This window comes from Hyperolius riggenbachi, chromosome 1, assembly GCF_040937935.1.
Source record: "Hyperolius riggenbachi isolate aHypRig1 chromosome 1, aHypRig1.pri, whole genome shotgun sequence".
Taxonomy (NCBI): domain Eukaryota; kingdom Metazoa; phylum Chordata; class Amphibia; order Anura; family Hyperoliidae; genus Hyperolius; species Hyperolius riggenbachi.
In genome coordinates this window covers 231,674,929-231,747,017 of record NC_090646.1, presented here as the reverse complement: position 1 = coordinate 231,747,017, position 72,089 = coordinate 231,674,929, and the positions used below count along the sequence as shown (strand labels likewise).

Sequence of the window (72,089 nt, the reverse complement as noted above, 5' to 3'; positions counted from 1 at the left end):
AGGTCATAGTTTAATGCCCCTTCCATAGTTTAAAGGTGCGTCCACATGCACAAAGAGCTTCGCCCGCTGATATGGATGTTTGAATACTCAGTTTGGGACCCAGTGCCTTCTTTTACAATGTCAAGGGTGGGTTATCCCCGCCGCTTTGGTCCGCTGTTCCCTAGTACCTAGCAAAGGAAGTATCAGGATGATACACTCTGCATTTTGCCTTCTTTAAAAGAACCTGTGTAAAAAATACCACTGCTTACCCAGGGCCGGCTCGTCACTTTTTGCCGCCTGAGGCAAATTTGGCAGAGCTGTCCGGGGGGGGGGGGGGGGGGGTGGCCACTGAGCCGGAGGGGTAGCGGGCAGGTCGGGGGTATTGTGCCTAGCGGTGGGGAGGGGGGTCGGACCCCCCCTCCCTCGCCTGGGTCCTCCGATCTGCGCTCCCCTCCAGCCTGTAATTAGTAAGCTGCTGCCAGATCGTAAGAGGCACGGGCGGGGAGGACTCACCTTTTCCGCGTTCCATCGTGCGCTCCATTGACGTCACTTCCTGCATCGCCGTCCACTTACAATACAGTGGGCGGCGATGCAGGAAGTGACGTCAGTGGAGCGCTCGCTGGAACGCGGAAAAGGTGAGTCCTCCCCGCCCGTGCCTCTTACGATCTGGCAGCAGCTTACTAATTACAGGCTGGAGGGGAGCGCAGATCGGAGGACCCAGGCGAGGGAGGGGGGGTCCGACCCCCCTCCCCACCGCTAGGCCCAATACCCCCGACCTGCCCGCTACCCCTCCGGCTCGGCACCCGCCCTTCCGGGCGGGTGCCGCCCTTTGAAGTTTGCCGCCTGAGGCAAATGTTTCACCCCGCCTCATGAGCGGGCCGGCCCTGTGCTTACCTGAAAAAGAAACGCCTGCAGAAAGATGTACATTCTTTACTACATTCTGGTGTAGGACTCCAGACAGCAATCATTTCCACACCCTCACCTGCCCACATGGCTATGAATCAGCCTCTGGCTTATAGGTGTATGTACAGAGAGTATGACTACACTACCCAAAGCCATGCGCCCTGCCCACCTACCTGACTATACAACAACTTCTGTTTCAATGTTAACGTACAGTATAATCAGTTAGATATGACTACAGTTTGAAATTCTGTCATTATTATACCATAAAAGCATGGATTGCATTTGTATCTTCAAGCTTTCAGCATGCATGCATTTCAAAACGAGCAGAAAGAGTTTAACCAGTTCACCCCCAAGGGTTTTTATCCTAACGGACCAGAGCAGTTTTCAGTTGTCAGTTCTCCTCCCTTTTATTCCCTAATAACTTTATTACTATTTATACCAAGAAAATGATCTATACCTCGTTTTTTTCGCCACCAATTAGGCTTTCTGTGGATAGTACATTTTGCTAAGAATTTTTTTTATTCTAAATGCGTTTTAATGAGTAAAACAGAAAAAAAAAGAAAAATCATTATTTCTCAGTTTTCAACCATTATAGTTTTAAAATTAAACATTCTCCTGTGGATAAAACAAACACGTTTTATTTGCCCAGTCGGCCCGATTATTAAACAGTTTAAATTATGTCCCTATCACAATGTATGGCGACAGTATATTATTTTGAAATATAAGTGTTATTTTTCTGTTTTTTTTTTTTTTATTCTGGCCATAATTACAAGCCCCTATGTAATAAATTAAAATTAATTTCCCCCCATAAAATATAAATTAACAAAGCTGAGTCCCTAAGGCAACTATTTATTTATTTTTTTTTAGCTGATTTTTTTTTTACAAGTGTTTTTTTTTTGGGGGGGGGGGGGGGAGGGTTGGAAGTGTAATTTTATTAAGATCTGTATGTACTTGAAAATGAATATATTTTGTAGGTGTAATATACTTTTTGGCCACAAGATGGCGCTAGTGAACACTCATAGGAAATGTTCACTTTTTTTTTTTCTTCACTTATTTAATTGTTACATTTCCTGTTATAATGAATGGACGTAGCCGCTGTTCGCGGTCACGTCCATTCACTCCAGGCACTGCGATTGGGTAGAGGACCGTTCGGTCCTCTTCCCCAATCACCCAGCACGGAAGCCCGACGGTAATGGCGGCGGTAGCGGTGCACACACGGCGGTAGCAGCAGCGGGAACGTGGGACGTATTAAAACGTCATGTTGCTGTTAATAGCGGTAAGCATGACGTTTTAATACGTTAGAATGTCAGTAAATGGTTAAAGGCAGAAAACACAGCTGTACCCTAAATGGGTATTAAGCCAAGTTTGGCACAAGTTTACACAATGCCATTTCTGGCCTATTGGGTTCACCAGGCAAGGCAGCCCATATCACCTCCAAAAATACACAATCTATGCAGAAGGGGGAGTACAAGTGGGAGGCAGCCTGCTGCAAAACTACAACGGTATCAGTAAGGAATGAACTACAGGGGTCATGGGAATGCCGAATACACTACGGTGGACATGGGAATGCGAATACACTACAGGAGACATGGGAATGCGAATACACTACAGGGGATACGGGAATGCTGAATACACTACAGGGGACACGGGAATGCTGAATACACTACAGGGGACACGGGAATGCTGAATACACTACAGGGGACACGGGAATGATAAATACACTACAGGGGACATGGGAATGATAAATACACTACAGGGGATACGGGAATGCTGAATACACTACAGGGGACACAGGAATGATGAATACACTACAGGGGACACGGGAATGATGAATACACTACAGGGGACATGGGAATGCTGAATACACTACAGGGGACACAGGAATTGTGAATACACTACAGGGGACACGGGAATGATAAATACACTACAGGGGACATGGGAATGCTGAATACACTACAGGGGACACGGGAATGATGAATACACTACAGGGGACATGGGAATGCTGAATATACTACAGGGGACACAGGAATGATGAATACACTACAGGGGACATGGGAATGATAAATACACTACAGGGGATACGGGAATGCTGAATACACTACAGGGGATACGGGAATGCTGAATACACTACTACAGGGTACACGGGAATATTGAATACACTACAGGGGATACGGGAATGCTGAATACACTACAGGGGACACGGGAATGGTGAATACACTACAGAAGACTCGGGAATGGTGAATACACTACAGGGGACACGGGAATGCTGAGTACACTACAGAGGATGCTGTAATGCTGGAATACATTATGAGGATGACAGAACATACTGTGCACTACAGACTGCTTGAAACAGCATAAAGCAGAAGGTACTGTAGTTTGCCCTGCACAGTACAGAGAGACCCTGGTTTTGCCTGCAAACCTGTGCCAAGAAACAGCCCTAGGTTTACTTTACTAGATATCACACTTAACACTGTAAACTTGTATAGAGGTGCCAAACAGACTAAAACAACTTTCTAAAAATTATAAAAAGGAAGGCAGCGGTGGACTTACCTCTCCAATAGAGGACACAATAATGTTGGTTTCAGCTACAAAAAAAAACTTCTACTGACTACTCCACGGTGCAGCACATTTGCAGGTGCAATCCTGCTTCATCAGGCAATCAAAGGAGCAACAAGATTTGGTCTATTGAAGGCCATATCTAGTCGATCCTGATGAAGCAGGATGGCACCTGCAAAACACATTGCACTGTGGAGTAGTCAGTTAATGTTTTTTTAAGTGAAACTGACACTGGAATGAAACTCGAGTCTTCTATTGGGAAGCCAAGTCCACTGCTGACTCATTTTTTATAATTTTTACAGAGTTGTTTTTACTCTGTTTGGCACCCCTGTACAAGTTTACAGTGTTACGAGTGTCCACCCTTGGTGGAGGGGGGTTTCTCCCCTTTCCCATCAACAGAGAGTGACTTTTTAACCTGAGCGGGTTCAGGTCCTAGTTCCCCACTTGCCTTATCAGTGGGTGCCTTAGTGGCAACCTGTGTTTGTGAGTATATATATCATATTTACAACCGATTGTGAATATCTCATAACATACTACACCGCCACGGGCACTCGGTTTTACCCTTTGTTTCCCAAATACCGTACTTAGGATAAGTGGCGATTGATTATGGTCACAATCCTGGTATCGATATGCTTGCCAGAACTCAAGACTAAAAACACAACAAATACAAAAGGTCTGAATATACGCTGTACATACAAACACATTTTTAGAGGCTTATTGTACTGCCTTTTGTTTCTATTATTTTGTTCTGATAATTTGAATAAAGATAATATTCTCGTGAAATGCACAGGATAAAAAAATGGGCTTTATACCGGTGTGCCAAAGTCCCAGTGAGTCTATGGCTGTACATTCTCGAAAGGAATCCTTTATTCTAAATATATAGTGCAAAAATTATTCATGAAATCCTGCCAGTGAGGTGGCTATAAATGATAAAGTAGTACAAGGCTAAGCTGGTGCAGGGACTCCAGCAGGGCTATCTGCGGGAATCCTAGGCATATGTAATCCCCCTCCCAACCTTGTCCGTGTAATGTTCCTTATTTTCCTTACAAAGAAGTTACAATATAATTTATATCAATTAAAATATGGCTTCTCTTATAGCGCAATTATTTTCATTTCCTGTAGGATATTAACATTTGTAATTCAATACATTAAATCTTCTTTGCTGGCAAATCATGGGCACATTAAATCGAGAGACTTGTAAGATGGTCTTGGAAAAAGCTAATTGAAATAAAACACAGATCATCATAAATATTTTACATGACACCATTCACCCATGAGCTGCAACAGACTTGGCATGCTGCAGCCTTGCTGTAAGTTCCCCTAAGGCTTTTATCACACCAAACACACTCCTAACATGGTAGGGTTCTTACAGAGCATACTTCTGCTGCATTCTGTGTCCTCACCTGATCTCTGAAGTGCACTCCAATTAACCTTCTATTAAAAACAGCCAGCGGCTAATTACTGAATTTCTGCTAAGCTGCTCAAAGTGTTTATCCGGGGAAATAGTTTACAGGAGTCCCGTCTTATATTTGGAAATGTGCTACTTGAGTCGTAAAAGTACCATCAGAGCGAACAGAGGAACTCTAGAGATAAATATGCATCTTAAAGGAGTGTTTTCCCATGCTATTCCGAAGTCCCCGTAACAGTTTATAACCTGTGTATATCTATGCGGATAATGAAGAACGATGGAGGAAAGAGACTAATTTCAGTTCACCTTGGATTTAATGCAAGGTTTTCGCAGGTTCAAAATACATTGAAGTTAATGTGGTGAATAAAATTTACCTTTCAAACAGTGTCAAACTGGGTGAAGAACCATCACAACTCTGGCCACAAAATATTATTATTACTATTATTATTTTTTATTTATATAGCGCCAATATCTTCTGTAGCGCTGCACATTGTACAAAGCAAATATCGGGGAACATATATACATGAGAAGTTCAAGACACTGTACAATCCTGACATCCAGCAATACAAGTACAAATACATACATAGTTAATGTGAAGTTGGTAAATGTTCATATATTGAACATAAATTATGTCAATATAAGAAACACTAGGAGGAGGTCCCTACCCTTACGAGCTTACAATTTAGAGGGTGGTGGGGTGGAAACAATAGGAAAGGAAACACAGGGAATGGGGACGTGAACTTCCAATGCTACCTATAGTAAATCATAGGCTTATCTGCATGGGTGAGTTTTCAGATGCCGTTTAAAGGTTTCCAGGCTCCGAGCATGAAGGGCAGGCTGTGGGAGAGAGTTCCAAAGGAGAGGGACAGCCCGTGAGAAGTCCTGGATGCAAGAGTGTGAGGAGGAGACCAAGATAGAGGACAAAAGGGTCTCCTGTATCTAGATCGGGTGTGATCTCTCGGGCAACATTTTGGACTCTGAAACTGTATAGATGTATTACTAACCTGCAGGCTATGGAGAGACAACATGCGGCACGCAATGGAGCAACATCCTGTCCTAACAGCCCTGCTAGACGGTGAGCAAGCGGAGGTTAGCTTGCAGTGTGTGTAGCAGTCACCCGGGGGTGTCAAGGCAGGGTGCTGGCTTAGGTGGTTGCTATGTGTTTCGGCATCTACAGGGGAGGAAGCATGGGTGCAGGCGGCAGTCACAGGGTTGGGGCTTGATATAATAAAGAATAGCAAGTATTGGCAGAGCATATTTGAAAGTACTGCTGTGGCAGCCCATTGGTCCCTGGCTTGGACCATTCCCATTAGTATGTTAAAGGACCAATATTAGGAAGTCCTGGTGACACTTTCCAAGATGCTCTGCTAGGGCTTGCTATACTTTAATATAGCAAGTCCCAGCGTCGATTTGTGCGGGCGCTGTACTTCGCTTGTATGGGATCTTCAATCGACATGAGAGGATATTGGCACAGGACATTTCCACGGATATTAGTGTAGGAACATTAAAGGTAAGTATTTTTGGTTAAAGACAAATGTGGTATATGCGCTCCTCCTAAAAACGTAATCACGTGAATTCATACACAAATTATGAACCTAAAAACTGACACGTGGATCGCCGTACAACTGGGTGGGTATGACCACCCTGAATAGTAGTAAAAAGCAATGAGTGCGGCGCTCTACACCTGTCAGTATAAAGTGTCAGTTCAATTCTCCAAAAATAAAACACAAGTCCTAATATGCACAAATGTCCATGTATCACTGCTCTGTGACAATAGATGAATTTTCCAAAGTCCTCTTTTCCGCTTCAACATTAACATGCAGTTAACACATTGATAGGTATCACTCTCACCAGATTAGTAGGCTTATTAGTTATAGTCAGCAAAAATCGCGTTATACAGTGGATATGGCCCCTCGTGTCCAACCTCTTCCTCCTAATTATAGCTCAGAAGAAAAAACAATAGATAGCGTAATATTGTTGGGGCCATACATTAAAAGTCCTCCACCAAAAGTAACAGCACCAGCCCGTGCCAGAAATATAAGGAACACCACCACTCTGTGTATCCGCAAACAGTAGAACTCAAAGCTCACCAGATATAATGGCTGACCATGACAGTTCAGCTAAAGCATTTCGTCAGACCAGTGTTGCCAACTCATCCCTTTAAATACGGACACTTATGAATTATACATGTTTTGTGGCTAGTTAGAGGCAGTTTAGGCACTGATTATGTGTGAGAAGCCCCAGAACCTTTATAACTTAGATTTGTCAGTATTTAAAGGGATGAGTTGGCAACCCTGCGTCAGACCTCCTAATTCTTAATCCGCAGCCTTCTCCCTTAATTAGGCTCAAATGAGAGGTAACATAGCGTAACTCCGTTTATTTAAAAGGTTAAAAAGGTAGTAATACACTCACATTTAAATTTAAGAACATGCGCATATAAGTAAAAAGTTTCAGGACGTCCTCACCACCGCCGTTCACGCGTCTCCACTCTCGCCACGAGGCCACGCCCATTCAGTGCTTTTTACAAGTACTTTTTGGTTAATTAAGAACAACAAACGACGGTACTTTTCTCATGGTTGTGTGTTTTTTTTTTTTTTTGTTTTTTTTTTTTTACTCTTTGTGGAAATGGATCAGGGGTACTTCAATAACCCTTCACTCATTTCACTTGGAAGAAAGTGGGCATCTGGGTGTCCCCTTGTTAAGAGGGACCCCCAGATACCACAATGAACCTCCTCAGGGCCTACACCCACAGGCGTCTGGTAGTTACACCCACCCTCCTCCAGGGCATCAGAGGCAGGGATGAGTCCCTTGACCATGGTATAGAAAAGGGCTCTAGGGAAAGGGAGAAGCTTTGCTGCTTCCTTCTTCCAGAGCCTCCCCCTATGTTATGACCATGTGGGCTGATATAGTTTAGGCTGCAGAGCCTTATGTGGTCTGCATTCTGGCTATACCAGCTTGTATGGATGACAAAAGGTTACAGAGGCTTCGGAAGGGGGACTCCACGTCACGTTTTTTTTAAATTTACTTTTATTAGTGCAAACAATAGGTATATTTGCCAGAGATCTTTATACAGCAGTGTACTGACCACCTAGAAACTCCAGCAGGAAATTCACTGCGCTTTCTGTTGATATACGTACATTTTACTACTGATAAGTCAATTTTCTTAAAAACTACGCGTTCTTTTTGAAAGATTTTCTCCATTGTTGTTTCGCTTCTACTTAACACGCCTAACAAATTTGGGAATTTCAGCATGAATGGGGGGCTTAGCTATTAACCACTTAATTCAGCACCATTGATTTTCAAATGTTCTTCGGAAAATTTGCAGAACGATTGTAAATTTGACAAACTTTTCGCAATAACGTCAGAGACATTTTTGCTCGTCTCTTGTAATGGGTATTGGCCCTAAGTGTTGACAGGGTAGATATTATAGCAACAAAAGCAAAGGAGGCTGCACACAAAATGGAGAATTGCTCCTGAACCAATTTAAATTACAATACAAATACAATAAAATGTACATTATCTCACAAAAGCTTGATTCATTAAATCGAACGCGTGCACACAGCGCGGGTTCATTGTAGCGCGCATGCTACGTGTGGTCCTGTCAGCGTAGCGTGTGTTCTTAACTTGCGCGCCATGCTCCTAACTGCTGCATGATGTGCTCATAGTGTGACCGCGGTACTTCACACACTATGCTGGTATGCGTACAGGACCGTGTGTAAAGTGCGTACACTAAAAGATATAAAATATTTACAAAAATATGAGAGGAGTAGTCATTGTAAGAAACTGTATATGTTTGGGTTACTACTTTATGAAGAAAAACTACTGTTGTACGCACAGAAAAACAAATATTGTATATGGTAGAAATCATTTCTTTCTGCCAGCACTAGAAGCTGATGATTCCTGCACATTGTGGTGTTGAGTCCTGTGTAGAAATACAAGCTAGACAAGCATCTGTGCTCACAATCACACTGACGCAATTCAAAGCAGATCTAAAATCTGTATGCACATTTTCCACTTTCTAAGGATACGCTGTCCATTATCAACAGTAAAATCATTCCTACTGCTCTCTCTCTTCCGTAGCTAAAAAGCATCTGTTTTTTTGCAGATTTTTATTTTCTCATATATGAACCTAGATGGAGCCCTGCTAAATTCTACATATTCTCTGATTACTTACAGAGCTTGACTGCACATTCAGGTTTACGTGAACCTCAGATATTACCAATAGGAAATGTCTTATCCAAAACAAAAATATTGTTCATGTTAAAGGGACTCTGAAGAGAGCCCAAAAATGGAATAGTGAATTTACCTGGTGCTTCCTCCAGTCACCTAGCCTGTGAGATCCTTGGGCATCTTCTGGGTCCCCTCCATTCTCCCGCTGACAGCTCTGTAAACCGCGTGACCCAGTCAGGAGTTGTGCGCAACTGCATATGCGCAGCCCGTTCTGATCACATGCCTGTCACCGAGAGCATTCTGCGCATGCGCGGTTCTCAAAAGAATGAACCACGCATGTGCAGAACGGCAACAGGTGCATGATTGTAAAATGTGCTCCTATTCCTTAGATAGGTTTTGATGCGCTGAATGCGTGCATGTTTGTGCTATGCATGTTACAGGGCCAGAGTTAGGACACATACGCCACTGGGCTACCTCTACGCAGTGTATGTGACTACGCAAGAGACTTTATTCTTGTAACAAAGATCCCAGCTTTTAACTTAGCTGTAGGGACAGCATTGATTGCTGCAAGGTTTTTGTAAATGGATTCGCATGAGGATTTGCATAAGTGTGCGGAAGTTCATTTTGACTTTGGGTGCATGATTGTGACGGGTGCGCGGACGGGCCGCCAGGTGTAGTTGCGCACGACTCCTAGCCAGGTTATGCGGCTTATGGAGCCGCCAGCAGGAGAACAGAAGAGAGCCAGAAGATGCCGCGGGATCTCAGGGGCTACAGGGGTCTGGAGGAAGCCCTAGGTAAGTTTACTATTCCATTTTTGGGCACTGTTTAGGGTCCCTTTAACTAATTAATTTCTTAAATATTGATCAAAACTTGATGAACGTTATTATTATGTTGAAAAATGTTCCCCCCTCCCCCTCATACATGTCGAGCGGATATGCATGGGTGCATGAAGGACATAATTATGTGTCCAATAATCCACAGAAGGAATATTTTTGCCCTAGGACCTTAAATTTATCTGAAGTGACCCATTATATAAAAGTTAAATACTTCATCAGTAGAGGATATCCCAGAGGCTTCCCCGATCGCCCTAGGGCATACCATTCCAGTGCACGTTCTGTCTAAGTATATTTGACAAGGGCTTGTTGAATAAGCTTTTATGGCCACACCGATTTGTGTGCTGTATTGCACATGCGCAAGTGTGGTGAGCACCTGTGTAGTAGCACGAAGCCTCGTGTACAGGTTTTAAGTATGGACGATTGGTGATATATTTCAGAGGTTTAGACTAACCAGCAAGCTCATGGTGACCCAGAACTCATTGGAGTGTGTAAGGGACTACAATGGTCCTAAAAGCCCCCTTACTAAGAAGTTAAGAAAAACAAAAGTTTGCTTTTGACATGCATGGGTCAGAGACCGAGAACATTTTGAAGGAGACCAACATTCTTGCAAGAGTCCTACGCTTTCTCAGTATCCCATGACAAGGGGACTAAAGGTGGCCACTAATGGTCCAATCTTTTTCATCCAAAAATACCAAATCTATTTAGTAAAAGGGTAAATTGAGTGAATATGTTGAATGGATAATTTAGGCAGTTACCTTATATTACATAGAAATGGTAAGATTGGTTGAAAAAGATTGGATCATTAATGGCCTTTAGAGTTTTGAATACTTCTTTACTCTTTAAATGTAAAGCACTAATTGAACCAGTCTTGTAGATAGAACAGGGAAAGGTACATTTATTAACCCCCTTGGCGGTATGATTCTCTCCTGATTTTAGGGTCTAAAAGCGGTACAATTTTTTTGAACCCTTTCAGACCCTAAAACCTGGAAAAAAAATCATGCTTGCCAGGGAGATCTGCACAGCCCCAGTAATCACTCACCTCCCTGGCTCCAGCGCTGCAGTTATGCCTCGATCCTCCGGGTGGTGCTGCAACTCTAAAGTGAGATTGTCGGCCTTCGTCACGACGACAACCATCGATCTCACCAGGAGGAAGCAGAGCCCCGAAGGAGAGGAAGAAGAATGGCGTCCAACGTCGGGATCCCTAGGAGGTATGTAGAACTGCGCGCATTGCTCTGCACACAGCCTCCGGCGGCTACCCCGAGCAGAGGCCGGGATTAGCGATCTGAACTGCGGTTTTCCGCCCCGACCCTAGCTCGGAATAACTGCCAAGGAGGTAAAGGCCTATTTCCCACTCAAGGTTGTATCTCAGTAGGGGAGAAATGTTCACCTGTTTGAAGTTTGGGAGTTAAAGTGAACCTATAGTGAAAAAACAAAACAAAAAAAACTTACCTTCTACCAGCCATCTGCAGCCATCCCGTGCCTGCGCCATCCTTCTGTGATGCTCTAGTCACCCGCAGCACCCCATTTTTAGCCAGACAACAATAAAGGTGTTAATGGGTACCCTATGGGGAGTTACATGATGAAGTTGGATAGGCTCGGAAGTGAAACATGGAGTGATCAAATTTGTAAAGCTGCTGTTATAGAGACAGCTTAATTCAATTTTACCTTGGAAACCAAAGATACAGAATTTATTTTGGATCATCCCAAAATATGTCATCAAAGGATTTCTCTGAATCCTGTGGCACTGAAGGCTGAGGGTTGCTCTAAAAGAGTGGCACAATGTAAAGCTTTATTGTAAAGAACGCCTCAGTAACAGTATTGAGGATTTTAATATACATTGAACTCAGTTTTAAACTCTGTATTCTTCTGGCTTTTAAAAAAAAATAAAAAAAATCTGTTTGGATGTGCAGTGGTCAGAGATAGGAACTCAAGGAAAAAAAATTGTGAAGAAAGTACAATTGATGAAAAACTAAACCAAATAAACTAATGAATTGCAAATCAAGGCTACAGCAGTAACAGCCTGTAAATTAGCTGCAACCAGGAATAGAACCAAGCTTTGTGACCTGGCAGAAACAGACTGGACCTACCGTAGGTTTACTGACATGTTCTAGACATGGGGAAAATTCTCGTTTATGGTTAAAGCAAACCTGAAATGTTTTGTGTAGTATGGATAAGAGATAGAACATTTGTAGCAAAGAAAAGAGTCTCATTTTTATTTTCAGTTATATAGCTTTTTTTAATAACATTGCACCATTCTGACACAGTTGCAGTTTTAAAAGCACACACTGTCTATTAAAGTATGAAGCAAAAATAATGACCCTTTGAACTTTCCTGCAGTAAAACCTTATCTCAAGCTGTCTCTCTTTGCTTCTTTGCTGTTTAAGTGCTTCAGAAAACAGGACAGTATTCTCCGAGCTCTTCGACCCAGTTGGTCGGAGGGCACAGAGAAGCTCTTTTGCATAGATAACAACTAAAGTTTTTTTTTAAACTCTTCCTGTACTGGAAAACGATATGAGACTTGTCTTTGCTACTAATGTTCTATTTCTTAGCTGTACTACACATAAAATTCATTATATCATACGTTTATTTTCGTTTCAGGTTTGCGTTAACTAATTCTCATGTTTCTAACATAGTAAGACTTTTCTACAGAATCAAGCTCTCTCCGCTCCATATTGCTAATGTTAACAAGGAGCAGGAAACCATTCATCTTCGTTGCAAAGGTCTGACTCTTACACTGCACATTGCTGTTCAGCTCTAAACAACCAGAGAATGCCTGAGTATACTATGGACAGGGTGACCTCACCATTAGGTCACCATGTCCTGTTTCTTTATTTGGCCATATACAAGAAGGTAAGAGCTGCATAGCTCATTTAAGCAGCTCTTTACTGTCTAGAAGATGGAGTTTACACTGGATCCCCTCCAGGATATCATTTACCGCACAGAAAAATGACCTCAGTCGCTGTGCTCATTTCACCATTGTTTCAGAAAAGCAATGTATAGGACAGTAGAATCTGCTGGAAGGGCTAATAATCACTGAGATTTACCGGTAACAACACAGCTCAACGTGACTATGCAGAACCTGCTACATAAATCTCTAGGCTATGCTATCTGGAAGAGCACATAGCATGAATCAAGAAATACTTTAAAAAGAGGAGCTAAACAGTTTGCCAATATATAGCCTGCTGTCAGTGGAAACCGTGAGCGCCGAGCACTTGACTCCATGCCAATATTCTGAAAGGTTCTTGGGGAATGGAATTTCAAATTACTAGCATTCAAACAACATCTGCAAAGAATCAATGAGCTCTTTAAGAATACTCGCAGGAAATATTTAAGCGGAGGAAAATACAGATCTTGTGTTTGCATTATGTTTTTCTTCAGGTTTCAGAATATGTTAAACTCTTCTGCCTCCACAGTTACAGCTCATGTGATAATCCAGTGCTTTACTGTACGAATTTACAGATACTCTGGAAACTGGATCTGCACAAACTCTTGCTCAGGGCAGATCCCATCGTCACCTGTCTCAAGGCATGTTGGGTAATGTGGGGCATGAGTACAGAACTAGGGAAGAGATATAAAACATCTGTTCAGCATTAGCATATGCTTTCTATGTATAGAAGTATTTTCAGATCAAACTGTAGGTAAAAATGTGTTATACATGTAGGCAACCCAAGGCAGTACCACATTAAATTCACTAAGGCATTGTTTACGGTCTTCGTTAAGGGGAGAAATTAGGTTTGACAATAAGACATTGGGCTTTCATCAGTAAGGGGTTAACAAAGGAGGAGATAGAGTTATGCATCAGGAAGGCGTTTTTGTGTAAAGGTGGCCATACACTGGTCGATTTGCCATCAGATTCGACCAAAAGATAGATCCCTCTCTGATCGAATCTGATCAGAGAGGGATCGAATGGCCACCTTCTGCAAACAGATTGTGAATCGATTTCAGCCTGAAACCGATCACAATCTGTGGAGGAGCTGCCGCCCCCCCCCCCGCATACATTACCTGTTCCGGCCGGCGCGAGTCCCCTGGTCCACCGCGGTCTTCTTCTCCGCCTGGTCCCGGCATCTTCTCGGCATCCGCGTATAACTTTCTGTCACTCCAGTGACAGCGGAAGTTCAAATAGAGCGCCCTCTATTTGTACTTCCGCTGTCACTGCAGTGACACAGGAAGTTATGCCGGATGCCGTGATGCGGAAAAGATGCCAGCCGGGAGCCGGGAGGTGACAGCGGTGACTTGTGCCAGCAGAGTAGGTAATGTATCTCCGCTGTATTGCGTCGGTCGTCGGGCATTCGAACGCCACCATCGAAGCACTCACGACCCGAGAAAAATCTTCCCGCACGGATGGATCGACAGGAGTCGACGGTAACGATGGATTTCGGACGGAAATCCATTGTTCTGTCAGCGGTGTGCGCGGCGATTTTCACAGCTGTATTTTGGCGGGAAAATCGTTAGGTGTATGGGCCCTTTAAGAGAGATTAGTTTAGGTGTTGTGGAAAGACAGGTGAAGATTTCATAGCCATACAATGAACTGCAGAGCCAAAACTCTATGCTATGTGCACGGATCTGCAATGAGACCCTCATAATACTTTAAAGGATTACCACAAAAATGTTTCTAAATTTACCATACAATAAATACATATGAGATGTACATTAACCAAGTAGTAAAACGCAGTCGTGCTTGGTGTAATAAAATTATTCTGATAGTAAAAATCTGACAGGTTTTCGACTAGTTCATTTACTTATAGGGCATTCTTGGGGTTCTCTTTATTTTCAAACGCACTTACTGAATAGCAGTTACTACAGCATGTCCAACTGCCAAAATAGTGGGCACACAAGTAAGAAGGCCAGCTGCCATCTTTGTGTAAATCTTGTCCAAGGAAATACTAACTAAATGAATGAATGAGATGGACTAATTCAGAATAGGTCGGATTTTTATTTTTTATTATCTACTGTAAGCGACATAGGAAAAACATAATACAGTGTGCATTTTACTCTGACACAATTGTACACCTTATATGTATGTATTCCAAATTGTAAAATTTTTCATGCCAGTGATCCTTTAAGTGGTGATAGAACACACAGTAGTCACTTGTGGTGGAAAGCTTTTCCTTCAAAAAAGCAGCTTGCAGGTGGCCACATTTTGATCTTTGTTTTGGAACAATTCACAAAACAAACACCGTATTTTTTTGGACTACAAGATGCACTTTTTCTCCCTGAAAAAGTGGGAAGAAAAGGTCTCTGCGCCTTATAGTCTAAATACAGGGTGTCTCAGATTCCCTCCTGCATTTAGCATCTCTTACCTAATCCTGGGAGACCGCAGCTGCTTCTATCTTTCAGACTATGTTTCCACTAGCCACTGCACACGGCGGCACCTTCTGGTCTGCGGGTATGCAGATGAATCCCAGAAGCCGTGTCATGCACAGCTATGGGATTCACTGCCTCCCGCCCAGAAATGGATGGCAATGTCTGCCATAGGAAGTAATGGCGCCGCCGGCCGAATCGCTTGCCCTAGCAATTCGGCCGGCGGCGCCATTATTTCCTATGGTAGAGTTTCCCCGAGCGATTTGACTGCAGGTTAATTGCGGATTCGGCCCGGTTTCCACGCTAGTGGAAACAGGCCCTCACTCCTTCCCCCGCTGCCACTTTATTACACATGACCGGCCCTAGGGGGAAGGAGTGAGAAATAGAAGCAAATGATCACCGTGGGCTCCCAGGATCAGTTGAGAGATAAACGTGGCTACCACCGCTAATCACATTTACACGGGGCAGTGCAGGAGGAAACCGAGGAACACGGAGGAGGACATGAAGGACACCAAGCGGGACAGGATAAAGACACCAAAGTGGACAGGAGGAGGACACAGAGTGAGACAGGAAAAGGACACCAAGGCGGATAGGAGAAGGACACCAAAGGGGACAGGAGGATCACACTAAAGGGAACAGGAGGAGGACCATAATTGGGGGGAGAACACCTACAAGATGCCCCTGGACCATGGACGCACCAGGTTTAGTAATTTTTTTTCTCCTGGTTTCGCACACTAAACCTGGGTGTATCTTATAGTCCGAAAAATATGGTACATTTAAAATGCACTGTACTTGCTTCACAGTCAGTAATCCATAAGGTCAAGTTACAGGGAAATATACACACCTGGCGATCCTTGTAGCTAAAAGTAAATAGGATTCATCAGACGAGGCCACCTTCTTACTGCTCTATGGTCTAATCCTAATGCTCAAACGCCATTCCTGGTGGTGGACATGGATCAGCAAAGACAGTGTGGTCTGCAGCTCTGCAGTCCCATATGCAGTAAGCTGTTATGCCTTGTTTTCTGACATCTCACCCTCATGGTCAACATTAAGTGAACTGAGAGGGATATGGAAGCTGTTATAATTCTTGCCTTTTAAACAATACCGGTTGTCTGGCATCCTGCTGATCTTTGGCTGCAGAAGTGTCTGAAACAAGCTGCGGCAAATCCAGTCAAACACCTGATCTGTTTAGGGGTATGGCTAAAAGTATTAATGGCAGAGGATCTGCAGGACAGCCAGGAAATTTACATTGTTTAAAAGGAAAAAAAAGGTCAGTCTCCATATTCCTCTCACTTTAGATGACCATTAAGCAGTTTCAGCCTCCCCATTCACACCATTGAGCCTTGGGCTGCCATGATGTTGCTAGTTCACCAGTTCTTTCTAGGCCTACTTTTTGTACCGTAGTTACTAAGCACTGCATACTGGGAACACTATATAACCTCGCCATTTTAGGAATGTTCTGACCTACGGTACTTATCTAGTCCTAACAATTTTGCTCTGATAAGGGTCGTCCAGATCCAGATGCTTTCCCATTTCTCCTGCTTCCAAGATATCGCCTTCAAGAACTGACTGTTCGCTTGCTGCTCAATATATCCAAATCCTTTGTCGGATACCATTGTAATAAGATCATGAATGCTATTCACTTAATCTGTCTGTGGTTTTAATGTTGTAGCCTCCCCCAAAACTCAACGGAGTCCAACAAGAACCTCTGTGAGACAGCACCAATAGGACTCTGGGGTTAGAGTGATTACATTGTGGTGGGTGGAGATACATTGTGCAGTTAAGGGGAGGGAGGCTAAATAACTAGAACTGGATTTTAAAGCATTCTCTGGGAACTGTGCGTTTCCTCCCACATCCCCAAAACATACAGAAGTTAGTTGGCTTCCCTACATTGGCCCTAGAAGAACAGGGATATGCATTTATGATAAGGATTCAATTGTGAGCCTTTCTAAGGAACAGTTAGTAACGCTAAGAAAGAGTAACTGCAGCAGTGCCTGACCAGGAGGCAACTGGGGAGAGCACGTATAAAAAAGCAAGTCTGAGCGTGTCAATAACCTAGGAGCATGTGAATGGAGTTATTTAATAAAGGTTTTGTGTTTTTACCAAGTCATGCCATGTTCTGCAATTATTTTATCTGAGGCATGGTTAACTAGTGCAACTGGGGACTTGAAGAGCTGGTGTATCCCGGCTTAGAGCTGTCATTGACCAGTCTAGAAGTGGCCACACCGCATTGGGCGAGTCCCTTCCCCAATGGGTGTCCTGGTGGTGGTCTTACCTGACGGGATCTCAGTGGAGTCTCTTTGGATTTGACTTTTTATTAAAGTGAACCTGAACTCTTGCACAGGACAGAAGGAAAACAGAGAAATGCACTCTTTATGTATTTAGAGAGTTTAGCCTGTCTAATTGCTTCTCATCTGTGTATAATCACAAGTTGTAATTTGATCCTGCAGCTGTGTCAGCTGACTGCCATAGTAGAGAGTTAATTGGTAAACACAGGATGTTAACAATATGTCTGTTTCCAAGAATGCATGAAGTAGATACAGATCCTGCAAGCAATCTGAAGAGTATCCAGTCAGATTGTTAGTTACTGAGGAGTGATTATGGGCTTGCATGCACAAAAGAATGGTAAGGAAGTTTTTATGAGGTTTGCTATACACAGCCAAGGAGAGAAAGGTGAGAGAGACACTCTGCTGTGGGCCAGCTGCCTTCATCTACTCACAGCCAGGGACTACTGCATTTAGCACATCAGTTGAGCTACCTGAATAAGCCAAGTAAAGCGATACTAAATTATCCTTCATGATTAAACAGTCAAGAAGAGAGAATATTTAAATGAAAATGTGTTTATTTACATAATGTCATCAGAATCCATAGCAGGATAATAAAATAGGATAATATATACATTTACTCCACCAATTTCCCCACATGATTATTGAAATCATTTACTGCAGTTAGCAGAATCACTTTCTGATGAAATGCCAGACATCAACTGTAAGAGAAGGACATCTAAATTAGTAAGGGAGGGGGGAAAAGCATTTATCACTTTACGAGACTGAAATGAGAACAAATGGCACACCAATGGCTCTGAAAACTGCCACAATGATTAATAGTGTCATTATATAATATATTTCCAGTCAAGTATAAATTGAAGAAAACAGAAAACTATAGAAACCTCTCCCCCACAAAAAAAATAATTTTACAGCAAATGTGATTTGCAATGTTATGATGGGACTTGCAAAATGCTTTGTTTTCTATTATTTATGTAACAGTAACAACTAGCCAAACATATTTTTTTCTCTGAAAAAGCGGGAACTGGCTGCTATATTAGGATATTCAACCAACCAATTCCAAGAATTAAAATAGTTGCCTCTCTACGTCATTATTTACACTAAAGCTAGAGGCATTAACTTTGAGCATACTTCAGGTGGCTGTTAAAGAGAACCAGAGATGAAAAACCCTCATGTATTTTACCATATATATCAGTGGGAACATTAGAGAAAACACCTACCTTGCTTTCTGTTTCATTCTGTACTGCACAGCCTGCTTCTAATCAGCCCTGATAAAATCCCCGACTGAGCATTCAGTCTGGCTTTGCTCAGTAATATTTATAGCTCAGTCTGTGTTCTCTCATGTTTTTTCAAGTCCAAGCCTGCCCCCTTCTGGCTCTGCTCAGGAATCATTATAGCCGAGTCATTATAGCAAAGCCAGACTGAATGCTCAGTCGGGGATTTTATTAGGTCTGATAAGAAACAAGCTGTGCAGTGCAGAATGAAACAGAAAGCCTGGTAGGTGTTTTCTCTAATGCTCCCACTGATATATATGGTAAAATACATGAGGGTGCTTCGTCTCTGGTTCACTTTAAGGATACAATCTGGAAGTTGGTATAATTCTGTACCATGCCCACACTGCAGTTTTAGGAGCTGTTCACACTTGTCAGGTCTGCATCGAATCAGCAATAATCCCGGGCAGGCGAATGCATTCCCCATATAGAGTACATCCACTCCAGGCTCCTGCTGGACCACAGCGGACCATCAGAGTGGACACTACACTGTCTACTCCCGCTGGCCACACATGCTCCGGCAACAAGAGGGAACAGAGCATTAATGAAGTCACAATTGTACATGGGTGACATTAAACTGCACTAAAAATCTAGAATGCTGGATTTCTGTGGAGTTAATATTCATCTTAGTAACAGATACCCAACCTGGACTTGTGTTACAGTACCAAGACTTATTCAGTGCCAATATGGGTATATGGCACTTTATGCTCCACAGTGTAGGCATACACCTTCCATGGATCCTTAAACAAGGATTATATAAAATATATTTTTCTACTTTTTATTACCCATACAGTTAACGCGTGTGCTTTTGTGCACAAGTATTATGGTCCATTTACAAATTACAAGTTCTTAACTACTTGCCGACTGCTCCACGTCAATTGTCGTGAGCAGTGCGGAGGACCACTCCACGCCCATTGGCATGGACCAGGACCACTCCACACGCATTGGCATGGACCAGGACCACTCCACGCCCATTGGCATGGACCAGGACCACTCCACACCCATTGGCATGGACCAGGACCACTCCACACCCATTGGCATGAACGGCCGTCTATGGGGCTAGCAGGAGTTTGCGCGCAGGATGTGCGCGCATCTCCTGCTTGGCTTCAGTCTCTGGCGCTCGGGAGACTGTTAGATGGCGGTTTCCGTCTAATGACTTTGTACAGCTCTGCGATCTGCAGCAGCGCTGTACTGTGGACAGCCGTGTGACACGGCTGTCCCCCTGGGGGACTCAGAGGCGATCCGCTGTGATAGGCTGAAGCTGAAGCCTATCACAGCCGATCGCAGTGAATGGCTGGCCAGGGGAGGAAGGGATATAATACAAATAAAAAAATAGCACATTTTATTAAAAAATGTATAAAATAAATATTTACAAAACAAAAAAACAAACATCTGGGGGGCGATCAGACCCCACCAACAAAGAGCTCTGTTGGTGGGGAGAAAGAGGGGGGGGGTATCCTTGTGTGCTGAGTTGTTCATCCCTGCAGCTTGGCCTTAAAGCTGCAGTGGCCATTTTAGTAATAAATGTCCTGGTCACTAGGGGGGGTTAACACCGCAGTCCTCAAGTGGTTAAAGTAAATTTATCTGCTCTGAAAGCTGCCATTGGACTTTACTGCATAGCTTCTATATTTATATATTCTAATGTTTACAGTGATCACTTCTCGGGTCTCTCTGGTTCTACAATGTGTGCAGATCAGTTTCATTTCATAACAAAGCAATGTAAACAAAATATGTTATCACCAGTTTGTAAGGGGCAGGAAGCTTTCCATTGAACCACAAAGTGGTGTGTTAACGGTTTGAATGCTGTTCTGCTAAAGGTCCGTACACACGCCGGACTGCAGGCAACGACGGGTCTGTCGTCACCTCCCGCTGGGCGGGTTTTCAGCAGACAGTCCGGCGTGTGTACAGTCTGTCGGTGGACTGATAAGGCTGTTTCTGAGCGATCCGCCGGGCGGATCGCTCAGAAACAGCCGTATCAGTCTGCAGACAGACTGTACACACGCTGGACTGTCGCTGGAATGCCCGCCCAGCGGGAGGTGTACGGACCTTAACATTTTTTTGTGCTAGTATGTTTTATGCTGTAAACAATTTTTTTTTACAGCAAAGAAGAAATGCTGAGATTCGTACATCTATGGATATGCAACTCAAACTGACAATGGTGGAGCCACATCAATTGTCCTGCTAATTGACTAATGCTGGAGCTAGAACTGGAAAATCTTCTGGATAACCATCAGCATTATAATGCATCCATTGTGGGGCACTATTTTTTACGGATCGTACACATGCTCAGCATCTGTCACCTTAAAGGACAACTGAAACAAGAGGGATATGGAGGCTGCCATATGCATTTCCTTTTAAGCAATACCAGTTGCATGGCTATCCTGCTGATCTTCTGCCTCTAATACTTTTAGTCATAGCCCCTGAACACGCATGCAGAAGATCAGGTGTTCCTGACATTATTGTCAGGTCTGACAAGATTAGCTGCATGCTTGTTTCTGGCGTGATTCAGACACTACTGCAGCCAAATAGTCCAGCAAGGCTGCCAGGCAACTAGTATTGCTTAAAAGGAAATAAAAATGGCAGCCTCTTTATACTTTTTTTTTTTACTTCAATTTCCCTTTGGGCACTTGTTGGTTGATTATGGTGATTATTGTGGGAGCCAATTCACTTGTCCTCTGGGTCCTGTGACAGTCTTCTGGGTCCCTCTGCTGTTTCAGTCTCCCTCCAATCTTGCTCTGGATCCCATTTGCCAGTAACAATATTCAGGGAGGGTATAAGCAGAGAGCAGAACCTAGAGCAAAGCTCAATAACAGTGGCTGCAGAGGCACCCGAAGGACATGAAGCACATATGGTAGCAGCGAAAGTAAAGAGATGGCTGGAACCAAAAGGTTCAGCTATACCAATCCCTCTACAGCATGCTTCACTGCATGCACTTGATTCAGGGGAAACAAAGGGGGATCAGCGGCTGTGCACTGACTTGAATATACACAAATATTTGATGCAAGCGATAACTATTCACATGTGCTATATAAGAAGAGCTTAATGTGACCGCATTTCATATAAAAACATGAAATGAACATGAATCAATCATTCAAATGCAACCATATTGCATATCAATGCTTCAATAATACCTTCAGAAATACTATCATCAATAACCTCTACTAATGTTTCACATATATAAATGTTTCTAGGAATTAAAAATATAAGTAAATCATCTACCATATATTAAAAAAGCAAAAAACTAAAAATAAACTTACTTTCAGGTGACAGTGGAGCCAGGTCTCCTGGAGACGGAGCCTAAACACATAACAAAATGTTAAAAACAGAACTACATTCCTTCGTAAAAATAAATAAATAAATAAATAAAAAAAAAAAATCACACAATCCTTGCAGACAAGCTTTATAGGATACAGACATTTTAACAAAGTTATACTAGGTCCTTAACTTGTTTATTTGTGTAGATAAAGCAAAAACTATTGCAGCAGAAAATGGTCCACTAGGAGGGTCACTGAAAATAAAGAGAAAAGAACCTGCATCCCTGCATCCACATAGATGTCAGTAAACCTTAGAATTGGGACATGGGATGCTAGTAAGTTACACTTTGCTCTGTGGAGTCATTCTTCCTCCATCAACTACAGTCACCTTGTCTCACTCCCACAGGACTTTTCACAGGGCCAGATTTCTGGACAGACCACAAAGGGTCAGGACCTCTCAAGTTCCTCCTTTACCCCATGTAATAGCAGTACATGCAGTAATTGGGGTCGACCATTACGATGTATGAAGGTATTATATAGTGGGCATGTTCTAAAGAAGGCAATCTACAATAATTGTAGATTATTAGACTGGATATGACAGCACTGCTGTATGTGTGGCCAGTTTCTGTGCATGCTAATGAACTTTAATGAAATTATTACATGTCGTATCTTTTTACCCTTCTCTCCCCAAAATGGTAAATATCAAAACTTACACATGAATTACAATTGCTCCCAATTAAAGTGCACCTTCAGTGTACTCAATGTTAGTGTCCTGGAAATTATCTCTGTACTAGGGGACCTAAGCCCATTTAAAAACGGGCTCTAGGTCTGTCCCGCATCTCTGTGCGCGTGCGCATGCCGCTGCGCACCCCACCCGCCCCCCTGTCCTCCTCCTGTCCCAACACATGCGCAGTAGCGCAAAACCATGGACACACGGACAGGAGGATTATGCAGGGACACTATGGGTTTTATTATATAGGATGCTATAATCCATTTGGATAGAGAATTGACTTTACTCATCCACTATATGCCATATAAGGAGAAGGCCCCACCGCACACAGTGCTTTTCTGAAGATTGGGTTACCTCTTCCACAACCCAGCCTCCAGCTCTGTGGCGTAATCATGCAAGATTACTTTATGAGGAGAGAGGAAACCTTGCGTGATTATGCCATGGCCACAAACAAAAACAAAAATTCTATGACTGAAAATTGTCTATAAAGATATACTGTACATAGACACAAAAAAAGGTTTTCTTTTCTAAAAAATATTGGGACTATTGGTGCACACTTTATCAGAGACAAGAAGCTGGATCAGAGTTGGTGGCTGAAATAAAACACCTCCGTTTTGCAAATAGCGGCTTCTACGCAAGTATGTTTTTGCACTAAGAAATAAATGCTTGTTTGTTAAAACAGTCAAAAATGCAGCAAATAAAAACATACATACAAAACACTTACAGACTGCACTATTGCTGTGGCTTCTTCTTCACTGCAACAGAAAGGGCTGTTCCGCACTAATACATTCTTACTAAAAGGGGAAAAACGTGATTTTTTTGTTGTTGTGAACATTCTCCGCTTATGTCACAAAAAACAAATAGTAAATCCCAAAAAACAAAGTTCACTTACCACTGTATTTCACCACATTCTGACTTTTTATGGACCATATCTTTCCAGAATTCATGAGTAGTTTTAATAACCTCAAGTGCAAATGCCTACAAGAGTGAGAAGAGAAAATTGTTGCAAAATGTGTAGATCTACTCAACACACAAGCAAAATTTGCACTAGCGCCTCTACCCAGTAATAAGAGTCTTTCATCTTTGCTAATTATGGATATTCCTTTTCTCAGAATAGGATGCTTCGTGACGGAGTTAAATATACCCATGCCAGAGTCTCAAACTTTCTATTTACACAAATGGCCAGTGCATTTCTTCACATTGTATTGCACTGCATAGGCAAAACACTGCCTAGATAGATCTACTGCTGTGGCCAAACCAGTCACACTTCTCCCTACCCCCTCATTTCATGAGTCCCCACCAAGGTGCCCAAACTCACTGAATTTTCTTATCTAAATCTTATCTAGATTGTCTAAATGCGCGTACACACGCTGTATTTAAAGTCCCATCTACACGTTAAGATTCTATGTGCGATTCAAATACGATTCTATTTACGATACGATTAAATCCGACACGTCCGATCGGGATTCGATTCAATTCGATTTGCCATTGCAAAACAATGATAGGGGCTATGATGGGTTGGCATTGCAAGATCAGATTCATCAAATAGCCTCTATGGATAGAAATAGCCTCTTACTGAACCATACCAAAGGAAATGAGAAAAATAGAGAATTCGACATGCTGTTTGATTATAACGGCCAACATAAGGAAATTTAACGTATAATAAAAAAGCATTGGAACATTTTGAAATTGGACGGAACACTAACCAGAGTAGTACCAGAGAAACCAAGTTTCATGTATAGAAAAGCCCCAAACTTGAGATCACAGCTGGTATCCAGCTACATTAAACCCCCCTCCCTCCCCCCCCCCCCCCCCCCAGACCAGGTCTACAGACCTTTTGGGCCAAAAAGGATTTTTCTCCTGCCGGGGATGTAGGGGATGCCGGGAGGCCAAACCCCACAGGGGGTCTACAATTCAATCAAGGAACACCGGCAAACAACTGGATATTAAGCAATGCATTACTTGCAACAGCGTGGGGGTTATCTATGTATTATGGTGTCCCTGCAACTTGGAATATGTGGGAAGGACCACAAGAAAACTCAATACAAGAATTGGAGAACATATAGCTAATATTTATAAGGGCTTAAAGACACATAATGTGTCAAATCATTTTAGACTGGTCCATAATTGTGATCCCAGTGGATTGAGATTCATGGGAGTGGAGGCACACAATAAAAAGTGGAGAGGATCAAGTCTGGTCAGAGATATATCACAGGCAGAGGGTAAATGGATCTATCAGTTACAGTCCTTAACCCCGAGGGGTCTGAATGTAGAATTCGACCTCAACTGTTTTATTACCAATGATATCTGAAATAAAGACACTGAAGGCAGCTATATAGAAAGTGAAGCATAGGGATAACCTTAGCCTAACCTGTCCATTATGCAATGGGAGTGTTGAGAATTTTGTTTGCCATGTAGACACACTACTAAAAAGGGGAATAGGCACATAAAACCACAGGGGGGTAGCGGAGGGGAATATACTTATGCAATGAATTAATTGATGGGCTAACATTATTCTCCCTCTGTAGACCCGCTCCTGAAATAGGGGCAGGGTATGTGAACAGAGGCCAGGTCCTGGGACACAAATATGTTTACAGATGTATAAAATTGATCTATGCAGGATATCTTGCACTATATGGAACACAGAGCGGTATGATGTATTCTCACTCAATGTCCAGAGGTGACTCCTTGGTTCATGCTGGTCACATCAGCCTTAATATGAGGGTAGACTAGCATGACAGGGGTGAATTGGAGAAACAAGGTGTTTGGTGAAGTAAAAACTGTGTCACAATTTCTGTTTAAACAGTGTTTAACATATTAATTATTAGGTAACATGTATTTTCCAGGTAGACATGGCCATATATTTGACCTAATCGGTAGCCAGTACCAAGTTTTAATATTGATGTATGATAAATTGAATTTTAATTCGCATTTTATATTTAGTCTTAGATCCACTAGCATAGGTGCAATATAATAAAAGTCCACTAGATGGTGACAGAACAGGTCGCACAGCCAACCAGGCCAAAGAAAATTAGAGGCAAAGTAACTAGCTGGCGCTGTGCTCATTAAGGCTGATGGGACGCATGAATTTGCGACGTGCGTTCCAGATGGCGCAAAACTAGTGATGATGCATGTGAGGGGAGGAGTTTTGGAGCTACAAAGGACGTCGGCCGCACCTGTGACGTCAGCCCCTGATGAGTCCGCACGGACGAAACGCGTAGGGCGGAGCCAGGTGCGTCTGACGTCACGGGATGCGGAAGTGCTAGCCGGCCGCATTGACTATACGGAAAACGTGAGGGGACACGTCGAAGGGGAACTACGAGACGCTGAGTCCACCCGGAGAGGAGTGTCACCACTGGGCCTTTGAGCCCGATACGCCTAACAATCACCTTGCTACGTAAGTGCGCTCTATAGGCGCAGGCTGAAGTGTATTGATTTTATGTGTTACGCTATGAGAGTTTTATTTATGTTTTGCAAGCTTGATCTGGATTAAAGATTCTGAATTTTATTGGAGAGCTGTTTGCCTGGTCTATATACCGAAACGCTAGATCCACCTGTTGTCTGAGGTGGCAACCATCTGGTGAGCAGTTTGGCATTATTCACTGGGCTTGGCACGGAGGCACCACTTGTCACCCCGGGTGTTTTTCATAAGGGTTCACAAAATCTGGAATGTATTGACTGGCAGTAATGCACTATGTGCAGTGTATTTGTTTGTGTTTTTTAAAGCACAGAGTTTGAAGAAGAGGAGCGCTGACATACATCATTTCACATTGTCTATTGCTGGACTCTTTTTGATAGCGCATACTCGTGTGATGGGTTATATGTATTTTAATATTTCTAACAATTTTGAGATTGCATATCTGGGCAGCTTAGTATTTACCTATTAAGGCTCAATTATTTTCTAGATAGCGATTACGGGCAGGCGCAGTTTGCATATACAACATTGCAAAACAATGGCAAATCTAATTGAATCAAATCCCGATCAAACGTGTCGGATTTAAAATAGAATCGTAATCAAATCTCACAAAAATCATATCGTGTAGCTGGGGCTCAAGAACGACGGGTCCGTCAGACCCTCCTGCGGGGCTGTCGTTCTGTCGACAGTAGGACGTGAGTACAGGCTGCCAGCAGACTGATAAGACTGTTCCGGATCAGTCAAAGACAGTCCTATCAGTCTGCCGACAGCCTGGACTCACGTCCTACTGTCGGCAGAACGACCGCCCCGCAGGAGGGTCTGACGGACCCGTCGTCTGCTAAAATACGGCGTGTGTATGCACCTTTATCTAGCACCTGTAAGCTCCAACATCATACACAAATTTACTGCAATTATTAACAACAGTAAGGCTGGTTTCACAGTGGGACGTTACAGGCGCACGTTAGAGCAGCCTGTAACGCAGCCCACCGCACAGTAATGAAAAATCAATGGGGCTGTTCACAGTGCGGACGTTGCGTTACATTGTAACGCTGCGTCACAAGACAACGTACTGCATGCAGTACTTTGGACGCGGCTGAGCCGCGTTAGACTGCTTGCACATGCTCAGTAATGTTGGGGAGGAGCGGAGAGCGGCCAGGCACATGGCTAATTAATATGCACTGCACGTTATGACGTGCAGTGTTTACTTCCTGGAGCAGCCGCTCTGTGCGGCGATTGGCCGGCGGGACCACGTGATGCCGCATGCGCACAAGAGTGCGCATCACGGCATCACTGACGCCAGAGTGAGCTGCACAACGCGGCTCACTCTGACGTCCAGATCCAGCACCACCAGGCGTTGAGTTAGGGGGACGTTATGCGACCTTAACGCCCCCTCTAACGCAACGTCCTGGTGTGAAATTAGCCTAAAAGTTAAACCTCTATTTTCTGCATGCGAGTCATACTTGCTTTGGTCCTACCTGGTTTTTAAACTCCTCATTAAAACCAATCTTATTTTCTGGCTTCCCATCAGGAAGTTTATAGGATTTTAGCCAATCTACAGTAGCCTCAAGATAACCTGGTTTGTGTTTTCTTACATCTTCAATGTCTGTGAAACAACAATAAAACAGAGATTAAAAAAGCAAAGCCCTGACAAGACCTTATATTCTCAATAACTTTACAAAGCCTATTCAGAGAGAGCAGATAGGCGTACTGCAGCATCATTTTCTATAATGTTTCAAAGCAATAGGCAGTTAACCAAAATCAGGATCATTGCTGGCCACTATAAGTTTATGCAAAGTGACTCGTCTGTTTTCCTGTTTGCATCAGGCAGAGAGCACACTTGTCCCTCAGGTTTCGCAGATGTCAGGCACGTAGTTTTCACATTTTTCACAAGTGAGTTTATGGACTGCAGCTCTAGACACTGTAACTGGGAACACACATGCATTTTGTGTGGAAAAAGGAAGAAGGCTGTCCAATTTTAAATTGTGGGGAAAGTCATGCAAATCGATCACAGATGGTTACAAAAAAAACCTCCTCAGTGGGCCATTGATTTCAATGGCCAGTGTGGCAGCGTAGGTTTTCCTGTATGTGGCAAAAAGCGTACCATTCAAGCAAGTGTGCCACCTGCCTCAGAGCTTTAAGTGGCAAGCCAAAGAAAATGGAACAAATGGAGTTCTAGCAACCAATGACAAGTAAGTTTGCATAAATAAATTGCTTTTACAGAATATAAAGTGCTGCCCATAATTATTCATACCCCTGGCAAATTTTGACTTAAAGCTACTTTTATTCAACCATCAAGAAATTTCTTGATGGGTAATGACATAGGTGTCTCCTAAAGGTAATAAGACAATGTAGAAGGCATTATTGTGTGTGTGTGGGGGGGGGACACATTTCTTAGCTTTTATTTATATTTGAGCAAAAAGTGTCCAGTTCAAAATTATTCATACCCTTCACAAACTGTCACAGCCTGTGGGAAAACCCAAAGTTCTATACCATTCCAAATAGTCCAAGATGTTCTAAAGCATCCTAATTACCCTGATTAATTGGGGACAGCTGTTTTAATCAACTCAACAGGTAAAAAAACAGCAGCTCTCTGCAGTTGGTTTGTGGACTGTCAGACAAAAGAGCTCAGTGAGGACCTGCAGCTGCGCATTGTGGCTGTTCACAAGTCTGGAAAGGGCTACAAGGCCATTTCTAAATGTTTTCAAGTTCCAGTGGCTACAGTGCAAAGTATTATTAAAAATACAAGATGTTCCGCAAAATCTCAGAGGACGTGGTCGGTAGCGAAAAGTGACACCTGTGCTGGCCTGGATAGTTAGGGAGGTGAAAAAGAATCCAAGGATCACCACCAAGGCCATCCTGGTGAACCTGGGCTCTACTGTTGGCAATATCTCAAGGCAGACAATCCAACAGACACTGCACACTGCTGGGTTTCACAGGTGCAGACCAAGGAGGATGCCACTTCTCCAGATAAGGCAAACAAAAGCTCGCTCGGCCTTTTCAAATGCTCATCTGGACAAATAAGTAGACTTCTGGTTATGGTCAGATGAAACAAAAATTGAATGGTTCGGTCACAAAATGAGGTTTCCTTCATTTGGCATAAAAAAGAAGCCTTTAACCCAAAGAAAACCATCCCCACTGTCAAACATGGTGGTGGGGAACCTAATGCTTTGGGGGTGTTTCTCAGCCAATGGACCAGGGAACCTAATCACAGTAAATGGCACCATGAAAAAAGAACAAAAGCATAAGGACTGTCAAAGACAACATCAGGCAGTCTGCAGAGAAACTTTGCCTTGGGCACCAGTGGACGTTCCAGCATGACAATGACCCAAAACACACAATAAAAGTGGTGAAAAAATAGTTAGCAGACAACAACAATGTTTTGGAGTGGCCCAGTCAGAGTCCTGACTGGAATCTAATTGTGAATCTGTGGAGGAAGCTAAAGATCAGGGTGATGGCAAGAAGACCCTCCAACCTGAAAGATTTGGAGCTTATTGCTAAAGATAATTGGACAAAAATACATGTTGAAACATACAAAAAGCTGGTCTGCAATTATAGGAAACATTTGATTGTTGTAATAGGCAATAAAGGCTTTTTTATTGATTATTGAGAAGTGTATGAATAAGTTTGGACTGGGCACTTTTTGCTGAAATGTAAACAAAAGCTGAGAATTCGACCCCTCCCCCCCCCCCCCCCCCCCCACACACACAATAATGCCTCTTGTACATGGTCTTATCTTTTGGTAGACACCTATGTCATTTCCCATCAAAAAATTACTTGCTGGTTAAATAAAAGTAACTAAGTCAAAATTTGCCAGGCGTATGAATAATTATGGGCATCACTGTATACCAGCAATTTTATTTCCTAAGAAGTACAATCTCACTAATATTATAAATGCGAAAGTTTGGACGTTTGTTACTCAATCATGCAACAATGGCTCAACGAATCTGAACTGAAATTTGGCACACACATAGTACATTACCTGGAACAACATATAGGATACTTTTATCCCCATAACCAAAAAGTGGGCGGAGAAAAATACAAATGTCACTGGGAAAATGTAAACTGCAGCCATTCTTACACTGTTAATGGTAGGGTTCTCAAACTTTGCACAGTTGGTCACTGGGTGACTGGGATTAACCACTGGCCGACCGCCAACAGCCGAGGGGGCGGCAGCAAAGTGGCCCGCAGAACGACCGCAATACGCCGAATGGCGGCGGCTCGTTCTGCGCTGTCCTGCTCATTGCGCGCGCATCCGCCGGCAATAGGCTCCGCACACCCGCGACGTCAACCCGTCAGCCGTACGGAAGCGCCGGCGGGTTGTTAACCCCCGATCTGCTGCAATACAAGCGTATAATACGCTTTGTATTGTATACAAAGTGTATTATGCAGGCTGCCTCCTGCCCTGGTGGTCCCAGTGATCGAGGGACCACCAGGGCAGGCTGCAGCCCTCCCTGTGTGCACCCAATCACACTGATCTGCCCCCCCCTGCCCTCTGATCGCCCACAGCACTCCTCAGACCGCCCCCTTCCCACCCCCGTTTGCACCCAATCACCCCCCTAATCACCCATCAATCACTCCCTGGCACTATCTGTCAACGCAATTTTTTTAGGTTAAGTCCTAACTGCCCCCTGGGGGCTCCTGATCACCCCCCACACCCTCCCCAGACCCCCCCACCCCCCGTGTATTGTATACATCTATTCTTCCCTGTAATCACTCACTGATCACCTGTCAATCACCTGTCAATCACCCCCTGTCACTAACACCCATCAGATCAGACCCTAACCTGCCCCTTGCGGGCACCTGATCACCCCCCCACACCCTCAGATCGCCCGCACACCCGCCCTCAGATCACCTCTGAAGTGCATTGTTTACATCTGTTCTCCCCTCTAATCACCCATCAATCACTCCCTGTCACTATCTGTCAACGGTATTTTTAGGTTAGGTCCTAAACTGCCCCCTGGGGGCTCCTGATCACCCCCCCACACACCCTCAGATCCTCCCCAGACACACCCCCCCCCGTGTACTGTATACATCTATTCTTCCCTGTAATCACGCACTGATCACCTGTCAATCACCCATCAATCACCCCCTGTCACCAACACCCATCAGATCAGACCCTAACCAGCCCCTTGCGGGCACCTGATCACCCGCCCGCACCCTCAGATCGCACGCAGACCGCCCTCAGATAGCCTCCGAAATGCATTGTTTACATCTGTTCTTCCCTCTAATCACCCACTGAACACCAATCAATCACCCTTCAATCACCCCGACACCACCTGTCACTGCTACCCATCAGGTTAGGCCCTAACCTGCCCCTTGCGGGCACCCAATCACCCGCCCACACCCTCAGAACGCCCTCAGACCCCAGCCCTGATCACCTTGCTAGTGCATTTCTTGCATCTATTCTCCCCTCTATTCACATCCTGATCACCTATCAATCACCCCGTCACCCCCTGTCACTGCTACCCATCAGATCAGACCCTAAACTGCCCCTTGCGTCACCCAAACACTCGCCCACAACCCTCAGACCCCGCCTGAACACCTCTCCAGTGCATTATTTACATCCGTTCTCCCCTCTAATCACCCATCAATCACTCCGTCACTGCTACCCATCATATCAGACCCTCATCTGCCCCTTTGCAGGCACTCAATCACCCACCCACACCCTCGGATCGCCCTCAGACCCCCCCCCCCCTGACCACCTCCCCAGTGCATTGCTTGCATCTATTCCCCCCTCTAATCACACCTTGAGACACCCATCAATCACCTCCTATCACACCTACCCATCAGATCAGGCCCTAATTTGCCCCGTGTGGGCTCCTGATCACTCGGCCAAACCCTCAGATCCCCCTCAGACCCCCTTCCGATCACCTACCCAGTGCATTGATTGCATCCATTCTCCCCTGTAATCACCCACTGAGACACCCATCAATCACCTCCTGTCACCCCCTAGCACTCCTATCCATCAGATCAGGCCCTAATCTGCCTCCTGCGGGCTTCTGATCACCCGGCCAAACCCTCACCCGCCCCACCGCAGTGACAGAATTTTTTTTTCTGATCACTGCTGGTCTCTACGACTTAATTGTCGCTGAGACCAACCGTTATGCCACACAATACGCAACCGCCAATCCAAGAAGCTACCATGCCTAGCCTTTTCGGTGGAAACGACTCCAAGTTTCCGAACGTAACATTTTTTGGGGCCTTCTCCTTAACATGGGTCTAGTCAAAAAGAATGTATTGCGGTCTTATTGGTCTACGCACCCAATACATCACATGCCCATGTTCTCTGCTGCCATGTCCAGGTCACGATTTGAGAACATCCTGCGCTTCAGTGCCAATACAACCTGTCATCTAAGAGGCCACCCTGCTTATGACCGGTTCCACAAAATTCGGCCCCTCATAGACCACCTGTCATCAAAATTTGCAGATGCTTATACCCCTGAACAGGCATTTTGAGGCATTTGGTTTCTAGACTACTCCTCACGGTTTTGGGCCCCTAAAATGCCAGGGCAGTATAGGAACCCTACCAAGTGACCCCCATTTTAGAAAGAAGACACCCCAAGGTATTCCGCTAGGTGTATGATGAGTTCATAGAAGATTTAATTTTTTGTCACACGTTAGCGGAAAATGACACTTTGTGAAAAAAACAAAAAAACAAACAAAAAAAAAATCAATTTCCGCTAACTTGTGACAAAAAATAAAATCTTCTATGAGCTCACCATACACCTAACGGAATACCTTGGGGTGTCTTCTTTCTAAAATGGGGTCACTTGTGGGGTTCCTATACTGCCCTAGCATTTTAGGGGCCCTAAACCGTTAGTAGTCTAGAAACCAAATGCCTCAAAATGACCTGTGACTAGGACGTTGGGCTCCTTAGCGCACCTAGGGCTTGATTCACAAAGCGGTGCTAACCCAGTTAGAGACTTTAGGCGTGATAACCATTGCACCACACTGGTGAAAAGCCAGTTTAGGCGTGATAAAGTTTAGGAGTGATACGTTTAGGCATGATACGTTTAGGCATGATACGTTTAGATAAGTTTAGATCGTGCGCAAAGTCCCGCACGCAAAGCAGCTCCATTAAACTCTATGCAAAGTGCACCAGACTTTGCTAGCACAAAACTTTTGATCAGCTGTGCACTGTGGTGCTAACCCAGTTGGTGCTTAAACTTATCACGCCTAAACTTATCATGCCTAAACTGAGTTTAGGCGTGATAAAGGGCTTTTCACCAGCGTGCTAACTGTTAGCACCGCTTTGTGAATCAAGCCCCTAAACTGCAAAAAAAGTGTCACACATGTGGTATCGCCGTACTCAGGAGAAGTAGTATAATGTGTTTTGGAGTGTATTTTTACACATACCCATGCTGGGTGGGAGAAATATCTCTGTAAATGACAATTGTTTGAGATTTTTTTTTTTTTTTTTACACACAATTGTCCATTTACAGAGATATTTCTTCCACCCAGCAGGGGTATGTGTAAAAATACACCCCAAAACACATTATACTACTTCTCCTGAGTGCGGCGATACCACATGTGTGACACTTTTTTGCAGCCTAGGTGTGCAAAGGGGCCCAACGTCCTATTCACAGGTCATTTTGAGGCATTTAGTTTCTAGACTACTCCTCACACTTTAGGGCCCCTAAAATGCCAGGGCAGTATAGGAACCACACAAGTGACCCCATTTTAGAAAGACGACACCCCAAGGTATTCCGTTAGTTGTATGGTGAGTTCATAGAAGATTTTATTTTTTGTAACAAGTTAGCGGAAAATGACACTTTGTGAAAAAAAACTGTAAAAATCTATTTCCACTAACTTGTGACAAAAAATAAAATCTTCTATGAATTCACCATACTCCTAACAGAATACCTTGGGGTTCCTACAATCCCGCCGCGTCCAGCGAGCGTCATGCGCTATGACGTCGTAGCGCACGACGCTCGCTGGACGCGGCGGGATTGTCTGTGTGCAGTAGTCTCGGTATCTTTTAGAGCACTAGCCAGTAAGATATTGCGGAGAGGGACGCTAGATGACAGAGGCGTGCGCCTTGTCACAAGCTTAGTGCATCTCATCTCTGCATACCCCTGTACCTGGAATCAGGTAGCTTGTCAAACAAGGGGCTGGCTGTGTTTCATTTTCTTGATGAAGTTTTTTTTGACCCAATGAGTGGTTATACACCACTGATCTGTTTTTAACCACTTTTTAAATAAACTGGTACGCTTTTACGCGATGTGGAATTCGTTTTTTTGATTACACAGACTGGGAATAGCCGAGAGAGGACTGCCAGAGAGGCTGTGGGGTGGCCAATACCCCGAATGCGAGCATTGGCCTTGGAGGCCTAGAAGTCTGGTGAGTCTTTCCCCGAAGGGGGGGCTTTTTCATTATATGACATATTCGCTGTGTTTTAGAGGGAACAGGCAGAGAAGAGCGCTTAACCATTTCACTGAAGAACACCCACCTTGAGTCACGGAGTCCGACTCCCTTTGTCCGCCCCTCTCTGCATCATGCTCCAAATCCACGCCCTCAGCGGACCTGATAGGAGCCTTGCAGGATGAAGCACTGGAAGCGCCGCACAGCGCCGTCCATGTGCGTGTGGGCAGACATGTGGAGACGCGAGCGGACGTAACAGCCGCTGACGTCACCAGTTGTTTACTAGGAAGTCGGAGCCGCAAGCCAATAGGAGCCACAGACTGAGATGCGACGATAACGTCGCATCAAGAATAAATAACATTGCGGCCAAAAGAGGGCGCACCCTCCCGAAGGCAAATGGCTAATTACCATAAATAAATAAATATACTCATCAACCATATAAAGTAGTGCGACCAAAAGAGGGCGCACCCTCCCAAGAACACATGACTAATGACCATAGATAAATTAACATACTGTTCTCAAAACATCAATACACACATATATAAATAATCCATACAAATGGCATAGGCCATAGAAAGAGCTGCAGGGAAAAGACAAAGGAGAGGAGAAAGAGGAAGTTGTCACCATCAATACAGAGGCAAAACTTTTCTTCTGGATAGCAGTGGGCTCAATTAGACCATAACGCTGGGCACAATGGAGCATATTATAAAAAAGGTAAAACAAGTTGTCTATTAGGTCCTCTAGGCTCCATTGTGTCCAGCCTCTTTATCCAATAGGCCTCCCTCCAGAGTAATTTCTTAGCGCGATCACCACCCCTTCTCAGCGGTCCCACCTGTCCAATTACCATGAATCTAAGCTGGCTTACATGATGACCGGTTTGAACAAAATGATGTGCCACTGCCTGATCTGTCAAACGCTCTCTGTGGCCTGGTGCACACCAAAAACCGCTAGCAGATCCGCAAAATGCTAGCAGATTTTGAAACGCTTTTTGTTATTTTTCTGCAGCGTTTCAGCTAGCGTTTTGCGGTTTTGTGTAGCGGTTTTGGTATAGTAGATTTCCTGTATTGTTACAGTAAAGCTGTTACTGAACAGCTACTGTAACAAAAAACGCCTGGCAAACCGCTCTGAAGTGCCGTTTTTCAGAGCGGTTTGCGTTTTTCCTATACTTAACATTGAGGCAGAAACGCATCCGCAATCCAAAATCTGCAGCAGCCCGGGAGTATGCGTTTCTGCAAAACGCCTCCCGCTCTGGTGTGCACCAGCCCATTGAAATACATTACCCTAGCAGATCCGCACCCGCAAGCGGATCGCAAACTGCAGCCGAACCGCTCTGGTGTGCACTAGGCCTGTTAGCATGTTTATGCGATGACAACCTTTTCTTTAATTTCTGAGTAGTCTGACCAATATACAGTAAGCCACATGGGCATTTAAGTGCATACACTACATGATCCGAATCACATGTGTGCCACCCTCTAATTGGAATTTTGGTACCCTGGTGGGGAAGTAACAATGTTCCACCCTTAATGACAGAACTACAGTGGACACAATTTAACATGGATATGTCCCTCTTCTATCAGGCCCAGTGCACACCAAAACCGCTAGCAGATCCGCAATACGCTAGCGGTTTTGGGAGCTGATTTCAGAGCGATTCTAGGTATGTTTAGAGAGGTTTTCTAAACATACCTAGCGGTTTTGCGTGCGTTTTTGTGTAGCAGATTACACATATTGTTACAGTAAAAGCTGTTACTGAACAGCTACTGTAACAAAAATGCCTGGCAAACCGCTCTGAACTAGCGTTTTTCAGAGCGGTTTGCGTTTTTCCTATACTTTACATTGAGGACGAAACGCTTCCGAAAACCGCAAACGCGCAGCAGGAGGCGCGTTTGCGGCTTGGCAAAAACCGCAAACCGCAGGTGTGCACCATCCCATTGCAATACATTAGACAAGCGTTTTTAGAGGCGGATGCGGCCGGCGGATCGCTCCAAAAACCGCTCGGTGTGCACTGGGCCTCAGTCTGTGTTCGAGTGGTATTTCATGCACAGTCAGCATGGACTAACCGATCTCTTAGGGTAGGTGGTCTTTTATATGAAATTAACGGGGGGGTTTTTAAAATGCTCAATCTCCGGGAAGCTATCTGACAGCAAATGCCAATGCTGCCTAATGATTCTAGATATGTTATTACTTTGTGTGTTATATTTTGTGACAAAGGGTATACGATTACGTATATGTGGTCTACTCTACTTGGATATCCTCGCAAGAAATTTATTTTGTATCTCATCCATCCTTCTCCCATTCACTGCCTCATCCTCAACAATGTGTTGTATTCTCTAAAACTGGCTAATCTGGACTGAACTCCTAGTAGCCCCAAGCCCCTAGCCTGGCACATCGACTAACAGCAACAGGAGGTGTGCATCACACTACTATTTGCACTTGTAATAGTCACAATGTAGAAGCCACCAAAACCAGCTTTCCAAAAACAGCCACTTTGTGAGAGTGTTTGTTAATGTTCACCACATTTCAAAGCACATGTAGCAGGTGACCATTATCTCTAAGCAACAGAAACTGCTAATGCAGCAGCTGAGGGATGGCTAGATGAGGGGCCCCTCAGGTCAAAAGACCCCAGTGCAGGAGAAAAATGTACATCCCTTATTTCTACACCACTAATAAAAAGCATCCCTGGAGACTCCCATTAGGCGACTCTGTCTAGGCAGAAATCTAAGGCCCCGTTCACATCACAAACGCGGATGGCCATGCGTGCGGAACGCGTGCGGACCGCAACGCGTACGAACGCACGCCATCCGCGTTTGTGTGCGTTGCGTGGCTGATCCCATCACTGAAAAGTGAATGGGACAGCCACGCGTTTTTACAAAAAATGCGTGCAGCATGCGTTCCCGGACCGCACAGGTCCGGAACGCATGCAGTGTGAACATCAGACATTGCACTCTATGCACTGTCTGATGTCGTGCGTGTCTGCCTCCTGCACGCGTTTCCAAAACGCGGCTGGAAACGCGTGCAGTGTGAACGGGGCCTTAAGGTCTATCGTAAAGTGTGAGGTTTATTTGTAACATGTAAACGTTGCATCCAGAGACATGGTGCATAGACATTATCATTATGGTAGGTACTACAGACACAATAGTGGAGTAATGGATAGCGCTCTAGTTGTATGCACTCAACCCCCCCCCCCCCAAAAAAAAATTAATCTATCTGAATATTATTTACCATTAATCCTAACAATTTAAAGAGCCAAACGAAAAACAGTTGGATTTGCCTCAACAAAACTAGAATTTTAACTTCTGATATCGCTGAAGAATTTTAATGCTTCTCAGATACAATTTATGTAGAAGACAACCTATCTAAAATTACTTTAGGTCTTGCTTTTTGTTAACGTCTTGGTATGCATTGGTGCAACAACAGAAACAGAGTCCTGTATGCGGACATGTTCATTACACCGGAGAGGAGAATATGTCCGGTCACTCACACTTACCACTTTCTGCCATAGTTGTCTCAACGGTACATGAACAGCGCCACAGCAGGGAAAAGGTTAACATTTCCTTTTTCTTTCACGGTTATGCTTTAAGTGTAGGACAAACATATACAGACAGTGTGCAATGAAATCATGGCAGACACTTATTCTCAACCTTTTTTCTTGTTAATCAAAGCACATCTCCCACAGCTTCTTAACAGCAAGTGATGGTAGAAATCACTAAAACATACATAATATCAGGTTGTGGGGAACAGCTCATCCTTTAAAGTTGATTATGAACTGCAAACAGGACTTGGACAGAACATTGCACAACAATTTAAAGCAGCTGAGAATAAGTACTTCCAATCAAGCAATGTGAAGGAGTAGAACTGCTTGCTGGATCAAGCTGTATTATGGGTAATGATCAGTGTGCCATATGGCACTCACTGAAGTAGGACAATAGGAGACAGAGATAAACAGTATTCACTTTACAAAGTATTACTAAACTGTGTTCTTTTGAAGAGCAAAGCCAAAAACAGTTTGGCTTAGTACTTGTGAAAAATAGTACTCACAAGCCTATCTGTCCTGTGGCAAGATGTTTCCACAGCTGCTAGTATCCCCGGTTTCCCCCCCAAAACTGCAAGTCATCATCTTGCAGTTGGAGCCCAGACTGTTTACCTACTGTAAAATTTGGAGAATCGACTCAAATATTGTGACAAAAGGCCAAAGCTTAGCATTCTGGGAGACGACTCAAACATTACAGTCTCTAAGACCCTAAGGGCATATAAAACATAAGCTTAAAATTCACCTTGCCAGTATCAATTATAAAATGCCAATTATGGCTTGAGTGGGTCTTTAAAAAAAATCCATCTATCCATTTTTATATTCTTTCAGGTCCAGATCTGGAAATAATGCCTGTAATTAAAATAAACCTGTCACAAACAGCAATATACATTGATCATGATGAAAATAAATGCAATTTATGCTGCTAATTTCAGCTGTACTTCCGTGATTTTAATAGTAGATAATTGATTGAGACTCTTTAAATGGCACAAAACATCTGTGGGGCAGTGTATATGCCAACACAGTACATTAGGTGTAAATCAGTAGAATTCTAGGTGTAACTAGCCTGTGGGTACAATAATGGTAAGATGGCTCTCTCTGGTCATTGCTGTTTCTGTTCTAGGTACTGTACGTTGCCCCCTCAATGCCACTGTCCTGGCAACAAAGGTTTCAGGAATTCTGAATTCAAAGATGGCTGCTAGGCCCATCCTTTCCAGTACTCAAATGTATGAGACAACTTTGATTGCTGCTATCCAATCACCATTGCTGAATGGAGACATGCCACAAACTACACCACTGGACCAGAGCATAATGGACCTGGAAGAGGAGAAGAGATGCAGAAGGAATCTGAGGGGAGTCTTCCTAAAGAAGAATCATCCTTTTTCCCACAGGCTAGTTTTCAAATTTGCCCTGAATTCAACCTTAAGGTTAAAGTGACAAAAATAAATAAATTTGAACCCTATCCCATGTGCCATTTAAAAACATAATCAAGTTCAAAACAAAGCTGGGGAATAACGCTGATAATGTATTTGCTCACTGGCCTGAAAATGTATCCATTCTTAAAACTTATGAGAAGTGTATACACATGAGAATGGTCAGGACGGCTGTGTCCTCTGCAGTGGTAGTATAACTAACCGTTAAACTTATCAGCTTCAGGGTCATCAATATTGATTGCAATTACTTTCCAGTCCATCTCTCCTTCATCTATGAGTGCCAGAACACCCAGAACTTTCACTTGGATTACATCTCCCCTGGAGCAAACCTGCAAAAACACAACGCCTTATGATAATGTTCCACCATGAATATTTTACTAACAACATTTGACACTCTATCTGTCAAGGATTTTCAACAGCTGTCATGATGCTTCTTATCACAGATCACAAGTTAAAAAGGGAACACACAATGGCATCAAGGAGCAGTGCACAACAAAGAGTGGCCCTGAAAACAAAAAGCAAACATTTGCAGTCATAGCTGCCATCCTTAGTGCAATAAATTAATACATCTTTTTTACCACTTGCTAAATAGCTACTAAAAAGTGGACTAAAAAATATCCTAATAATTAGAATTTTTAGATGCCAAATGTTACACAGTAGACCTAAACATTGTTATTACAAACATTATTATTAATGCGAAGGCTAAAAATGTCAAGACAGTACCTGAGATTCATTTGGGCCAAATATTACAGCAATATAACTAGTGCTGTGTGAGAAAAAAAACAAAGTGCAAACACGTGCAAAGTGCCACTTTGCACGTGTTTGCACTTGGCCTTTTGCACATGGCACTTTGCATTTGGCCCTCTGCACTTGGCCCTTTGCACTTGCATTTGGCACTTGGCCCTTTGCATTTGGCACTTGGCCCTTTGCACTTGTCCCTTTGCAGTTGGCCCTTTGACAGCCATTTTTTTTTTGGTGGGGGGAGGGATTTTAAGTCCCCACATCATCAATTAGTGTTCCCCTTTCAAAAATAATGATGCTACATGCCTCATATACCCTTAGGTTACTTTCCCACCTAGACGTTGCGTTTTAGGGGACGTTATGGTCGCATAACGTGCCCCTAACGCAACGCATGGTGGTGTTGAAGTTGGACGTCAAAGCAGCCTCCAGGTTAGTGATAGGAAGTCCGGATCTTTTTAAGGATTCGGATCATTTGAATCTGATCATTGAAAAGATCCGGATCTTTGAACCGAATCATTTGATTCATTTTACTAGGGAAGTAGACTGGGTGAAATGACTGGCAGGACAGGACTTTCCCTGCACTGTACATTCTGTATGTTCCTGTTTCTTCCAGACAGACATCCACTGTGAACCGAATCGTTCATTGTGGTGATCCGGATGATTCGACTCACAAAAAAAGATCCGGATCAAATGAACGATTCGTTCATGATCCGGACAACACTACAGTCTCACCAGGAGTCACCACAGTGAGGTGAATATTAATTAGCCATGTGGCTGGCCGCGGAGGAGGAGGAGGGGAGACCTCCTCCTCCAACATTACTGGGCATGTGCACACAGTCTAACGCCGCATATAACGTACTGCATGCTGCACTTTCCCAGAACATGCTGCGTTATCCTGTAACGCAACGTGGGCACTGTGAACAGCCCTTTGATTTTACATTACTATACGTTGGGCTGCGTTACAGGCTGCACCAACGTGCGCCTGTAACGTCTTACTGTGAAAGCAGCCTAAAAAACAGTTTTAAAGCAATTTAAAGGCCACTTCCGGTTTTCCATCCGGATATCCGAATCCAGTCAGATACTGGGGGTCGGATATCCGTCCCGGATTCGGATTGGAAATTTTTTGATCCAGATATTCGACACGGATCGGATAGGGGGTTATACGGATTCGAATTGGATCCAGATAGTGAAAAGTCCGAGCAGCACTGCACACCTGCACACACACACACACACGCACACACGCGCACACACACACACACACGCACGCACACACACACGCACACGAACCCCTTTAACTCAGGAAGTGGAGCTTGCAAATTAAATCCACATGTCACGACAGAAGATGTCGGCACCACATAAATCCTACATAATATTTGTCAAAAATTGTGGTCAACTACAGGCTGTGGCTGTCCATCGATCTACCAGCCGATGACACCTCGTCACCAGGATAGGTTTTTATTTTCTTCACAATATAGGTCGTAATGTTGATCACGGGACTATTGACTCTGCAGACGAAAGATCGCAATGTCGATCGCGGGTAGATTGCGGGACTATTGGCTCTGCAGACAAGTAGTGTACAGGTAAATAAAACATGCAATGCAAAATATTGTTGTATAAAAAAGGGTATTCTAGAACAAGCAGCTTCTAGATTTCCTGAGTGATGTGGACTGGTTGGGTAGGTCACTGTATTTAATGCTAGTGTTGTGGGGTAATTCAGCAATACCATTAACCATCTAGTGCTCAGTACTAGAATGTACTAGAATGTATGCAAATATACTGGCTACAAAGATACCGGTACATTGCATAAAATAAATTTGAAATCCAAGCAATACTTTTAGGCATATGTGTATATTAATTAAAAAAAAATATCAGTGCTGGTCTCATAAATTGAACAGTACTTTGATACAATGTTAATCCCAAATGTGATATCTTTTGTTAGTAACAACTCTCATGATCACCACCACCAATAAGGGAATAGAGGCTTACCAGGCGAGAACAAACCATGTTATAAGGTTGTGAATTCAGCATAAACAACTTCCAAACGAATACTCCAGTTACCCCAGTGGATGCTTCAGCTATCCCTACGGTCCTGGTCCTTGTGGAGTCTAAAACTGAGCTAAGTCAGGTCTGATGTCTTTTCACCAAAGTATATCCTTTATTCTGAGCACCTGTTTACCTGATGCAACCCACACCCCCCTGAACACCTCAGTGACACATACTCAACACACACTGAACATCTCAGTGTGTGTCAGTGTCAATGAGGTGTTCAGGTGGATGCAACAGGTGTGCAAAGAACGCTCCATAAACAGTTTGCTGAAGATAAGCAGACTAAGGATATGGATTACGGGAACCATGTCCTGTGGTCTTATGAGACCAAGATACATTTGTTACAGATGGTCTCAAGCACGTGGGGCAGCAACCTGGAAAGCTTCAGTTTACTGAGGAAACCATGAATGGCAATATGTACTGTGACATACTTAAGCAGAGCTGGATCCACTCCCTTCAGAAACTGACGCAAGGCATGATGACCCCAAACACATTTCCAAGACGACCACTGCCTTGATAAAGAAACTGAGTAAAGATGCTGGACTGGCCAAGCACGTTCCCAGACGTAACCACTATTAAGCATCTGTGGGGCAGCCTCAAAATGGAAGGTAAACACTGGAAGGTGGAGGCATCCCCCCAAAATTATATTTCAAACAAGTATAATTGCCACTGCTCAGGTCTGTGAGAAACCTCACCAGTCGCACTCATGATTCTTGAATAGGCCCCCCAAATAGGATTAGGCACTAGTTAAAAATAAGCACCTCCAAGCCAGGAGCATGTACAGAATCACTAGTAGCCACACAACACTTTCTTGTGGGTGTTACTGACCTGAAGAAGCGATTAAAGCATGTGAAAGGTGTTGTCAAACCCTATTCTTGTGCAATAAAAATTTAGAATTGCTACAAAGTGGTTTTAGCTGTTGTTCTTCAGGAGGGATAAGTAATTCACTTCCACTCCTATTCAAACTTGTTTGAAGAGATTATATTTTATTTTTGGGGTGCGTTCCACCTCTATCGTTTGCACCTCCTTTGGAGTTGGTTGTTTTTAGTCCAATCCTCTTTCGAGGACCGTTCTAAGAACCAGGAGTGCGACCAGTGAGGTTCCTCACAGACCTGAGCGTTGACAGGAATTCCACCGTATTGGTGGTTGCACAGTGGTTGCAACCAGAAAAGCGTGGGTACTTCTTACTCTAACCATCCTACTATATCATAGCACATTGCACTAGAAGCCCTTGGGTCAGTCCTACAAGTCAAATGAAAGGTGGAGTGTAAGGTCTCTAACATCTACCAACTTCATCTTGGAGAAGTGGAAGAGGTGGCAACCTATGAAGCTCTAGTAAACCCTATTCCCAATAGAGTGCAGGTAGTGCTGGAAAATGGTGGAAATACAAAATATGGACACTTTGGGCAAAATGTTGACAATCCTCACTTTTGTTGCCAGTGGTTTAGACATTAACAGCTGTGCGTTGAATTATTTTCATGTGACTGCAAATTTACAGTTATACATAGTGTACTCACTTTTGTGGGATGCTGTACATAACTGTATAGTACAGAGATGCAGCTTTTTCAGCATTTGAATACATTGATATTATGTACATGCGCCTCCTCAACTGCACGGTTGTAGATGAGAAACAGGCTTTCCTCCTCAGACAAATCACTGCAATGAGCCGTCATTATTGAAAATTAACTGTGGCTCATTAAGAACTCTGTGAAACAATGAGGCGAGCTATTCTTGAAAACACCCAGGAGACTGCCAGCGCTGGAAAGCAAAGAACATCTGCATCTTTTTTTCTGGAAAGTGTAAATGCGAAGGAGGGGTCTGACAGGCTGCTACCCCCTAATTGGAAGATCCATCTCACAGTTTAGTTACAGAAATCTACAAGAAAACTCTGATAGTCATCATCTAATGTGTTACAGTGATTATGAAACAAGGATGAAATCCAATGCGCTATCAACTATTACATTGAATAGAATTAAAACAAGTTTCATTGCACATTATTGGAATAGCTTTAAGGGTTCATATATTCTTCTTACAATTTAATGACCTTTACAAAATGTTTAGTGGGAGCACACCAGTCTGTGCAGAAGAGATTGCATTTTTCTGCCATGCGGATTTCTGCATTTTTTTTTCAGTGTTTGCATTTTTGGATTGCGATATTGTATGCATTTGCTGTTTATAATAATCTGCCTTTTTAACGTGAAGAAAAATACAGTATCAGAAAACAAACTGTACAGCAGCAGGAGAGAGAGTGGGGCCAAAACAAGTCTTCTTCAAATGGCAGCAGAAAAAGTAAAAAATGAAACAAAAAAAAAACAAAAAAGAGAACAGCGCTTTTAAAGTAAAAGTAAGAGAATAATGGAAAAATTACGACAAGAACTGACTTCTGGAATACTTTTAAATAAAAAAAAATGCAAAAAGGGAAACATTTACTGCACAGATAGGACCTGCTCAGAAGTATAATGCAAAACCTCACTACATGCATATACTGTATATGGGTGTTTTTCTCCCCCAGGTGTCATGAAATTCTGACTAGCTTTTCTTGTGATTGGAGATGCAGTGTAATCTCATTATAGTAAATTCTGATATAGTAAATATTTGAGTATAGTAAACTAAATGTCCAGGTCCCAGCCAAGCACCGTTTATGGGAGTAACGCCTGGCAAAGAAAACCCTGCTATAATAGAAATTATGTTATAGTAAAGCTGTTTTTTGGCCCCTGCGGTGTCCTGTATCCAGCTATATTGGAAAATGGGCATAAGTATGCATCACATGTCAGCCAGAGACCATTGGTGGATCAGGCTTTAGTGTTCAAGCACCTCTGCTGCCAATACTCTAATACCATTATACATCAAACCTATATGGGGAAGGAGGGGAATACCATTAGACACCAAAGCTATGGGAGGGGCAGGGCTACTAAACTACCAGAGAAGCAATATGGGGTGTGTGTTAGCAGCCCGGGTTTCAACTCTAGGTTTATACTCGAGTCAAACTATTTTTTTTTTTCCTCAAGGATAAAATAAGCAACTTGATTTGTAGTAGGATCGGTTTATATTTGAGTATATATGATAATATGCACATTTTTTCAGCCTGAAAATGAGCCACTGTAGCATTTGATTGGTGCATCTTCTGCAGCATTTTATCAGTATATAATATTGTCACTAGCTGTCCCTTAGAGGGGTTCACAATCTAATTCCTCCCGCAGGGAGTGGAGTTCTCTCCTTTAGCGATCAGCTAAGTCCAATACTAATCAGCTGACCCACTATTATGCAGAAAATATCCTCAATTCCGCTTCTCCCCATAGAACAGAATAAGCTGCTCAGAGAGCTAAGCAGTTCATCTGTACATCAGAAATGAATAATAAGTCACCCAAAGTGATCACCAAAGATAGTTTCAACATCTGTCATCTGTATACATGTTACGTGGGCTACTGAGTCTTTCCACTTAAGCACACGTCTGTCCCCGTTGGGTGCTTGTCTACCTGGTATCTACATGTTACGTGAGAACATCCACAACTAGGTACATTTGCATCATGAAAAGTATAATAAAAGCAAACCTTGGAGCCAATTTCACAGACATCAATGGGATCATTATCACCACAACAACCAGTGTCCTTGTCCTTGTGCTTAGGATCTTCCCATGTCTGTTACAAATATAGTAAAAAAAAAAATAATGAGCATTAGGTAAGCTGTCTATACAGCTTAATTGTAATGACACAGAATGTAGGTAACCAAAGTCAAGAAACCAATCAGAATACGCTGCTCATGTAGGTCTTACAAAGTCTGGTTGTTACAAGTGACCTAGCATGGTGATCAAGGCTTTAGAGTACACACAAACACAGAGGCCCATATGCAATTATTTTTTTCTCCTGAGTTTTTCACACTTGTCAATAAAATGCCTTTTAAAATTACCAGCAAGCAAGAAAATACTTAGAATAATTTTGGTAGTACTTTTTCACCTACCTTTTCAATAGCGTGCTCAGAAGTTATTTTAAACAGAAGATGAAAAATTATCACCTAGGAGAAATCTAAGGAGCAAAGGTGAATTACATATGGGCCTGAATGGTGACGCATATGGTGTATGGGGGGGGGGAATACCAATGGGAGGGAAAGGGATGGGGGAGCCACTGCAACATATGGGGTCAGACACCAATGACAGCAGCACCAATGAAAGGTTCCAAACTTCACATAATGGGAACATCACTGCATTTGTTCCCATGGTGTAATAGCACCATTTCTTATGTGGGGTGATGAGGGATCCATTGCTTGTGTGGGGTGATGGTGGCTACACTGCTTACATGGTGAGATGGTGGCTGCATTTGTTGTTTGGGGTATGAATTGCTGTAATTGATATATGAAAGTTATTGTTCCTTCATTTGTCATTTCTTAGCTAATGGTTGTAACATTTGTCATTTTGGAGCTCATGATTAATGAATGATAGGCTAATATACATCATTTTTATGTGTAACAAGTTGTAGATGTAATTTGTTATACAGGGGTATCCCAAGATCTGAAAACTTTCAGAGGGGTTCATGCAGGAAAAAAAAGCTTGGAAAAAGGCTGTTCTAAGGGTACAGACACATGGGTGATCTTTTCATCACATCAGAGTAAACGTTAATTTGGTAGCTAAATACTTACAACAGCATACAACTAAGAGCCCAATTGACATATCATTGCAAAGTGTGGCTCGAAATCTGGCTTCTACAAACTGTCCTGCGTTAGGCCTCTTTCATAGTAGGATGTTGCGTTTTAACGCAAATTACACCGCAATGCCCCAAAAAAGTTGCAACGCAACTTAAAGCAGAATATAACCCTGCATTTCATCTTTGCTCTAAAACATCATTTACAACATATTATATGCAACCAGCATTTTTTTTTACTAGACCAGCATTGGAAGGGTTACACACAGAGCTTGAAAGTTCAGTGCAGTGAAATGCAGAAGCATCTGAACTTTAGATAATGTTATCTTGAGTTTACTTAAATGTATCAAGTGAGGAATGTGACACATTCTCTGACTGCAGAGAAGCTGCTGGAGAAAGAGAGACACTGAAAGCATGTCTGCCTGAATGAATGATTAAAACCAGCCATTAATAAAATGCAAAGTCAGCTCACAAAGCAAAAAAACGGTACTTTTGGGAACCTATAACTTCGAAATGAATAATAATACTTATGCACAAATGCAAATATGATAACCGTATGGCATATAAAAAGTAGGAAAACATGTTTTTATTGAATATTATGTCAGGGTTTTAAACCGCTTTAATGCCCCGTTACGGTCGCATACAGGCAATGAAAAGTATGTTTCCAAGTCATTACTGAGCATGTGCAAACAGTCCAATGCAGCTAATAACGTGTATAACACACTGCATGCAGTACTTTCACTTAACGTGCAGCATTAGACACCAACGCAACGTGTGCACTGTGAATGGGGTGTTGATTTTTCATTGCAGTGAGTTATTCTGCGTTAAATGTGGTTTTAATGTGTGACTTTTAACATTGCACTGTGAAAGAGACCTTAAAGATAAGGATATACTTATAACATGTTTCAAAAACACTTTCCATAGCATTTATCACCTGAGGAAAAGCACCATAGTTCCATATGTATCCTTTGTGAGGGAAGAGGTTTGCCACAAATCTAAGTTTTCCTTTCTTTATATCTTGCTTAATTGGATTTAGGGACTCCTTAGTTGCAATCTAAAGAAAATCAAAGTTGTTATGAGTATTCCTGAAGTTAAATGATGACTGTATTGCAAGTGGACCTGAACTCAGCACTTCCCCTCTGCTCTAAAAGATAAGCAACAGCATAACCACCTGTAAAGAACATTACTTTGTTACAGCTGATACAAATCCTGCCAAAAATCTGCAGTGTATCTACTTCCTGCTATCATGGAAGCAGACATAGGGTTAACATCCTGTGTTTGCAAATTAGCTGCTCTGCTGAGGCAGCCAGCTGACACCTGAGAGATAAAATTACAGTTGTATTTAGTCACAGATGAAGGGGATTAGACAGGTTCAACTCTAAAAATACATACAGGGTACATTTCTCTATGTTTTCCTTCTGTCCTGTGCAAGAGTTCAGGTCCACTTTAAAGTGTACTAAAACAGACAAGAAAAGTGACTAGTTACCTCCATCTTAGCATTTGTCCACCGGGGAACTTCAACTACCATGTTGAACACATTCTAATATAAAGAGAAAATTATTGCTTTTATCAATCAACTAAATTGATACTATTTTGGGGTGTTAAAGAGGCAAAATGCAGATGTAAAGCCTAAATGCAATGCATTTCTTCATGCACTTAGCATGTATTTCAGACTAAAGGCTCGTACACACGTCGGATTTTCGCAAACGACGGGTTGTTTGCAAAAATCCGACATGTGTATGTACCTTAAAGAGACACTGAAGCGAAAAAAAAAATATGATGTAATGAATTGGTTGTGTACTATGAATAATTACTAGAAGATTAGCAGCAAAGAAAATATTCTCATACTTTTATTTTCAGGTATATAGTGTTTTTTCTAACATTGCATCATTCTCTAATATGTGCAGATTACACAACACTCAGCATTCAAAATGAGTCTTTCAGAGCAGTCTGTGAAGTAATGACCTCTCCTCTGGCAGAGGAAAAGTAAATAGTCCAGGAACAGTTGAGATAATAGAAGTCAGATAAGAGCCCTCTCCACGACTAACTTAGTCGGAGAGCTTAATGGATTGTTTGCATAGAGATAACAACTGGAGTTTCTCAACTCTTCCTGTACTGGAAACAATTAGACTGATGTATCTGATCTTAAGCCCCATCTACACGAAGGGACATTGTAGTGATCCGGCGGCTCGATTAGCCGCCGGAACGCCTCTTCCGCGTGCCTGCCGTGTCCCCGCTCGCGCGCCGCATTCGATTCCCCGCTCGTCCCCGCTTATCTCCCGCACGATTCCCTGCCATTGTCCTCTCGTGGGGATCGAGCAGGGAATCGGCGGTGCGGAGATCCGTCCTGTCGGATCTTATCAATCGAGCCGCATCAGCGGCTCGATTGATAAGGAGCATCGCGGCCGCATCTACTCGTGTAGATGCGGCTTTAATGTTTTATTTCTTAGCTGTACTACACATACAAATCAAAATATCAATTTTTTTTTTCGCTTCAGTGTCTCTTTAAAGGGAACCAGAGAGGAACGGGGGGTTGAAAAAAGAAAATGATTTTATACATACCTGGGGCTTCTTCCAGCTCCATAAGCCCGAATCGCTCCCACGCCGCCGTCCTCAGCTTCCTGGATCCGCCGGTACCGGGCCCGTCACTTCCGGCGGACGCGGCCAATTGTCCGCATCACAGGGGCTCCCTCCATACATGTACGCATGCGGCAGCGCAGTAAGCAGCCACATGCGTATCTGTATGGAGAGAGAGCACCCTGTAATGCGGAGAATTGGCCGCGTCCGCCGGCCGACTTGCCGACTCGCGGCAATGACGGGACCCGGTGGCGGCGGATCCAGGCAGCGGAGGACGGCGGCGTGGGAGCGATCCGTGCGTATGGGGCTGGAGGAAGCCCCAGGTATGTATATTGAATCCTCTCTGGTTCCCTTTAAGCAGACAACATAAAAGCTGCAAGTTTTTCAGCTGTCAGTTCTTAATACATACCTTATCCCAATTGGACTTTGACTTCTTTTTCGGCACATCTTGGTTCTGAAGAAAGAAAAAAAAAAGAAAACACGCACTCACATTGCATGTAGTGAAATGCCATTACAAGAAATTCCTCTGTTGCTCTGTTACAGCGAATACTGTGCAACAGATGCAAGCAAACAGGTCATGACAATTTCCTGTTTAAATTAACAAGACAGGTACTGTGGTCATTGGGAATGCCTTTATTTTCCATTTACAAACAAAAATGCTTTTGACAGGAATCATTATAGAAGGATTATAGAGTTCAGTAGTGGCACGCAGAACAATCGCTTGTGCCTTCAATTGCTGTATTCACTCTTAATGGAAACTCCAGGCAGAGGTAGACTGTGCCTGCTGATCAGCAAAAGTGCCACACTGCTGAACCAGAAAAGTATTTTTAACTTTGCACTTGCCAGGGAAAATAGCTCTGCATCAAAGATGTAAAATCACACCAAAAAAGATTTATGCTCTACAGCAATGCAGTACTTTACTGAAGTGTTATTTTATACTGAACATGGAATTGAAGCCAATGTATTTCCTAATGTCTAACAATAACACCCCACCACCATCAACACAGTATTTTCCGATGCCCAACTCCAACAGGCCAATGCTGGGAATACATGGTACGTTTATTCCCGCTGAATCGAGCCGCTGATGGGGGCCGCTGATAAAATCCGACGTGCCCGGTCACCCGCCGGATCGATTCCCCGCTCGATACCGCGAGCAGGACAACAGAAGAAAACGAGCAGAAGATGAGCGGGAATCGATCCAGGCGTCCGCGGGGACAAGCAGGGAGACGCGCCAGAATCGAGCCAGCAGCTCAATTTAGCGGGAATAAACGTACCGTGTATGCCCAGCATAAGACTTTTGTAAGTGCTTGTGAATTGAAAAGCTCTTGCTAATGTAATAGTACAGTATGGGTGTGATCCCACTTGAGGACAAATATTTACCTTCCAACATCTTTATTGGCAGGTTTATCTTTGGGTGCTGGCACTTGGCTACTATATAGGTAAGGGCCAGCTATCAGCTACAGTAGGAAATTATTGGCTACTGGAGTTCGGTTTTATGGTACTGCCCAAGCTAACTGCAACTCTGGTTTTGGGTTTCACTGCTGTCTCCATCCCAGTTATACCCCACAACTAGCAATTAAAACCTGAAAACAACAAGGTTCTAAACATATCCATAATTTCCCAAACAACTAAAATTTAAGCAGTAAAATGTGTATTTCCAAAATATATATATTTTTAATAAAACATACGGTATTTTTAAATGTTCTAAAAGATCAATTTGTAAACTTTTTAAAAAGCTTAACAAGAAAGAAGTGTGACTTAAAAAGTTGACACAAATCCTCCTCCTACCTCTTCAGTTCCTGGATAGAGTGGAATATCATGAAATGGCGAGATGAATTTACCATCGGGATTCTCTGTGAATCAATCCACAAACATAAGTTAGAGCTAAAAATATGAATTTCCAAGCAAAGCTGATAGCACATTTATTTTAAAACAACAGAAATCGTATGTCATTGCTGCCATTTAGCATTTATATGACTTTGCAAGCAGGAGTATGTGTCTGAAATAGAATAGAAATCATGAAACAGATGTTACATTCCTGTAGAAACACATACAGGAAAAAGAATAGTGACCATCTTGTAACTGAGACAGGCATTACCAATAAAATTCATGCTCAAAGGATTCACTTTAAGGCCTCTTTCACAGTGGGATGCTGCGTTTGATGCGACGTTAAAGTCGCACAACGTGCCCTTAACGCAGCGCATGTAGGTTATGAAATTGGACATTATTTTGCACTGCGATATTTGTCTCTTGGTGCGCCATTTTCGTTGCATACTGATGGAACGAAAACGGCGCATGCGTTAGTTAAAAAAAAACCTTACTGAGCATGTGCAATACACATAACGCAGCAAATGTATTGCTAAACGCACAGCATGCAGCACTAAATATTGCTACACGTTACACACAACGCAACGTGTGCACTGTGAATGTCGCACAGACTTTGTATTGCTGTGCGTTAGTCTGCATTATAATTTTTTATAACGTGCGACTTTAACGTCCCACTGTGAAAGAGGACTAAATGAATAGGGAGAACTACATGGAGTACCATTGGACTGACCATGTATAGGTTACGGCCAGAACCTGAGGTCTTGCCTATTGGCCAGCCAATAAGCAAAGTTGCTGGGCTACTGCGGCCAATTTGAGAAACGAGTGCGTTTGGCAGAAGTTTCAATTACCCTCCTGCCCCTTCTCGACAGCTCTGTCTGCAGGGCGAAAATATACAGAGCAGCCCATCCCGTGTTCTCTCCCCTCCCTGCTGTGCGTGTACATAAATGCATGTATGTGTGGTGTCTCTTGCTTTCACTGCAGTCTGTGTCGATGGTATTCACTGCTGTAGCAAAGGCTGCAGCTAAAGCCACATGTGCTCACAAACAGCAGGGAGGGAGGGAGAGAGAGAGTGCAGGCATAGGCTGCCCTGTTTATTCCTCCCTGCAGATACATGTTAGAGGAGCACACAAACTGTAGCTCCTCATATTGGCTGCAGTAGCCCGGCCACTTCATTTTTCAGCCAGGCAGAGCCTAAAGTGTCCAGACTTCGGGTTCTAGCTGTAACATATACACCAACCATTGATCCCACCTGATGCATCGCGAGAGATCCAGACCACCAGAAAATCTTGTCTGACCACCGGTCAAGCCCAATGTTCTTCCTCCTTACCACTCCCACTTCATGCTGCTCCACTGCACGCCATCTCTCCGCCCCCCTCCACAGCAACAGAACTTGTCACTAGCCTAGAGGATAGTGATGCATCTGTACAGCATTGGGCCCTAAACTGTCCCATGAGGAATCAAGTCCCAATCCCTGCAGGCAATAGTCCTCGTGCATGTGTATGCACCTCCGTTCTAATGCCCTTAACATCTTGGAATGGTGTTGCTCTGGCCTCTTAAAAGACATCCGAGGTGACATGTGACATGCTGAGATAGACATGTGTATGTACAGTGCCAAGCTGTGTTTCTTTTTGTCTCTCTGCCTGAAAGATTTAAAAATCAGGTATGCAAGTGGCATTTTCTGTCTGGGTCGGGACCGGGTCAGACTATATAATGTAACCCGCCGTGATAAGGAATTACAGCCATAAAACACCGTCCTGGCAGTAAATGGCTTCTAAAAACAGGAAAGGTATAAAAAGGGTCAATAGTTCATAGATTTTAGCTCTGGCATACTGCAATGAATGTATGATTGAGAAAGCGTCATGAAATAGTAAAAACTTAAAAAGTAGATTTAAATGTAAAATAAAATAAAACTGTGGGGAAACTAAAAAAGTAATTTTTTAGAAAAAGGAGGATAGATACAATTGTATATCTCCTTAGTTTATTTTCACCTCGGATGTCCTTTAAGGACCAGAGCCATTTTTTCTAATTTTACTTGATCTAATCACAATGATCACGGTATCCAGTGCACAGAGCTCAGTTGTCAACACACACGGAGGTTAGTGGTGACGAAGTGGCAATCGCATTGGGAGTGTGCAGACGTAAAGAGGTCAAATCTACAGCCTGTGCACAAGCACACCATACTGTAGATTTCACTCCACATGGTCCCAAACGGGTTAAGGAGCCCAACAAAAACATTTCAAACAAATTAACTTTTTGGAATTCTTCTTTTGAAGTTGATCTAACTTCAATGTATTTAATAAAAGTATCACAGTTATACAAGTTGTTGCAAATAATGTCTAAATATCGTTTTTCCCTTGCTTATAATATGTTTTTAAAAATTGTTGAAAACATATAGCATTTGAAAACACCATCATGGAGGGAGTTTAAAGAGACACTGAAGCGAAAAAAAATTATGACCTAATGATCTGTATTTGTAGTACAGCTAAGAAAAAAAACATTAGCAGCAGAGACACAAGTCTAAAGCTACATACACACGGGGGACAATTGTCCCCCGTTGCATGTATACAAGCGACCAGGGAGCGACAGCTGTCCACACGTCTCGCCAGAAAGGCAGAGACGCGGCGGAAGCTGTCTGTGAATGGAGCATCCCCCGGCCGGATGCTCCATTCACTCGCGTAGGTCTCCTGTCGCTAGTCTGCATACACACGCGGACTAGCGACAGTTGCGGCAAAGTTGCGGCGACAGCTGTAGCAGGCGATTGACCGTGCCAATCGCCTGGCGACAGCTCTTGGTTGCAGCGACAGTTGTAACCCGTGTGTATGCACCATAATATTGTTTCCAGGAAAGGAAGAGCTAAGAAACTCCAGTTATCTATGCACATTAGCCATTGAGCTCCACCACTTTCAAAGTCGCAAAGAACTCTGCCAGACACTTGAGATAATAAGCTTTAAAGAGGAGCTGTTAGGTATAAGGTCTCAGAGAAAATAAACACATATATCAGTATCTAAATATTGGCTGTACTTACATTACATATGCATTTCACTGTCCACGTTTGTACTTCACAAAATTTTTATATAGCATTTGCAGAGAATGATGCTCCTGACAGCTCATGGAAGGTTCCATGTTTGTCTGTCTCCTATGAAGCCAATTGTGTCGTCATGTCCTCCCTGCTTCCTGATGATTCTACTCACAAAAAAGCTCAGTAATGAATAACACTACTGTGCAGTGAATATTAATTAGCCATGTGGCTAGGAACAATAGCGGACTCCTGCAGTGTACTCTGCCCGGAGATTTATCAGTGCTGTCAGCTGGGCTGCATTACATGCTGTTGTAACTTGAGCCTGTAACTTCTCACTAGCAGCCGAGGGGAGGGCCCCAGAAGGCTTTGCTGTATGGTATGCGGCCTCTCGTCCTTTCCTGATACCTCCATGTCGGCATACTCTGGGTTAGGCTCCGCCCCCTTAACCCCTACAGGACCCAATATAACTATAAAAGGGGCTGATCAACCCCTACCTGTATTTTTTTTTTCGTCCTCAGCCGCTATAGGACCCATTAGTTTGTTGCGCATGTAGGTAGAGCAATTTCAGGTATGTTCTTAGGTCTGTCTATAGTTGATTGGATTAGAAGAAAGAAGAGAAGGTTAAAGCTCGTTGAGCGCCTTACCTTGGGCAGGTTTTTGTTTGCTAAAATTCTTTTCCTGCTTGGCTCACACACCACAGCTACTAAATGTGCGTCCTGGGTGTGGATAGATCATGCTCTGCGGTGCCTGCCGTCTAAAGGACAGGATCTGCTGTGCACCCGTTGGGTGTTTGGCTTATGGTGTCTGTGTTGTCTGAAGCTGGTTTGATTGCTGGAGAGGGCGGCTTCTGTAATTCGGGTGAAGCCGTGGCTGTCATGGAGGCGAGCGGCACGAGGCGGGGCCGTCTTCGGCGTCCGGAAGTCGCCGCTGCGCATGCGCACAATCTGGGGGTGGAGGCGCATAGCAGCGGCGGCCATATTTGTTCAGGGAAGCATGCCAGGACAGCGGAGTTACGCTAGGCACGTACCTGCAGCGCTCTATTTAAAGAGCATAGGGTGCAGTGGCAGGCTGGCTGTCATCCTGGGAGGTTGAATAAGCTGGTGCTGCTGCTGCTGGGCTTTAGCTGCCATCTTACTGTTTGGAGTACTGGTGGTGCTCAAAAGATCAAAACACGTATGCTGGAAGTAAGTGGATGCTGGTCATAAAAAAAAAAAAAAAAAGGAGGTTTTATCATTGTATTACTAATGGATTCTTTTTGGTTGTTCTCACAGTGGATACTGCAGGTTCCGATGATTCAGAGCATGATAGTCCCGCTGGGTAAGGTACAATTTTGATTTAAAGGGACAGTAAAAAAAAAAAAAAAAAAAAAAAAAAGGAAAATCTTTTAAGGGGACAATTCTGAGCAACATAAATTGTTGTTTGTGTCTTCCAGCTCTAGAGAAGAAGGGGAAAGATCGAGTGTGGTGCCCATAAGATCACGTTCACCTTCAAAAACATAAGTCCAAGAAAAGTCATAAGGAATCAAGACGTTCAAAGTCTAGGTCAAGGTCACCAAGATGAAGAAGTGATTAGTATTACAGATACCGTCACCATCATAGTTATGATGATTACCACTTCAGAGAAAGGTCAAGGTCGCCACCTTCTAGGCGCATTTCCAGTAAGGGACAATGTTGGGCCTGCCCAAATCCAGCTCTGCAGGATAAAACAGTCTGCGAATCTTGTTTTGGGCAATTGTCAAAAAGTAATGAAGATAAATCAGAATAAATAGTAGACGTCATCAGGAGAGTAGTAAGAGAGGAAGTGTCCGCTCATACATCTACATCAACTCAAGTAGTTGGGGAAGACAATGACAACTCCACAGAAAACACTGGAGAAGAAGATATTCCAAGATTATTCAGCTTCAGTTTAATAGCTCCTTTTATAGCGGCAGTGAAAGAAGCGCTGGAATGGACAGAGCAGGAGGAAGAACCAGAGCAAAACAAGGAATACTATGCCCATTTGGTGAAAAAATCCTCGACCTTTCCATTAATGAAGGAGATAAGGAACGTGATTTTAGAGGAGTGGAAAAAGGTGGAAAATAAGCCTTCCATACAGAACAGATTTGCAAAGTTGTACCCACTGAAAGAGGAGGAAGTCCCATTTCTGCTTAATCCGCCAACAGTGGACGCGTCACTTTCAAGACTGATTAAGAATGTGACGTTACCTATGGAAAATTCGGTGATGTTTATTGACGTCTTGGATAGGCGTATAGATAATGATTTAAAGAAGATTTACCTGTCAGCAGGTACAGCTTGCAAACCATCCATTGCACTGACATCAGTGGCGAAAGCCATGAAGGTATGGGTATCAAACATAGAGGAGGCTATCCTAATGGATATGGAAAAAAACAGAGATTCTAACTGCTCTTGAGGATTTGAAGATTACGGCAGATTTCGTGGCAGAGGCATCGTTAGACTTGCTTAGGTCATCATCACGCATTATGTTGAACGCAGTGACGGCGAAGAGGGCATTATGGTTGAAGCCGTGGAAAGCCGACCAGAGTTCGAAGCAAAACTGGATTAAGATTCCTTTTGATGGTCAGACGCTTTTTGGAAGTGAAATGGATAAGGCTATTTCAAGGGTCACAGGCAGAAAATCCGGGTTGATACTGCAAGATAGACCACAGTCGAGACCGGCAGCAGCTGGCAAGAGACAAACCTACAATAGATTTAAAGACATGAAGAGTTACAAGCCGGCAAGACAATTTAGGAAGAATTGGAGAAGCTCGCAAGCATCACTGGCTAGGAATCTCAAGGCAACAGCACAAAATCCAGGTCCTTCGAAGCAGTCCTTTTGAAGGTGCGCCCACCCAGTCATTCCCGGTAGGTTCCAGACTCAGAACCTTCAGAGAAGTCTGGGTGGAGAAGATTCGAGATCCTTGGGTGATATCTACAATCGCAAAAGGTCACAAATGGAAATTCAAATCGATGCCGCGAGACAGATTTGTTCCCACCCGCTTGCCAAGGGGTGTGCAGAAAAGATTAACGTTAAAGGACTATGTGAAATCCTTGGTCCTACAAAGGGCGGTAATTCCAGTACCTCAGCAGGAAAGATTTCAGGGGGTTTACTCACCAATCTTTCTGGTACAGAAAAAGACAGGCACTTTCAGACCAGTTATAGACTTGAAATACCTAAACAAATCAGTCGTCCTAGCAAAATTCAAGATGGAGTCACTTCAGTCGATCATACTGTCAATAGCTCCGAACGATTGGATGGTGTCAATAGATCTGCAAGACGCCTATCTACACATACCAATACATTGCGACTTCCAAAAGTTCTTGAGGTTTGCGCTACTGGATCTGCATTTCCAATTCACTTCTCTTCCTTTCGGACTATCCACGTCACCAAGAACATTCTCAAAAGTCTTAATAGCAGTTATTGCTATGCTGAGAGTCCAGGGGATAATAATCCACCACTACCTGGACGACATCCTGATTCTGGCGGATACAGAGGAGAAGCGGATTTGTCATCGAGATCAAACTATGAACTTTCTGACACAATTAGGTTGGGTGATAAATATGCAGAAGAGCCAGCTGTGCCCATCAAGACATCTAGTATACCTAGGTGCCCTCTTCGATACGAGAGAGAATACAGTGTCACTCCTGGTGGAGAAAATGGACAAGATCAAGAATATATGTGCTCACAGGCAATTCAGAGACCATGGAGCAGTGTGAGATGGTGTCTACAGTTACTAGGAGTAATGTCCTCCTGCATACCGATGATAAGATGGAGTCGGTGGCACATGAGGAAGTTGTAGTGGGAATTCCTAGAACAATGGAATCAATCATCAATGCATCAGAGGATCTGGTTGTCGGAAGGGACAAGGAAGTCACTACGGTGGTGGATGGAGGGTTCCAATCTCCTACTGGGACATTCATTAATCCCATATACCTGGACCATTCGTACGTCGGATGCCAGCCAATTGGGTTGGGGTGCGCATTGTCAAGATCAGTGGGTTCAGGATATATGGGTACCTCCCCAACTGGGGGTAGTGTCAAATGTGCTAGAGTTGAGAGCGGCAGTGAAGGCTTCTCGGAGGTTTGCCCACCTGCTACAGAACAAGGCGGTATGCTTCCAGTTGGACAACAAGGCAGCGGTAGCCTACATCCAGAAGCAAGGGGGAACCAGAAGTGCTACCCTGATGAAAGAGATGGCTCCTCTAATGGAATGGGCAGAGAAGAATTGGATAGCGATAAGAGCAATATATATTCCAGGGGTGCAGAATATACAAGCAGACTTGTTGTCCAGACAAACGATGAGGAACAACGAGTGGCAACTGAAGAGGTCAGTGTTTATGGGCTTGGTGCACCAGTGGGGATTGCCACAAATTGACCTCTTCGCGTCATCAATGAACAATCAACTACCCAATTTCTTCTCCAGGACAGCTTGTCCGAAGGCAATGGGAACAGATGCTTTAGCTCTCCCATGGAGAGCGTCTCTAGTGTATGCTTATCCACTGGTTCCGCTCCTTCTAAGGTTTCTAAAGAGACTACTAACGGAAAAGATAGATGCAATTGTAGTTGCCTCATACTGGCCCAAGAGGCCGTGGTTCCCCCTGCTGTTGCATATGTCTGTGTGTCCACCTGTGAGATTGCCGAAGATCCCGGACATTGTATCCCAGAATATGTGCCTTCACAAGAACCCGCAGAGATTGGAGCTGACTGCATGGAGGTTGAGAGGGGGATCTTAAGAAGATCTGGGTTCTCAGAGCCAGTGATAGAAACCTTACTAAAAGCAAGGAAAAAGTCTACAAACAAAACCTATCACAGGATTTGGAGAAAGTTTATTGACTTTGCAATGCAAAAGAATATAGACTATCTGAAGCCATCTATTCCTGAAGTATTGGATTTTATCCAGTCTGGAGTAGAATTAGGATTAAGCGTAAGCACATTAAGGGGACACGTGTCAGCAATCTCGGCACTGACTGGAAACAGACTAGCGTCAGAAAGGTCTGTGCAAGAGTATTTCCAGGCCCTATTGAAGATTAGGCCTCCTATCAGGAAAACTATGCCAAGTTGGGACTTACCATTAGTCCTATCGTATCTGTCAGGTCCGCCATTCGAGCCTTTGGAGCAATGCACGATTTGGAATCTAACATTGAAAGCAACTTTTCTCATTGCCATTTCTTCAGGAAGGCGGGTATCAGAGATTCAGGCTCTGGGTTACAAGGATCCTTATCTGATGTTCTTTCCAGATAGGATAGAACTAAGACCACTATTACACTTCCTGCCTAAAGTGGTGTCAGAAAAACATCTAAACCAAGAATGGAATTTGCCAGCGTTTCCAGAGCAAAATCACCCTTTAGATGTGGCCAGGATTGTGCGGAAATATCTTCTAGACACGGAATCTTTTAGGACTTCGGAACATTTGTTCATCTGTCCCTCCGGTCCGCGGAAAGGAAAAGAGGTGACGTCAAGGACAATTGCCACATGGATCATCAGGCTTATAAAAGCAGCATATAGAGCCAGGGGGACGGAGTCTCCTTCTACTTTGGCACATTCCACGAGGAGTATAGCCTCTTCTTGGGCAGCGTATTCGGGAGTTTCATTGACCACCATTTGCAAGTCGGCAAATTGGACTTCCCCGAATACCTTCATTAATCACTACCGGGTTGATCCGGGGGCACTGTCTACTGTAAACTTTGGAAGAAAAGTGTTATCTGTTGTTGATAAATAAGAAATTATTTGCATTATATCCCACCCGTCTTGTCTTTTTATTCTACTAGTTAGATCCCAGAGTATGCCGACATGGAGGTATCAGGAAACTAGGAAAATTTGTACTTACCTTCGGTAATTTTCCTTTCCTGATACAACTCCATGTCGGCATGCGACCCACCCATCAAGGGTCCATAGGTCTGAGTACTACACTAGAATACAGGTAGGGGTTGATCAGCCCCTTTTATAGTTTTATTGGGTCCTGTAGGGGTTAAAGGGGCGGAGCCTAACCCAGAGTATGCCGACATGGAGTTGTATCAGGAAAGGAAAATTACCGAAGGTAAGTACAAATTTTCCTAGTTTTTAAGGGCTTGGGAATACAGAGCCTTGCTGTCAGCACACATCAAAAGTAAGAGAGATTTTTAACTTCAGTATTGCCTTTTTGGCTTCCTTCTAAACGGTTTAACACAGGAGAATAGAGGTTTAAATAAGCTTTTGCAGCCTGACAGTTACTCTTTAAAAGACAATGTATCTTTTTTCCCTCTGCAGGGAAGATTTACCAGAGCAGGCTAGTGAATTTTTGAACCCATTTAGAATGCTGAGTAGTGTCTAAACTGCAAATATTAGAGAATGATGGTTATAAAAAAACACTATATAAGTGAAAATAAAAATATTAGAATATTTTCTTTGCTACTCAAATTCTAGTAATTATCCGTATTACACAACCAATTCATTATATCATAATTTTTTTTTCGCTTCAGTGTCTCTTTAAATGAACCTTCGAAATTGTGGTTCATTCACAACCCCCACTGTGGATCATTAAACGATTGTGGATGTAGGCAAAGGTCCATAAACTTTGTAGACACATCATTTAATAATTGTTCATAGATCTGTACACACAGCACACTATGAACAATTATCTGGCGAAGTGATCCGTCCTGATCGGCTTTAAAATGCACAAGAATTGTCATAGATCATTTGTCTAAACTGTCTTTTTTATTCTTTTTCTTAACGACATCTAAACGATTACCGTAGTCGTTCATTGTGGAGGATTCCGCTCACCCGTCCACTCCATTCAGAATTTTGATTGACTTATGCCGCAAATCAATAAAAATTACAATCAATGCAGCTCCTTGACTCATTGAGTAACAGATAACCGGCAGATTAGATCATAGTCATAGTCAATGCGCTTTGAGTCCTATGGGAGAAAAGCGCTTTACAAATGTTATTGTATTGTATAGTGATCAGATCAGATCTGCAAGAAAAAACAAAAACCGGTGTGCGTATGGCCAGCTTTTGTAATAAAATTGTTTTGTTCAGTTCCAGTTCAACGACCCTTGATAGATTTCTTCTTTAAAGAGAACCTGAAATGACAAGGATATGTAGCGTCACATATCGGTTTCCTTTTAGGCTACTTTCACACCAAGACGTTGCGTTTTAGGGGATGTTATGGTCGCATAACGTGCCCCTAACGTAACGCCTTGTGCTCTTGGATGTGGACGTCAGAGTGAGCCGCGTTGTGCAGCTCACTCTGGCGTCCGTGATGCGTACTCTTGGACGCATGCTGCATCACATGGTCCCGCCAGCCAATCGCCACACAGAGCGGCGCTCCAGGAAGTAAACACTGCACGTCACACCGTGCGGTGAATATTAATTAGCCATGTGCCTGGACGAGGAGGAGGAGGGAAGACCTCCTCCTCCTCCAACACTACTGAGCATGTGCGCAGTCTAACGCGGCTTAGCCGCGCATAACGCACAGCATGCAGCACTTTCAACTTACGTGCTGCGTTACAATGTAATGCAACGTGGGCACTGTGAACAACCCATTGATTAATCATTGTTGTGAGTTGGGATGCGTGCATTACAGGCTGCACTAACGTGCGCCTGTAACGTCTTACTGTGAAAGCAGCCTTAAACAATGCACATTGCCTGGTTGTCCTTCTGACCCTCTGCCCGTAATGCCTTCAGCCATAAACCCTGAATCCTGCAGACCAGATGTATTTGACTGAAATCTGACTGGATTAGCTGCATGCTTGTTTCGGATGTTTGATACAGACATTATTGCAACCAGAGATCAACAAGATTGCCAAGTAACCTGTTCTGTTTAAAAGGTGGTAAACATGGCAGCCTCCATATCCCTCTCACTTCAGGTTTCTATAACTTCTAAAGTACTACATACAACATTTGTGGTAATGCATTGCTCTTCTCCATGACCCTTTGACCTCCCGCTGACATTGGGTAACATGTTTTTCAGGTTACATTTGTAGACAGCAAGACCTCATTAATAATTTTACTAGCCTTTATTACAGTTAACTGTGAAGAAAAAAGGCACCAGAACTCAGTGTTGGCTTTTCTTTTACAGCAATTTAAAATGTATCCTTCCTCCAATTTGCTCTCAGTACTTTAATGTTAGCAAAAATCCCACATGTGCTCCAGGTGGCTTTTATTACGCTGCAATTCAGTTTATACTCTGATCAGTGACAGCAGCATTTACCCAGAGGAATTCTGAAATAATATAATAGACTGTTTACGCATTTAAATCAAAGATCTCTACGCAGGAAAAGGAGCCTTCTACAGAAACAGATGGAGACTGCTGCATGGCTGAGGTAGAATCTCTTCAGGTCTGGGCTAGAGCATAGTTTCTGGTGTGCCACAGCAATTTTTACCCGGTCAAATGACTTCACCCAGTGTCAAAGTACGACCTACTGTAAGAAAAAGAACCTGTGCCCAATATTGGCGGAAATCCAAGTTCTCAAGCGTTATTTCTGTAGCAGAGCCCAAAAAATGAAGATAGTGTTAAAGAGACACTGAAGCGAAAAAAAAATATGATATAGTGAATTGGTTGTGTACTATGAATAATTATATAGTGAATTGGTAGTGTACTATGAATAATTACTAGAAGGTTAGCAGCAAAGAAAATATTCTCATACTTTTATTTTCAGGTATATAGTGTTTTTTCTAACATTGCATCATTCTATAATATGTGCAGATTACACAACACTCAGCATTCAAAATGAGTCTTTCAGAGCAGTCTGTGAAGTAATGACCTCTCCTCTAGCAGAGGAAAAGTAAATAGTCCAGGAACAGTTGAGATAATAAAAGTCAGATAACAGCCCTCTCCACGACTAACTTAGTCGGAGACCTTAATGGCTTGTTTGCATAGAGATAACAACTGGAGTTTCTCAACTCTTCCTGTACTGGAAACAATTACACTGATGTATCTGATTTTAATGTTTTATTTCTTAGCTGTGCTACACATACAAATCATAATATCATTTTTTTTTCGCTTCAGTGTCTCTTTAAAGTTATGTTCTGAAAAACAATGCCAACTTTCTGAACCAATAACAATACAAAACAGTGTAGAGATCAGGCTGTTAAAGTCAAGCTACAGCATAATACTGTAAAGTAACCTTTAGGGCCCGTTTCCACTACAGCGAATCTGATGCGTTTTCTGCATGCAGATTCGCATAACCCATTAAAAATAATGGGACTGTTTCCACTTGTGCGGGATTCTGTGCGGTTTGTCGTGCAGGAAAAATCTGCACGGCAGAACCATCAGAATTCGCACGCCGCACAAAAATCGTCGGTAATGTAACTAAATAGGAAAACCGCAAGCGTATTAGTCTTGCAGTTTTCCTTGCGTTTCCGCTGAAAAACCTATCTCAATGCTTGCCGGCATTGACATGGTTAAAATCGCACAGCACAAAGTGCGAGCGATTCTGCATGAAAATCTGCATGCTAACGCTAACGAAATCGCATTCAGATTTGTTGTCGCGATTTTCGCGTCAAAAACGCAACGCACAAGTGGAAACGTACCCTTACAGAAAAACATTTGTTACTACTTACAGAATTCCTCAGGAGATGCTGCAGTTTAAGTTACTTCCTGGTTTCATGGCAGAACATACAAGGTTAACCTTTTGTGTTAACATATGGCTGGCACACCACTGCACAGATCAGACAGAGCTGACAGCTCAAATTACAGTATTTTATTGCTAGTCGATAAGGGAGAATTAGACAGCCTGTTATTTCTTAATACAAACAGGGTGGATTTTTCTCTGTTTTCCTTCCTTCTCTCCCGTGGAAGAGTTTAGGTCCTCCTTAAAGCGGTATTGTCACCATAAAAATCAAATTTCAACAGCAACTGGTCTGAGTGTATTAAGTGATAAAGATGCTAATCCTGCATTCAAAATTGCAAAACTTTTTCTGCTGTTATGGTTTGTAGTTATCACATACTTTAGGAGCACTGGTCCGAGTGCCAAACAGTGCCAAAAGGTTTGAATCCTGGGAGTTCTTTTTATCTATAATATATTCCTCCTCTTCCATTTATTTCCCTTCCTAGCTGCTTATCAGAAACACCCTCTGATTACTTGTGTTTACAAGCAAGGCTGAGGTAACTCAGTGATTGAATGTGTAAATAAAAAAAGACAGTGCAGTTGTTAGTATACACCTCAGTGGGAGGGTCTGAAGACTCTGGGAGGAGGGCAGCTAATGAATACACAATGAGCAAGAGAAGGCAGGGGGGAAAACAAGAGTCAGGGAGGATATGATGTAAGCATTAGCTTGGCAAGATGGCCACTGCCTAGAATAGGATTTTCTGATTTTCCTTTATAAAATTCACAGGAATCATTACGTGGATAGCACAATACATCGGTTATGTAAGTAGAAGTAGTATTTATCTACTTATATATGTGTTTTTTATTTCTAGGTTAGCATGGGTGTCGCTTCTTCTTTAAAGTGGCCATACATTACTCAATGGCCACCAGATTGACCATTTGATGCATCCTTCTCTGATCAAATCTGATCTGATGAGGGGGATCTATTACTTGCCCACACAGATTCCAGTATGAATCTATTGGAAAGCCTTCATACTAGTGCCTGCCGGATCTCCAGTTCTCCCATTATGTAGTGTAGTGGGCGTCACCCATGCACCTCCTCCTGCATCCCAAATCTTTTCTCCATCGCCGCCTGGGGTGCCTGTACTGCGTGATCTTGTGGCTTGTGCCTGACCTTGTACATGCCGTCAAGTCACTTGATGCAGGCATTTAGCAGTGAAAAACCAACAGTCATCCCTAATAACATTAAAAATTGCATGGACCAGCAGAGCCAGCCATTTGATTTATATCAAAGGAGGGCGATCGCAATTGAATCATAAAGGAAGGGTGCTATAGCAGTGCCCATAAAATGACTATTTCTTACGTATTGACATAACACCAAATTCATGAACAATCAGTACAGCCAGTCCTTAGAGAAGTCCTTACAGAACTAGTGAATTTGTTTTTTTTAAGTGCCGGCTCCCTATTTGAATTCTCAGCTGCGGGAGGCATCTGAAGTCTTCAGGAGCCAGAGTGCTCCCGAAGACGGGCGGCTTCATACTACGCATGCGTGAGTATGCAAGAGAGCGCATTAGCGCAATACAGAATGGCCCGTCTTCAGGAGCACTCGGGCTTCTGAAGACTTTTGAAACCTCCTTCGGTGGCAGAAATAAGCATTTGACCAATTGGTCCAATACTGCTACCAGGTGAGCCAGCGATGGAACAAAGGATCTGTGAGAGGAGCGGGAAGGCTCTATGCAGAGTTCCCCAACCCTGTCCTCAAGGCCCACCAACGGTGCATATTTTGTAGAAAACCACAAACATGCACAGGTGAGGTAATTAGTGTCTCAGCAGAGCTGATTAACTACTTCTGTGGATTTCCACAAAACATGCACTGTTGGTGGGCCTTGAGGACACGGTTGGGGAACACTGCGATAGGACCCAGATTTAGATAAGTATCTGGTTCATTTTGTCTTCTTGATTCCCCCCCCAGTGACCACGCGTTTTTTTACAATTCAGCACTGCGTAGCTTTAACAGTTTATTGCGCAGTCATACAACTTAGAAAACAAATGAATTTTACCACCTTTTCTTTCCACCAACGCTCTGTTGGTGGAAAGAAAAGGGGGTAAAATTAATTTGTTTTTTCTTTTGGTGGTCACTGATTGCTGCTGCCATGTGTTTTTTTTTTATTTACAAATAAAAAGCTTTTTTTTATTCTTTTTTTATCCCCTTCCCTGGCCCCCCCCCCCCCCCCCTAAGGTGACCCAACACTACGATCCATACATATCATATCTTCAAACAAAAAAAGCACCCATGGTTCATAATCCAAGCAATCACAACTGCATGTAGCAAAAAATGTATATAAATTTTATTTAGGACGTAAATAATTTTATCCGCCGAACGATGCAGGGGGCGTGGCCACACCCCCTATGCGTCACTCCGCTACGCGACATCGGAAGCATGTGCTTCCGTATTTATTAATAATTTTGTACTTGATGATCATTATTATTGTAGCAATCGCTCTCCAGCATGTAGCTGTTTGAATTATTTATTAACTTTTCCGGCCGTTCGTAAGCACTGACCCTCTGCATACAGCATCATCGGGTGTGCGCCGCTCAGCCTATGCGACCTCGATGTCGCGTAGCGGAGTGACGCATAGGGGGTGTGGCCACACCCCCTGCATCGTTCGGCGGATGTCAGCGCTATATTTAAGACGGTTCATTTTTTAATGTTTTATCTCCGAAGAAGCACCGCAGGTGGTGCGATACATGTGAGGTCTTTTGTCTCCGGCGAGTGCTAAGATGGGCAGTGCTTTTGGAACGGTGAGGAGTTCATTTTATTTTGTTTTTCTGACAGCCATACTGTGTATGTAATGGAGATAGCTGTATTTAGGAGCAGACGCTGTTCAGTAAATTGTGCAATGTGATGTACTGCTTGGATACTTGCCTCATCAGCACTGTATATTCATTATCCAATTGTTTATTATCTATATATCCCCTCTCACTTCATGCTGGAGATTTGGTTGTTTTTATTGTTGGATACGTCCTAAATAAAATTTATATACATTTTTTGCTACATGCAGTTGTGATTGCTTGGATTATGAACCATGGGTGCTTTTTTTGTTTGAAATTGTGTTAGTATTATCCATGGAGATGGATAAATTTAGTTTGCTCTATATTTTGATGATATGCCATACATATCATATCCTCTCATAGGCATCAGCCTATGAGAGGTATTAGATTGTGAGCCAACCAGAGGGACAGCTAAGTGACAGGGCTGTCCCCAGTACAGCACAGCGCTAGATCGCAGCGCTGTACAAATGTTTTTTTCCTTTTTAGCAGCCTGCCAGCTCTGATCACAGCTGGCAGGCTGATCACGGTGCTCCGTGCCTCAGCAGGGAACAATTGCGCATGCGCGTTCCTTGCTAGTCTCCGCCTCTAGGACCTGACACCAATTGGCATTAGGCGGTCCTGGGGGAGCCACACTGCAATTGGCGTTAAGCTGTCGCAGAGGAGTTAATTACATTATCCAAAGCTTTATGAAAAGTCTGACTGCAGGGCAGCTTCCCATAAAACTTATACTTTCCATTAAATGTATACAACCATTTATGATAGTAGGTTAGTGCTGGAAATCTCAAAAGGCCATTGTTTTTATAAGTGGGAGCTGAAAAAAAAAACGCCAAAACCAGCAATGAGGTTATCCTTTGGGATATCTGCGCCCCTGAAAACTTTACTTGCGAATCAGGGGCGTAGATATGTGTCTATTTTCTTTTGCCGCTTACACCCGTATTCCCCCCCCCCCCCCCCCCGTTCCAGAAGTCCGTGACCAGGAAATGGGAGTGTGTTCCTAAAGTTGATTTAAGTGCCTGTAGTTAAAGTGAACCTAAACTAAAAAAGGTTCACGTACTTGCGGCTTCTACAAGGCCTTTGTAGCCGCCCTGTGCCCGCGCTGTCACCGAACAATCCTCCAATATTGCCAGGCTAGCGACAATCTGCTTGTCGCTAGCCGTTCTGTTTACCTGAGGCTTCTCAATCAGCCTCCTCCTTATTGCCGTCTCCATTACAGGCTCCCCCCGCCACTCCCTTGCTAGCAGAGGTGGGGGGAGCCTGTAATGGAGGCTGCAATGTGGAGGAGGCCGATTGACAAGCCTCAGGTAAACAGACGGCTAGTGACAAGCAGATTGTCGCTAGCCTGTCGTTATTTTCAGGGAGGACAGCAGAGCCATGAAGGGGGGGGGGGGGGGGGGATGGACTAGCAGCGGCAATAGAAGGACACAGAGGCAAGTCATTGTGCCCATGGCATGCCTCTGGGTCCTGTTAAAATTTAAAAATTCCACCTCGGGTTCTCTTTAACCACTTAGGGCCCGTTTCCACTACAGCGAATCCGCATGCAGATTCGCATAAGCAATACAAGTGGATGGGACTGTTTCCACTTGTCAGGAATTCTGTGCGGTTTGCTGTGCCGAAAAAATCTGCACGGCAGACCCGTCAGAATTTGCATGCTGCACACCCGCACGCGAATCGCCGGTAATGTAATTTAATAGGAAAACCCCAAGCGTTTTTTGTATTGCGGTTTTCCATGCGTTTTCGCGTGCGTTGTCGCTTAAAAACCCATGTCAATGCTTACCGGCATTGACATGGTTAAAATCGCAGAGCAAAACGCGAGCCAAATCGCGTGAAAAAAACACATGGAAACGCGAATGAATCCGCACCCGCATTCCTTGACGTGTTTTCTGCGACGGAATTGCGACGCACAAGTGGAAACGGGCCCTTAAGGGCCACAGCTTTACCCCCCCCCCCCCCCTCCCCACATGTTCAGACAATTTTTTTTTTTACAAATTAGGCCACTGCAGCTTTAAGAGCTCGCTGCAGGGCTGTACATCTCAGCAGCACACCAGTGATTGCCCTCCCCCCCCCCTTTTCTGCCTACCGACATAGCTTTCTGTTGGTCGGGTCTGATCCCCGCCAGCATATTTATTTATTTTTTAAATAAATGTCACTATTTTTTTAATTTTTTTGTAGCCAGCCTAGTCTCTCCCTCTCTCCCGCCACCAGCCAATCACGCGAGCGGCTGTCATAGCCATCAGCCTATGACAGCCGATCGCTCCTGTAGGTCCCAGACGTGTCACATGGCTGTCCCCAGTACAGCGCTGTACAGTAAGTAGACAGCGATTTTGCCATCTAACAGTCTCCTAGCGGCGATCGCCGCTGGGAGACTGATGACGGAGCTAACCAGAGGTGCATGTGCGATCTCCTGCAAAACCCCACCCCAGGACTTCACGCCAATTGGTTGTGAGCGGTCCTGAGGCTGCCGCCGCTTAAATGCCAATTGTGCGTGTTGTCGTCTAGTAGGCAGCACGGTGGCGTAGTGGTTAGCTCTCTCGCCTTGCAGCGCTGGGTCCCTGGTTCGAATCCCAGCCAGGGCACTATCTGCAAAGAGTTTGTATGTTCTCTCCGCGTCTGCGTGGGTTTCCTCCGGGCACTCCGGTTTCCTCCCACATTCCAAAAACATACGGATAAGTTAATTGGCTCCCCCTAAAAATTGGCCCTAGACTACAGTACTTACACTACATAATATAGACATATGGCAATGGTAGGGATTAGATTGTGAGCTCCTTTGAGGGACAGTTAGTGACAAGATATATATATATATTCACTGTACAGCGCTGTGTAATATGTCGGCGCTATATAAATACTAAATAATAATAATAATAATGATCACTGTTATCAACAAGATGCCATTGGTCATTCACAAAACTGAAAGTGAAACACACTGCTTCCTGCTCACCTAACCTTGAAGGGAAAAAAAAGTAATTTTATTCATTATATTATTTTCACTACAGTTCCCACATCTGGCTATTAGTCACTACACTTCTTGTCACATATTTACTACTCTGTGCTTTGCTTGCAGTGACAGCCTTTTACACAAACGGAAGTTGTCAATGGTGACCCCAGTGTGCGGCATCAGTGACACCCGTGAAGGTGAGCGCAGAGAAAGTCACTAGTGTCACAGACAAGCAGCGTGCTGGCCTATAGGAGAGGCGAGCAGACAGCACCAGTGACACGCAGCCCACGTGGGCTACTCCTGATAAGAGGGACGTTCTGGAACGTCTGCATATAACGGCAGCTCCCCCGCTAGTCTCTAGCATTACTCGGGAGGGCAGCAGCGTCTACTTACTGAAGTAGAGCCGGTAGTCAGTAGTATTGGGCCGCCCTCTTTCTTCCGTACGGTAGTGCTGCATGCTGAGGCAGCGGCGAAATAGCACAGGTCTTCCGGAACACACAGCTCGGTGCAGCCTGAGCGAGCCGTACCGCCATAGAACGCTCATGTCTTATCCCCTCCTCTGACTGGCAGACAGAAGCGGCCCCTGTAGGCGCCCGAGCATGATCCGACACTGCCATCTACACGCCTGACAAGGGCACGGCACGCCGTGTGTGCCGAGGCGTCCTCCAGCCAGAACATGGCCGCTGGGAAAACAAAAGCCGAGCCACAGAAAATGGCTGACCAGACGCTGATAGCCGCGCTCCCCTCTTACATGCTGCGCTGGGATTTCAGGGTCAGGGTAGCAGAGTGACTGCTGAGCTTTCTCTGTACTACTGTATATCGGCGGCTGTGTCTTCCAGCATGTGTAATAATGCCTGACTGAACGGTGTTGCCAGAGTCCTATATGGTTTGTGTTTATCACTGTTAACGTGCCACTGCCAATTCATACTACACAGAAACTTTACATTTATTAGGAAATATGTTTGCTCTATAATCTGTTTTCACAATTCCCATTTATAACTTTCTAATTTTTTAAATATTATTATAGTAAACCTGAATATATATATATTTATTTATATATATATATATATATATATATATATATATATATATATATTCCGGTACTTATCCGTTAGCCGGGCGCATCCGGCAGGTGGCGCTGTTGATGTTAATTCCAATCATAATTACTTCACGTCAACCTGTGAATGTAAACGCCAGATGCGCCCGGCTTAAACAGATCAAGCCGCCGGCTTGCTTCGTGAGTGTCTCGCTCTCCTCCCCCTCTTGCCCTCTCTCGTATGGGCCTTGGGGAGGGGACATGCGTGTCCCCCCAGAGTCGTTCGTCGCGGCATTGCAACGAACGACTGAGGGGACATGCATGTCCCCTCCCCAGTGTTCTATAGGAGAGAGGGCAAGAGGGGGAGAAGAGCGAGACACGAAGCAAGCCGGCGGCTTGATCTGTTTAAGCCGGGCGCATCCGGCGTTTACATTCACAGGTTGACGTGAAGTAATTATGATTGGAATTGACATCAACAGCGCCACCTGCCGGATGCGCCCGGCTAACGGATAAGTACCTATATTCCTATATATTATAGGAAACCTGAAGGATCTAAATGGGGAAAAAGTCACTTGCCTAGGGCTTCAGGCAGCCCCTTCCAGCTGCCCTGTGCCCACAATGTTACCAAATGATTGTCTAGTCCCCTACCGAGGCTCACTTTCGCTTTGGTGAGTTGCCGTCTACTGCGCTTGCGCAGCTCTTGCAAAGTGCATCCTCATTCTTGTCGCCGGGAGCGTCTTGCGCATGCTCAGGACACTCCCTACCACATGAGCGTGTATGAGGATGCGCACGACCAGGGCTGCACATGCGCAGTGAATGTCAACTTGCAAGTCGGTGAGAATGAGCATTGGAGGGAGACCAGAGAATCGTTTGGTAATGTCACCGGCACAGGGCAGCTGCAGGGGGCTGGAAACCCCATGTAAGTGAAACTTTTCTTTTTAGATTCTTCAGGTCCGCTTTAAAGCGGAATTGTTGCCATAAAAATCAATTTTAACAGCAACTGGTTTGAGTCGCTTAACTAATGAAGCATTAGTTCATTGCATTCAAAGCGTAGTTTGTTTTTATGGGGTGCAGTAATGACATAAATCAGGTCACTGGCCCTTTAAAGTGAGTCTGAAGACTAAAAAAAACAGATACATCACATCTGAATGCTATAGAGCCTTCCTGTTCCTCCTTTGGTCTCTGTGTTCCACTGCTGTCTCCCTCGTTAGCAGTCACCGACCTATGGGTTGCGAGAGGCTTCGGCAATTTTCGGGAGCCCAAGTACTGTGCATGCCATAGCCAGCCAGTTTATTTAGGTGTTTCTGCCCTGTATACTACTGTGCCAAACACCCAACTCCGCCTTTGTTCCAATCTGATGCTGCCTCTCATCTATTTGTTGGGAGGCTTGTTACATACTCATCACAGGGCGATTATGCCCTCTGTGCTTCCGGCCGGCCATCTTTGCCCCGATTGGCTAATTTGGCCTGAGACTAACTTCACTCAGGAGCA

The 72,089-nt window shown here is 43.7% G+C and overlaps 1 protein-coding gene across 2 annotated transcripts; it reads right to left on the bottom strand.

Moving 5' to 3' along the window:
• Positions 1–17,977: 17,977 nt before the first annotated feature.
• PPA2 (inorganic pyrophosphatase 2) lies at positions 17,978–70,201 on the bottom strand. 2 transcript variants are annotated; one of them, XM_068270695.1, is made up of 12 exons: positions 69,956–70,201; positions 51,215–51,279; positions 49,836–49,880; positions 48,336–48,389; positions 47,784–47,903; positions 45,767–45,853; positions 39,631–39,757; positions 27,584–27,711; positions 23,586–23,671; positions 23,418–23,487; positions 21,967–22,006; positions 17,978–18,139 (listed from the first exon to the last, which is right to left on the bottom strand). In XM_068270695.1, the coding sequence occupies exons 1-12, from the start codon at positions 70,104–70,106 to the stop codon at positions 18,111–18,113; spliced, it is 1,002 nt and encodes a 333-aa protein (XP_068126796.1). In that variant the 5' UTR covers positions 70,107–70,201; the 3' UTR covers positions 17,978–18,110. The 2 variants fall into 2 exon arrangements, with proteins under 2 accessions (XP_068126796.1, XP_068126804.1); XM_068270703.1 differs by lacking the exon at positions 69,956–70,201 and adding an exon at positions 60,996–61,296.
• Between the last annotated feature and the right edge of the window lie 1,888 nt (positions 70,202–72,089).

Bases quoted from the DNA above. Each gene is read 5' to 3' on its own strand.
- PPA2 (XM_068270695.1), bottom strand. From the start codon at position 70,106: ATGAGCGTTCTATGGCGGTACGGCTCGCTCAGGCTGCACCGAGCTGTG. The intron at 23,488-23,585 runs GTAAGTGAACTT...TTCCCCTTTTAG, and splicing joins GAATGTGGTGAAATACAGTG to TAAGAATGTATTAGTGCGGA. The intron at 18,140-21,966 runs GTAAGTTTATTT...CTTCTCTTACAG, and splicing joins GGCTCCACTGTCACCTGAAA to TTGATGTCTGGCATTTCATC.